The sequence below is a fragment of the Mytilus galloprovincialis genome, chromosome 6, assembly GCF_965363235.1.
Source record: "Mytilus galloprovincialis chromosome 6, xbMytGall1.hap1.1, whole genome shotgun sequence".
In the NCBI taxonomy this organism is placed as follows: Eukaryota; Metazoa; Mollusca; class Bivalvia; order Mytilida; family Mytilidae; genus Mytilus; species Mytilus galloprovincialis.
This window is the reverse complement of record NC_134843.1, coordinates 51,343,232-51,404,179: the sequence shown is the minus strand read 5'-3', so window position 1 is coordinate 51,404,179 and position 60,948 is coordinate 51,343,232. Positions and strand designations below refer to the sequence as shown.

At 32.9% G+C, this 60,948-nt stretch overlaps 3 protein-coding genes and 1 long non-coding RNA gene across 6 annotated transcripts; 2 read left to right on the top strand and 2 right to left on the bottom strand.

Moving 5' to 3' along the window:
* Positions 1–361: 361 nt before the first annotated feature.
* On the top strand, positions 362–10,351 carry LOC143079824 (uncharacterized). 2 transcript variants are annotated; one of them, XM_076255435.1, is made up of 4 exons: positions 362–471; positions 4,228–4,267; positions 4,806–4,835; positions 9,127–10,351. In XM_076255435.1, the coding sequence occupies exon 4, from the start codon at positions 9,133–9,135 to the stop codon at positions 9,889–9,891; it is 759 nt and encodes a 252-aa protein (XP_076111550.1). In that variant the 5' UTR covers positions 362–471; positions 4,228–4,267; positions 4,806–4,835; positions 9,127–9,132; the 3' UTR covers positions 9,892–10,351. The 2 variants fall into 2 exon arrangements, with proteins under 2 accessions (XP_076111550.1, XP_076111551.1); XM_076255436.1 differs by having other exon boundaries at positions 378–437.
* Positions 10,352–24,864: 14,513 nt separating this feature from the next.
* On the top strand, positions 24,865–55,650 carry LOC143079822 (acidic phospholipase A2-like). 2 transcript variants are annotated; one of them, XM_076255434.1, is made up of 4 exons: positions 24,865–24,934; positions 50,720–50,876; positions 54,803–54,918; positions 55,465–55,650. In XM_076255434.1, the coding sequence occupies exons 1-4, from the start codon at positions 24,886–24,888 to the stop codon at positions 55,617–55,619; spliced, it is 477 nt and encodes a 158-aa protein (XP_076111549.1). In that variant the 5' UTR covers positions 24,865–24,885; the 3' UTR covers positions 55,620–55,650. The 2 variants fall into 2 exon arrangements, 1 of the variants encoding a protein (XP_076111549.1); XR_012979492.1 differs by lacking the exon at positions 24,865–24,934 and adding an exon at positions 49,003–49,022.
* On the bottom strand, positions 29,180–44,048 carry LOC143079821 (uncharacterized). The gene is made up of 5 exons (XM_076255432.1): positions 43,978–44,048; positions 43,057–43,159; positions 32,651–32,813; positions 32,320–32,412; positions 29,180–30,003 (listed from the first exon to the last, which is right to left on the bottom strand). Exons 1-5 carry the CDS (start codon positions 44,046–44,048, stop codon positions 29,717–29,719), a joined length of 717 nt encoding a protein of 238 aa, XP_076111547.1. The 3' UTR covers positions 29,180–29,716.
* On the bottom strand, positions 45,131–46,609 carry LOC143079823 (uncharacterized). The gene is made up of 3 exons (XR_012979493.1): positions 46,267–46,609; positions 45,824–45,929; positions 45,131–45,346 (listed from the first exon to the last, which is right to left on the bottom strand). It is a non-coding gene; the product is annotated as an uncharacterized LOC143079823 (long non-coding RNA).
* Positions 55,651–60,948: the final 5,298 nt, after the last annotated feature.

Below are 60,948 nucleotides of genomic sequence, written 5' to 3'. Positions count from 1 at the left end.
AAAGGGTGGGGTTATGTTTTTTTTTTCTAAAAAAAAAAAATATTCTGATTCCCAACTTACTGAAAAAAATAATCAGAAAAATTAGCGCGGAAAAAAAATTCTGACTCAGAAAACATGGAAAAAAAATCATACCCCCTCGTTGGGTGCTTTTTCTCTATTTTGAAAGAAAACCGTCTTGTGCATCGTGCGTATCATATCCAAAGTTTTCTTCGTTCTTTTAATATCAGAGACATATATTGTTTAATATGTCGTCTTTGTCAATATTATTATTTTTTCTCTATTTTTTTACCTTTTTCCCCTATATTTTTTAACTGAGTTGTCGGTCTTGCTTTGTTGTTTCCCCAGCAGGTGTCCGATTAATTTCATCCAATGAAATTTAATCCGGGTATTCAGTACGAACCTGCGACCATCCATTGTGAAGTTTTGATATCTGTTTGGTAAAGAAAGAAATATATTTTTTCTATGATCTTGGTAAAGTTCTTTATTTTCTAACTTCCCGGACCTATTGGCACTTCCTTTCCGATAGTCGGCATTCTTTGTTTCAAGTTGATTGATCATTCTATAACCAGAAAAGTAGATAGAAGTGTCTAAGATTAATCTCGTAAGAAAAACCGAAGAGCATTCACCTTACATAAAATTAAGACTAAAACGTGGGATTTTTTTCATATATTTTCAAATAGTGATGGTTCTTTTTATGTTTGTCGAAAACCTCATCTACTATCCCGTCTGTCTGCCACTATTTGGTCATACCAATCATAGAACCAACCAGACCAAGTACTCAAAGTTCAAACACAAAAGCAATTAAGCTCTTTTAGTACATCAAAGCACTAGGAGCGTTAATTCACCAATCTAACTGCCTTCAAAGGGCGACTTTCAAGTTCCACACACTAAAATCCCTAATATTAATTCCATTCTACTCTTAGTCTTACCTGGTACAAGTGTACCAATTCCGGAAAGGGGCACAAATCAAATCTTCACCTGGTCAGTTTAAAAGTGGCATAAGTCAAATTGGCACATGGTCAGGTTAAAAGTGGCATAAGTCAAATTGGCACATGGTCAGGTTAAAAGTGTCATAAATCAAATTTGCCCCTGGTCAGTTAAACTCTTTCAGAAGAGTCTTATCGCACTCTAATAAGCACCTAGTTAGAATAACCTAGTATTTAGCTTGCTTTTACCTTTTTCTTCAAGGTATATCATGCGTATATCATGTACATGGATAAGTACACATTATTTTTTGCATATTTTTCTTTTGCAAAACATATAATTGTAGAGGTTACTTAAAAATACATTTCATACATTGATCATATGTACATTTGTTTATAGGATAGGAATAAGAATATTTGATACAACAATTATAGGTTAGGGGCTGTTTCAATTTACTATCAATAGAAATTGAATGGTTAGGCCTAAATTAAAATATTGTTTGTTTGCCCTTTTCCGACCCTATTTTGAAACAGGGTAGGTAGGTAGGTAAAATATTTTATTTTTCTCTCCCAAAAAATAACTTAGCTCGGTACATTTTTTGTTATGGGTAGGCATGTAGGTATAATATTTTATTTTATAGATACAAAATCTGCATGATGTCATTTTTGTCTGTATTGTTTTTGTTTAAGTATGCTTTTGCTAATAAGTTTCTAGGACTTAGTATAATAGTCTCAAGTTTTGAAAAAAAAATATCATGTAGAATGTGAAGTTAATTCATATGCAATACAGTTTTTTTTCAAATATCAAAATATAGGGCTGTGCGGCATATTTTAAACGTTTACATACCTGGAATTTTTAAGAATTTTAACTTGCACTAATATTCTGTAGGGAAAACGGTACTATTTATTCTGCCATAGGCGACAATAGTGACATTTTCTAAATTTACCACTTTTTAAGATAAAAACCTAGATAAAACAGTTGTGTTACTACTTTATTATTCTGTTTTAAAAATTAAAGCCAAATAGTATCATGACCAACTTACAATGGAGCTTGTTTATGTTATCCATGCCCACCGTCATTTTGCACTAAATTTATTAAATTTTGGAAGTCTTTTCGAATAATTCTCTAGAAAATATTTCAATAGGTTTCAAATTTTATATTGTAAATATACACACTGCAGTTATTCATAGATGAATAAAAAATATATTTTACCCTTACATCCAATTACAGCCTTCTAATTTGACTTCCTTCACCGGCCTTGGGTACACAAAAGGCAAACCCAATGCTCAGAAAATTTAATACTACTGATTTCCCTGTACTACGTACATGTACCTTGTACGCTTACCTAGACCTTAAGTTTTTCTGTAAGAGATAACTTTGTCCTGGTAAAATATCTCCGGGCAGACATACCTTGTACATTACTAGTAGAAAAAGTCCCTAGAGTGTTTAAATTTTCGTGTGTGCCTGTGTTTCCAATAAAAATGCTACAAGACTTGAAACTCAATTGTCACGATTTTTACATCGCATTTATATATGATCTGTATGGAAAAACTTGGCGATTTTACTGCCAAATATTCTCCCCTTTACAGACCTTTGGTTCATGTCAGATATAAATCAGAATATATCAATGCTGGTCAAAGGCATCGTTAACTTAATCATCCTGATCTATAGTCCGAGATGATCCACGGACCACCAAAGGCCATCCTTACATTTGTACATTGGATACAAAGTCTATTTACAAAATATTTTGTACACACATTGATAATTTAGTATTGGACCAATTTTTATGCCCCACCTACGATAGTAGAGGGGCATTATGTTTTCTGGTCTGTGCCTCCGTTCGTCCGTCCGTCTGTGCCTCCGTTCGTCCGTCCGCTTCAGGTTAAAGTTTTTGGTCAAGGTAGTTTTTGAAGAAGTTGAAGTCCAATCAACTTGAAACTTAGTACACTTGTTCCCCATGATATGATCTTTCTAATTTTAATGCCAAATTATAGTTTTGACCTCAATTTCATGGTCCACTGAACATAGAAAATGATAGTGCGAAGTTCAGGTTAAAGTTTGTGGTCAAGGTAGTTTTTGATGAAGTTAAAGTTACATCAACTTGAAACTTAGTACACATGTTCCCTATGATATGATCTTTCTAATTTTAATTCCAGATTAAAGTTTTGACCCCAATTTCACGGTCCACTGAACATAGAAAATGATAGTGCGAGGGGCATTCGTGTACTATGGACACATTCTTGTTTTTGAATGAACCCAGCTCTTTAAGTATAAAGACACTGAGTAACGTTTGTTAAATCATGATTTCAAAGCTTTCAATTCAACATCGATTTCAAACAAATTTATGCTTTGAAACTCCAAACGCAAGTGTTCATTCATGTCAAACGCTCACATGATACCAAAGGGACTAGACCTTATACAGGAAAGATAAAACCCAAGAATTCCGGTAAAAAAAATTTTGAGCGGGAAATACAAATATAAGATTTTTGGTAGGAACGAAAAATGAAATAAAATAAAATCTTTCTGGTAAACACAAATAAAAGATTTTCAGGCAGAATGAATTTATAGGGTCGGTCGGTAAAGGGCAAACAAACAATATTCTAATTTAAGCCTTATCATGGTTATTATTTTAAAAACTAACGATGTGATATTAATTAAAAGCAATAACCTGTAACGGTTAGTTGTTTTAACATTTTGAACATACATTTATATTCATTGTTTAGAATTTGTAGTGATTTTTGTATACATTAAGAATATTTGTACTTAAAGTGATACTATTGACAGAAATAGGTTACAAATCATTTGATATTTGTTTTATATTTGAAGTATTTTACATGTAAAAATGTATGTGAAAAAATTATTGAAGAATTACCAAACAAAAGCAAGACCTGTTTAATTACAACTTCTTAAACCTTTGTAAACCATGGATAACATGATAATCACAAAATTGTGAAGCTGGTGTGAACAATGTAAAAGATGAAGTCATTAGGCATTTTATAACAAAAAAGTACATGTCATTATATAATTATATATAGGGTTTCTTCCATATAATATCCATAACGAAAAAAGTAATGTTTGATATAATTACATGTAAGTTGAAAGAGATATATATTTATTTTGATAATGATTTACTCGTATATACATTGTATATGTTTTAATTAATTTGGGGTTATGCATGCATTTTGAGACATATTAATGAAACAATGTGGATTTAATCTTTTCAAGTGTTATTTTAACCTTAATTTCTGTATATAGATATATCATCTGATATATGATTAACAATACATTTTTTTTATTTTGCAGGATACCATAGTTTTCAAGTTACCCATGACATAAGTGAAAGGTAAGCATTCAGAACTGGAGTCAAGCATAAGAAGCTTTAATTTTCAGGGTACTATTTGTAGTAGTGTTATTTAATACTTTTACATGAAATTAATGTTTATTCTTGTAATATGGTTTAATACATGTTCATTTTACATGTTATGGAAATTTGGAGTGCAAACAGAATTCTTTAACAATATTTGAATTTTCGCTTGACTTTTTTTGCAATATGAAATATCGGCAAAATGTTAGCTACTCATGATCAATTTTAATATTGTTGAAGATTTTTTAAGCTGAGCAAATAAGGTTATCCAGTGTTCGTCGGTGATGCTTGAATAAAATATTAAAAATACCAATTAAAGTATGAAGTTGAAGGGCATTGAGGACCCATAATTATGAAAGGTTTAAATTTTTACCAAATAAAGCCATGGTAATAATTTTCTACAGGTATAATATCCTTTGTTTTTTAAAGTATTCGGTTTTGTAAATTGTTTAAACAATTTATAATGTATTTTGTTTATATTAATGACTACTTGTATCTATTTTTATTTATTTTTCAGAATAAATCAAGTAATTTGTGATATTTTCCGGTAAGTTGATTAAACAATGTTTTATTTAAATACCATATTCATATACAAAACTAAATATAGTCAATTGTAAAATTAAATACATGTACATATATTCATCACACACATTCAGATTAGATATAAGTACAATTTATAAAGCGTTGACACACTGATCAGCAGATAGCACTATGATTTTTATACGACTGCAAACACTTTATAAGACTGCAAAAATTAAAAAATTTATGGTCGTATATTGGTAAAACGTTGGCGTTCGAAGACTTTTGGTTTTCGCACTATAACTTTAGTATAAGTAATAGAAATCTATGAAATTTAAGCACAAGGTTTATGACCATTAAGGATAAACTTTGTTTGATTTCAACAAAAAATGTATATATGGGGTTCTTTGATATTTATGCTTAGTCTAACCATGTATTTAGATTTTTGATGTTTGGTCCCGGTTATTAGATTGATCCACATTGACAGTCAGAGATATAACTCTACAGGGTTATTACAGAAAATAACTTGTGTGTGTTATTACAGATATTTTTCCTTAAATTATCTAAATCTGTAATAACATATGTTTGTTATTTGTAAAATTATTTAATCTATAGTGGACTCTAGGGAACTTTTTAGACTTTGTGCAGAAACTAAATGCATAGCCTTGATAATTAATTTTTAAATAGAATTAATACATTTTTGATTAACCATGGTTAATCAATGAGACAGGGCTATTTAGGAATTAACTTAGCTGTGATAACAAGGCTTAGTTATTAAAGGAATGTAACTTATTATATAAGACACTTGGGAATTGCTGAGAGACTTGCGCAGAACCTCATTACATGCTCTAGTCATTATTTCTTACAATAAATTAAAATACATTGTAATTAAGCATGATCTATGTCTGAGCAAATCCTTTGAAGTGATATAGAGAAGCTGTGATAACACCCTTTAGTTATTACAGGCATATTTTTTCTGTAATAACATATAGGTGTACTATTCAAAATTGGAATACTATGAACTGTTACATCTTTCAATAGTTAAGTATACATAAAGACAATAGTAATATCAATAGAACTTGTATACATTTTAACTAAACTTATGAAGTATATTGTCCCTTTGTAACATGTAACTTACATATGTTATCACATTTCTTGGATTTTTTAGTCCACAATAACAAATGTATGTTATTTTCCTGTAATAACCCTATAGAGTTATATCCCTGACTGATTGAGGTCTAAAGGGTCCAAAATTGAACTTTATTTGATTTCATCAAAAATAGAATTCTTGGGGTTCTTTGATATGCTGAATTTAACCATGTACATGTATTTAGATTTTGGATATTGGACCATAATAGATAATGTCCAATTTAAAATTTAAATTTTTAAGTTTAAGTTCTTAGACCACATTCATTATGTGTCAGAAACCTGTGTTGTGTCAACTATTTAACCACAATCCAAATTCAGAGCTGTATCAAGCTTGAATGTTGTGTCCATACTTGCCCCAATGTTCAGGGTTCGAACTCTGCAGTCCGGACAATAGCTTTAGCTTTAGTGAAAGGATCTCTATAAATTTTAATGTCTATAAATTATAAAAAGTCCAAATTTTTGAAAGTTTGAAGAAGAAATCTTTAACTGCAAAATATTGCATAATAGATTTGTAAGATCTTGACATTTGTTTTGTGCCAGAAACTCATATTATGTAAAAAATTTGATCACAATCCAAATTAAGAGCTGTATCCAGCTTGAATGTTGTCCATACTTGCCCCAACTGTTCAGGGTTCGATCTCTGTGGTCGTATAAAGCTGCACCCTGCAGAGCACCTGGTTATTAAATTAATTATAATAAACATGATTTAGTCAACAATAGGAAGATGTCGTATAATTGCCAATGAGAACTTTCCACAAGAGACCAAATGACACAGAAATCTAGATATAGTAATACAACATGTTCAAAATGAAATCAACACTTTCATGCATCTGGACAAGCTTTTTTTCTGAATTAACAGTCATCAGGAACACTCAATGCCAAATATCTGTTAGTCAAGGATGTATAAGAACCAAAACAATGGAAAGCTAATTGACTAAAAAATACCTTTGAATAATAGTCAAAAATATCTAAGGTCAACTGTGTGGGTTGAAACCTTAGTTTCTTCATAATTTCTTAATTTATAATTAAAAGACAGTTTAAGAGAGGTTTGTTTAAAATCATATCAATACAGCAGTACTGATTACTGAGCTGAAGATACCCTCATGGAATGTTATCCACCAACAGCAATATTGACCCTGTGACAGTGTAGTTACATTTTTGTACATGTACATGTACATAAAAAAGAAACATTATAATTAAGGGATGACATCAAAAGTTCAATGTAGGATAAAAAACGATTTTGGATTGACAAAACTTGCAGCAATGTTGATCCCCACCCCAAACTACATTGAACTATTTGATTTAAGTTTTTTATCCTACATCGATCTTTTGATGTCGTCCCTAACATGCTTAAGAAAAATAGATTTACGTAAAAATGAAGAAAAATAATGAGATCTAATGCTTACTTACAAAATATTTATTTTAAAGATCTTTGTATAGCTATGTGATGTGGATTCTTTCATTTTAATGAATATACATGTATTTGATTTCATTGTTTTGTCATTATCTACATGCATGCCAATAGATACATATGTACTTTGTTTAACATTTAAATTTGTGGTTTACCTTTATCTAGCAATATTACTCAAAAGTAGTAAAAATTACCAATTAATACTTAAAAGGATTTTTACAAGATTGGCTGTGGTTTGTTTGTTTTGTAATGCTGACACAACAAACGTGAAATAATGAAATTTTGAAAAAGTTTTCACGACACTTTTACCTTAGTCATGTTAGCATGGTTATATGGTTAAATTTAATAGCATGGATGGTAAATTTTGAAAAAATGACTTAATTTGGGGCCACTAGGCCAAAAATAAAATATTGTTTGTTTCCCCTCACACGACCGACCCGGTAAAATCACCGCGACCCGAAAAATTTTATTGGCCATTCTTGTCCACTATTTTTTTTTTTTTTGCTATGTTGGTTATTGGTGATATCTTTCCGATGTGTAGTCAACGATCGTTGGGTTTTGGTGCTACCTTTCCGATGCTGTAGTCAACGAGCGTTTTAAATCAAGGCATTTTTGCATTGAAGCGTCTACATGATTCGGAATCAAAGAAAACAAACAAAATGCTTTCCACACGATTTGTTTGTGTGCAAGGGTGATCTTTTTTTGAAAATAAAAAAAATACTGAAGCATCTTTTAACCCGCTGAGTGCATCTTGATTTGCTTTGTGTCTAACCTCTGTTCCTGTTTAAAGGATAAAATCTTAAAGACTTTGAGTAAAAATGGTCTGACTCGTGCTTTAAAATCTATCTGCTTTGTCTTTGAACAGGTTGGGCACAATTCGGGAAATGTGGGATACATGTATTCCCTGCTTTCAGGGAACGTCCCTGTTTTCTGGTGTGAAAAAAAACCAGTTTAAATGGGATTTCATTTATGACATGAAAATTACAAAAGGACACGTTTTAACGTTATAACTGCATCAGTAGAATTCGTAAATACTTATAAGTATTTTAGGAAATACAAAACATGAATATAAAGTGAAGCCTTGTTTCTTCTAGAACTCGAAAAAACATACAAATCTTTGTTTAGGAATCATTGAATTGACCAAGCTGCATGATCCAGGTGTAACTGAACATAACTGAATTATGTTCACTTCTGTTGAAAATTTTTATTCATTGAATTTTAATTCCCAAGTGATTAACATACATGTATCTTTTTGTCATCTCATAATTGATGATCAAGGTATGAATTGGTGAACAAAGGAATTGTTTTGTTGTGAGTTATGCATCAAATAAGACTTGAAATAAGCTTGATTTTTTAACTAAAAAAACACTTGCTATCATTAAGCATTGTTATCACAAGTAGAATGTGTGCCTTTGTAGATTTCATTACATTAAATGAATAGGAAAAAAAAGAAGGTCCCTGTATACTGTTTTTTTTTAACACCAGAAAACTGTGGTGTACACTGAATTAGAATACAGGGAATACCCCACTTTTCTTGACTTGAGCCTTACCTGTTGAATTTTTTACAAATTCAATATAGAAAACCATATCAAGGAATAAAATAAAATAATTTGCCTACCTACCTACCCATACCCTAACAACCTCAGTCGGGAGAGGGGAAACAAAGATATTTTTAATTTTGGCCCTACTGGTTTTATTTCACCTTTTCCCTTCTAACATGAAATAATAAGTTTTATGTGAATTGTTCTAATTTTTTCAGATAACGATGAACTACTATGGTGGTCCAGGAGCAGAAAAGAATGGTATACCCCCAGGCGGTTATTATCCCGGTGCTAGCTATGGACTACAACAGCAAGCTGCTTTAGCTCATGGGCATCCACAAGCAGCTGGTATGACCCCTGGACTAGCACAGCATCCCGGTCTGACTCCAGGTCATGGACAGCAAACCACTGTTCCATCATATGGAACACCTGTATCAACTCATTCTTACACAGGTTATACAGGAATGGCGCCAGGACAGTCCATCTACACAACAACAGGATATTCTATACCCCAAGGATATCCTTCAGCAATGAATGGTTCTGCAGGCTTGACCAGCATGGGAGCATTCTATTCTACACCACACATGTCAGCTTTACCCTATTCTACTCTACAGCCAATTCCCCAAGCAACACCTTCTATACCCTCCGTGGCATCTCTACCATCAGTTCCAGCCGTGCCACATATACCGTCAATACAGCAAACACAGAGTGGTTATCCTGCAAGTCACCGACAGCATCAGTTGTCGTCAGCTTACCTGTCTGAACAGGCGGCTAAACAGGCCGGCTATCCAATCGGCAGCAATCCAATGATGCATCCAGGCATGTCTTCTGCGTCAGTACCAGGCATGCCACACGGATACCCAGCAGGAGGTGCAGTCCCAGGAATGGGTTATCCCAATCCGTCGTTAACGAACGCCTACGCAGGAATGCCTGGTGTCAGAGTGGCACCTCATACAGGCCAGCCATATGGACCAAGATACTGAACATGCTGACTCTAGTAAAGGACTATTGTAATTACAAATGCAAGTCCAATGCTCAGTTTATATAGATCTGACGAAGACTCTAGCTATTTATGTATTATATTAAGTAAACATTTTATTTTTCAGTTAGGGTATTTGTAACATGTTAAAATTGTTAAAACAGATTGTTTTTTTTTATATATAATTGAAAGATCCTCACTTGAAGGTTTCAGTTACTGAAGACCTGTATTAATTAGTATCTTTATATAAGCAAGAAAAAATTTAAATAGTAATAATGGGACAATTTTTAACATTAATTTTTTTTCTTTTTGTAATTTTATTGAAAATTTTGATTAGTCGAATGACATGGGACTATTGCTACAGGCATAAATTAGTTAAAATAATATGTTAAATGTGTTCATAGTAACCATCAAATGGTTATTTTACAAAATATCATTAATAATGAATTAAAAATATACCACGATGAATTTGTCAGTTTTGATGTGTTAATGAAATGTAGAGCCCTTGAAATTGATAAATCTGCAGTTGTTATTATTGTAAGCTTGGCATTTAATATACTTTTTTTGTTGACCCCATTTATATACAAATCTGCCATTCAATGCCTTTTTGCAGCATTGTGGGTATATTTTTGTATTTACATTTATTTGTTATTTTTGATAAGCAATACAGAAAAGTTTTTATAAAACTTTTTTGTTTTACCTTCTTTTTTAAAAGATTTTTAGACAATTTTTTTTTCACTACAACTTAAGAATTTTTCAACGTTAATTTATACCATTATGTTGTACTTTTTTTCAAAAATATAAGTTATTATAAAAAATGAGTTGTCAGTATGTTAATACTGCCTGATAAGACATGCATATACATTGTATCGGACACTTTCCATTTGCAAAACTTGATTTCTCACATGGAACTTTACATAACAAATACAGGATCTTTAGATTAAGGTAAAGGTTCAAACAAGTTATTTTATTTCGACACACAAGAAATTGGTTGGATCCATATCAAAAAGGTGGCAGGACCTTATTGGCAGAGTGGTCCAAGTTGTTCATTTACTGTATCACTAGCATGTAGGGTGTACTTGATTCCTATCTTAATAGACAAGGAATGTCAGTTTTCCAGTCAACGGTTGTTGGTTCTCTCCAGACACTCCAGCATCCTCCACCAATAAAAACTTACTACCTGGATAAAGTCAATAGTGATGACACCTGCATAAAACACCATCGATCATTCAACCACTTCCAAAAGGCTTTGTTCTTAAAATGGAGGATATAAACTTCCTCTGTTCCCCATTAATATTCCATCAACTGCATAATAGTAAACTTTTGGTATCACTTTAACCTTTAAAGCCATTGGACATATATGGCTTATTCTACCATATTTATAACTCCAGGGGCGGATCCAGCCATTTTAAATAGGGGGGGGGGTTCCAACTATATGTCCCCATTCAAATGCATTGATCGGCCAAAAAAAGGGGGGGTTCCAACCCCTGACCTCCCCCCCCCTTCCTGGATCCGCCAATGAACTCTATGATTTTAAGTTGCTCAATATTCTGGGTGATTGAGCCAATCATCTGTCAACGGTTACTTTAATGTATATAGAACACATGTCCGGGATAAAATAATACCAATCATAACCAACTATAAAATGTTACAAATTGAGGTGCCTCCATGCTACATGTATTATTCAAGACTTGAGCAGAGTATAAATTCCACAAAAAAAAAACATGATTTATTGACATCGGAAAAACATTAAGTGAGATTTGCCCAAAAATTTAAGGTTTGTTGGTAATATATCTTATTGTTGGAGCTATATGAAAGAAAGGGTACTTGCTGTTTTTGTCAAGCCTGCGACTTCTGCAGAAAGCTCGACATAGGGATAGTGATCGGGTAGCGGCTACAGCGACAGCGTTGGCTAACTTCTTAAAAGCTTTTTATTTTAGAATGTGGAAGACCTGGATGCTTCATTCTTTGTACATGGATGCCTCATGTTACGAAGCTCAGTCAGTCACATGTTCAATGTCCATGACCTCATTTTCATGGTTCAGTGACTGCTTGAAAAAAAAGTTAAGATTTTTTTGTAATGTTAAATTCTCTCTTATTATAAGTAATATGATAACTATATTTGGTATGTGGGTACCTTGCACCTTAACCTCATTTCATGGATCAGTGTACAAGGTTAAGTATTGGTGGTCAAGTCTATATCTCGGATACTATAAGCAATAGATCTAATAAATTCGGTGTATGGAAGGACTAAGGTGTACATGTCCAACTGGCAGGTTTCATCTGATCTTGATCTCATTTTCATGGTTCAGTGGTTATAGTTAAGTTTTTGTGTTTTGGTCTGTTTTTCTTGTACTGTTTGCAATAGGTCAACTATATTTGGTGCATGGAATGATTGTAAGGTGTAGATGTCTAGCTGGCAAGTGTCATTTGACCTTGACCTCATTTTCATGGTTCAGTGGTCAAAGTTTAGTTTTTGTGTTTTGGACTGTTTTTCTTATACTGTATGCAATAGGTCAACTATATTTGGCTTATGGAATGATTGTAAGGTGTACATGTCTAGCGGGCAGATGTCATGTGACCTTGACCTCATTTTCATGGTTCAGTGGTCAAAGTTAAGTTTTTGAGTTTTATTCTTTTTATCTAATACTATATGCCATAGGTCAACTATATTTGGTGTATGGAAATATTTTATGATCTTTATGTCAGTCGCGCAGGTTTTATTTGACCTTGACCTCATTTTCACGGTTCATTGCACAGTGTAAAGTTTTGTGTTTTGGTCTATTTTCTTAAACTATAAGTAAAAGGTCAACTATATATGTTGTATAGAAGCTTGTTAGCTGTACATGTCTGCCTGGCATGGTTCATCTGACCTTGACTTCGTTTTCAAGGATCATTGGTCTTTGTTTAGTTAATTTGGTTAATATTAAGTTTATGTGACAGTTGCAATAAAGCTTTATACTTAGGACTATCAACATAATATCAATGATTAGTATAGAAGGCGAGACATTTCAGAGTGTGCACTCTTGTTTGTTTTTTTGTTAAATAACTTGTAGTTTCTGCATTTTATAAGTATCAGAAATTACTCATATTAATCAAATGTTCATGAATGTAGAAGAAAACATCATTTTTTGCTGTATATTAATCAATTTTAAAAAAATGCACCATTTACGTTTCCATGAAAATTGGCACACATAATCTTCCCTCGTAATCAAATCAACTGGCATTTTAAAAAAGAGGAGTACATGAACTCGTTTTCAGGTTAAATAAGTTTGAATGATAAAAATCGGTCAAAAACTGAATCTTTTCACGATAAGTCATAGTTTGACGTCGCGAAAATAACAATTTACTTTAGCAACGTCATTACATCCCCTGTAGCTGTATCGTATGCCCTTAAACCATAATCAATAGATCAACTATATTTGCTGTATGGAAGAATTGTTATCTGTACATGCCTGATGGTGTGGTTCATCTGACCTTGACCTCATTTTCATGGTTCATTGGTCAATGATTAGTTTTCTTGGTTGATGTGAAGTTTATGTGACAGTTGTAATAAAGCTTTATAATTGAACTATCAACATAATATCAATGATTAGTAAAGAAGGCGAGACATTTCAGCGTGTGCAATCTTGTAAGGATATAGGCAGAAATCATTTGGTTGTAAGGGACCGTTCAATATTTATCAGATCGATGGGGCGGGGCAAGCACTTTTTTTGTGGAAATAGTTGGATGGGCGAGAACTTTTTTTAAAATATTTAGTGGATGGGCCAGAACATATTTTATAGGAAAATTTTTTATCCATTTTATCGGTGTGTAAGAAATTTCTTTTGCGGGCACTCAAAAACTGGTAGCTTGGTTCATTTCTGTCAACTTTAAGGATTTAATTGAGGATTAAACCAGATGCTCCGCAGGGCGCAGCTTTATACGACCGCAGAGGTTGAACCCTGAACGGTTGGGGCAAGTATGGACACAACATTCAAGCTGGATTCAGCTCTAAATTTGGATTGTGATTAAATAGTTGACTCAGCATAGGTTTCTGACACAGAATGAATGTGGTCTAATGAACTTAAAATACTTTTTTTTCCTTTGAGCAATTCACTATGCTGTTGAATATTAATCCTCTCAAAAAAATGTTTGAAGAAATTTTCTTTTTATTTATGAAATCTGAAATGAGAAAAATTTACCCCCCCCCTTTTTTTTTCACATCCCCCTTTCCCTTTTTCCAAAACTGATCTCAATTCAAATTTCAAATGGAGTTTGCAACAATAACTACTCATTTAAATACATCATAAAATATTAAAATGTAACAAAAGGTGCTTGTTATCACTGAATGGTAAAGATTGTTTTAATTTATCAGTTGGTAGTAAAAGTGAATATACATTGTATATTGTATAAAACAATGATTTAAGTTGATTCAACTACTATTCTGGACAAAGAAAGATAACTCCAATCAATTGAAAATTTCTTGCTATTGCACAATATTGTGCAATTAGATATTTCTTGCTATTGTGCAATACTGTGCAATTGAAAATATTTGCTATTGCACAATACTGTGCAATTGAAGGTTTCTTGCTATTGCGCAATACTGTGCAATTGAAAATTTCTTGCTATTGCACAATACTGTGCAATTGAAGATTTCTTGCTATTACTGAATACTGTGCAATTGAACCAACTTGAAAACTGGGCCAATAATCAAAAATCTAAGTACATTTTTAGATTCAGCATATCAAAGAACCCCAAGGATTCAATTTTTGTCAAAATCAAACTAAGTTTAATTTTGGACCCTTTGGACTTTAATGTAGACTAATTTGAAAACGGGACCAAAAATTAAGAATCTGCATACACAGTTAGATTCGGCATATCAAAGAACCCCAATTATTCAATTTTTGATGAAATCAAACTAAGTTCAATTTTGGACCCTTTGGGCCCCTTATTCCTAAACTGTTGGGACCAAAACTCCCAAAATCAAACCCAACCTTCCTTTAGTGATCATAAACCTTGTGTTTAAATTTCATAGATTTCTATTTACTTAAACTAAAGTTATGGTGCGAAAACCAAGAATAATGCTTACTTGGGCCCCTTTTTGGCCCCTAATTCCTAAACTGTTCAGACCTCAACTCCCAAAATCAATACCAACCTTCCTTTTGTGGTCATAAACCTTGTGTTTAAATTTCATTGATTTCTATTTACTTAAACTAAAGTTATTGTGCGAAAACCAAGAATAATGCTTATTTCGGCCCTTTTTTGGCCCCTAATTCCTAAACTGTTAGAACCAAAACTCCCAAAATCAATCCCAACCTTCCTTTTGTGGTCATAAACCTTGTGTCAAAATTTCATAGATTTCTATTTACTTAAACTTAAGTTATTGTGCGAAAACCAAGAAAATGCTTATTTGGGCCCTTTTTGGCCCCTAATTCCTAAAATGTTGGGATCAAAACTCCCAAAATCAATCCCAACCTTTCTTTTGTGGTCATAAACCTCGTGTTAAAATTTCATAGATTTCTATTCACTTTTACTAAAGTAAGAGTGCGAAAACTAAAAGTATTCGGACGACGACGACGCAGATGCCAACGTGATAGCAATATACGACGAAAAATTAAAATTTTTGCGGTCGTATAAAAAGCTAAAATTTTCTGTTCGGACTATCTTATAAATTATTTTGACCATATGGAATACCAAGTTGTTTAATAGTTTGGTGTATTGCTGTTAAATTTATGGATTTAATTAATAGGTAAGAAAAAAAGCTCAAAAATTCAGATAGTCAACTTTAATTTTTTTGTAAATTTTTCAAATCAACTTGGATTTTCAAAAACCTATACAGCTTATTCATTAATATATTGATCTTATAGGAAACCAGGTTGTTTGGTAGTTAGGTGTATTGCTGTTAAATTTATGGATTTTATTAATAGGTAAGAAAAAAAGCTCAAATTTTCATTTTAATAGGCTAAATTCAGATAGTCAACTTTAATTTTTTTTATAACTTTTTCAAATCAACTTGATTTTCATAAAACTCAAGAGCTATCTCAATTATATATTGATCTTACAGAAAGCCAGTTTGTTTGGTACTTTCAGTTTGGTGTATTGCTGTCATTTTTATGGATTTTATAAATAGGTAAAAAAATCTAGAATTTTAAGTTTAGGCTGAATCTAGATAGTCATCTTTAATGTTTTTTATAACTTTTTTAAATCAACCTGGATTTTCATAAAACTATACAGCCTTTTCATTTATATATTGAACTTACAGAATGCCACGTTGATTGGTAGTTTGGTGTATGTCTGTCATTCTTACGGATTTAATAACAAGGTTTAAGAAAAAGCTCAAATTTTCAGTTTATGCTAAATCCAGATAGTCATCTTTCATTTTTTTTATAACTTTTTCAAATCAACATGGATTTCCATAAAACTTTACAGCTATTTCATTTATATATTGATCTAAAAGAATGCCAAGTTGTTTGGTAGTTTGGTGTGCTGCTGTCATTCTTATGGATTTAATAAAAAGGTTTAAGAAAAAGCTAAATTTTCTGTTTTAGGTTATTTCAAGATAGTCATCTTTAAATTTGTTCATAACTTCCAAATTCAGACAGTATCAAGCTTGAAAATTATATCCATTTCAGGGGTTGACCTCTTTGGTCGTATCAGGCTGCGCTTAGCGAAGCATTTCATTTCTTTTTCCTGCGAATGTACTGTTTTTGTGTAATCTTTGTTTTTTTTAATTGCCAGATCAGTTGTCAGTATTCGGTACTGCCTTGATCTTTATTACATTTTTTTAACTTCTCTGTTTCAGGGCCGTAAATTGCCTCCCCTAGAAATATTTTGGACCCTTTTTAGACAAAAAATGAATTTTTTTCGTTTTTTTTCCCTGTATGCAATGTACCTTCCCAGAATCCACCACTTACATTTCAATAATTAAGCGCCTTAAAATATTGAATACAGTTGTCTGCTCTATGGTCGGGTTGTTGTCTCTTTGACACATTCCCCATTTTCATTCTCAATTTCATAATTCCGAGTACGATTAGGTGTAAAATTATATTTTTTTACGCTTTATACTGCTTTATGACTGCACACGCCATTTTTACTAAGTTTTAGTGAAACAATTTGCGAACTTAAAATAAAAGACTCCCTGACATTGCCAACTTGAGCATTTTTTGTGGTTTATCCTGCTTTTTTTGTCTGTTCAAATCGAGCTATTTTAACTTCGCTTCACAGACACAATTTACAAACCTTAAACTGAAAATTCACATGTAATTTATTACATGTACTCATAATTTTGATCATAAAATTTAAATTAATATATAAAGTAACATTGTTTGTTTATACTGAGAGTTTTATTTGGTTAAGCTTTATCAACTGCCAAGGCGATTTTTCTGTGACCGGATGAATCCCATCTCTTGAGCACTTCTATACCTTCAATATTGCCAACATTGTCACTTCTATGTATGTGTAGCATAGCAAGACCACACAATCTGTTTTCCGTCATTGTTGACCTATTTCATGCTTTTTGAGGCGCCGTAGCGCAGAAAACGACCTTTTAAACTGCAAGACCCAACTGGCAAGGCTAACAGAAGCAGTAGTTTTTGCCTTATATTTGGGTAAAACTGCGTGTGTTTGATTGCTTGCTCTATTGTACATTTTGACCCAATCTCCTTAATCGACGTAAAAGCTTTCCATCTGTCAATTTCTTGTGGCAAGTCATCAGGGTATGGAATATCATTTATATGCTCATTAGCAATAGAGCCTATAATGTCTTCCATCAACTTACAAAAGTACAGTGGTAGCAAGTAAAATCCGTAAAGCATTGGCTTAATATCGTCCGGAAATCTGTCATTGAGATGTTTAATGATGTGATCAATCAGAGGTATAAAAATGTTGATCCGATAATGCTGTTCTACAGTTTCAGCTGCTGCATTTGCCCTATGGCGTTGGCGTCCAGATGTTCGCGGTTTGTTGATCGTAATGTCGTTCTTATTTGCGATTGTAGATGCTCTTTTTAAAAGCCAATCAAAAGCTTCATCTGCGTGTTCCCGTATCTCGAAAAAAGATGCAGCTAGTGAACGAGCTTTCGAACGTGTGCTTCCACAAGATCACAGTTTCAGTGGCGGATCCAGGGGGGGGGGGGGGGTTCCGGGGGTGCGCACCCCCCCTTTATTTTTGCCGATCAATGCATTTGTATCGGGACATATGTTTTGCACCCCCCCTTTGCCCTGGGTGCCCTGGGTTAGCACCCCCCCCCCCCCCCTTTAGAAAATTCCTGCATCCGCCCTTGCAGTTTTCAGATTGAAGTTCTATGGACAAGGGTCTTAGGTATCCTAGTAGGAACTGGGTTACGACCGCTACAACTAATATTTCAAAGTTAAGAAGAGTCATTTTGTAAGATGTAGCATCTGAGTTGCCGACGGTTTGGTTTTGAATTTCATCAAGAATGTCAAGCACCTTGTCATAGTGTTTCAACAGCCAAGTTAATGTATCAGTTCGTGATGTCCATCGAGTTTCTGCTAGTGTTGGTAGTAGTCGTTTTTCCTGGCTGAATAAACCTTCTTCTTGATCATACATCAAATCAAATTGAATCGCGATTTGACCTTTATCTTTCATTACAGATTTCATAATATTTTTGCGTTTACTGGACGCACTGATAAACCATGTGATTTTCCCTAAAATTTCTGACAACTGCGACTGACTGACAACTGTTAACAACGACAAGATTAAGACAGTGCGATCGACAGTCGGCACGAAATACTTCGCATTTGAAAGCTCTTGAGTAATTCTCGTCTTGACACCAGATACTTCTCCAGTCATCGTAGAACATCCGTCATAACCTTGTCCTCTTAAACGGGTCAGGTCGAATCCCCATTCACGAAGTTTATTTAGTATGCATGTTGATATAGTCTCTGCGTTCGTTTTAACAAGCTCTACAAAACCACAGAAATCTTCCGTTACAGACTAAGCATCGTTTTCTGTATAACAATACCAGATACAGATAGAAAGCTGCGCTTGGTTCGAGCAGTCTGCGCATTCGTCTGCCATCACACTGAAGAAATTAGATCGATTACATCTGCTTACAATTTTACTTCTAATTTCCAATTCGCAACAATGTATGAATTCATTCTGAGCCAATGGTGACAAGTATTTCCCATAAGAACTTTTCTGTTCAATATGTTCCTTAAGGACCAAGTCAAAAGAAGATTTCTAATTCACAAAAAACATGAAATTTCCATCTTCCTCTGAAATTTCTTTGTTCCAATTCCCCCGTAATGCTATATTCCGTTTACCTAGGGTGATTATTACGTCTATCAGAGATAAAAGACTAGCTTTATTTTTTTCAACCTTGTCACTGTATGCTTTGCTAATAGACTGGACTATAGATGGCCTTCTCTGATCCGACACCGATAGTAGGAGACCACTTTTTTCAAGAGCTTTCAGGTGACGCTCGCTATTGGAATGGAGCGCAAGACGACCTCTCTTCTCTCCTAATGCGTTTTTCCAGTCATTGTAAGGTATGGTAACAAATTCATTGTATCGTGGATTTTCACTAGGGTGATCCTGAAAAGCAATACATAGAGAACAGTAAGCACCATCTTGTGAAGGAGAATATCGTAGCCAGGAATAGTCATCTTCCCATGATTTGTTGTAGCGACGATTTTGGTTATTTTTAGGATATATATAAGAATTAGACGATGGTATCCATTTTGTCTTCAGTAGTTTCAGTCGATCTTCATCTGATAGAGAGCGCTTGTTGAATTGGACGGGATCACTGTAATCGATTGGTGATAATAGTATCTCAGAAGATGTCGAAGGCGTGTTTTCACTGCATGCTAGCGCAGGTTCTGCTTCGATCACTGATTCATTTGGGGATGGATTAATAGCTACTGAATTTTCATCGATGTCTCCCGTTTCTTCATTTCTCGCTTGTCGAGTAACTTTAAAGTAAGAATCCAAACTTCTTTGCTTGTTACTTGTTTGGAGTTTTCACCTGCAATAAAATTTCCAATTGTTTAATTTCTAGTTTTTTATTATATGTCGGGCCTTCAATGATATGTAATAGGGGTGGATCTATATGAAAAGGGGAATTCCAACACATGCAATTCCTGCAAAGAAAAGGGGGGGGGGTGTCAACAAAATGTTGCCATACGAAATGAATACATCGGTTGTCAAAATAAAAAGTGGGTCCAACTTCCTGACCCAAACCCCGGATCAGCAACTGTGTTCACATAGCAATAAATTCATACAAGCGACAAACTCAGTCTGTTTGGGTAGGATTTTATTTTAAATATCGGTTTGCGGAAAATGTGCAGGATGTAAATATATAAATGACGGAATTAACGGGGGACTTCAAAAACAAGTGACAACGTACAGGGTGTCTTATGGAAATGTCTAGAAAAAAATCACCCGACACTGATCAGGACCGGTTATTATAATTATATCAACTAAATTGAGGTGTCATGGAACCTCGGCTCTTGCCATAAAATTCACAGTTATACTTGCATTATTAACAAGTTGGTTAGTCTTATGCACAAATTATGACGATTCTTCTAGTTGTTAACCATTTAATGTGGCGCAACATCAGAACCAGTGGTCCAGTTTCAATCAACCTCGCAATTTGCTCCTCAGTCTGATATGGCGAGACAACAGTATTTTTATTATGCCCGCGAATGAGACACAGGAAAATCCCGTGCTACAAAATTGTGTGCAAAGGAGTTGGGTACCGTTCTATATTCACCAGAATTAAATATCGAACACACCCTGCAATTATGATTAATCACCTTGTTGGTCAAATTAATAACCGGTGCTATTAAAATAATGCATGATTTTAACAATTTTTTTTTTATTTTCTGGGGTTTTTTTCGTATTTTTTTTTTTTTGGGGGGGGGGGGGGGGGGGTCAGCCCGCAATAGGAGGCAACTGCCTACATGCCTCCATGTAATTTACGGCCCTGCTGTTGACAAGGTGTAATACCACCATTGGTTTTCACCTATTAGTCTTTGTTAAATTTGCACTTTTCAAAAAAATCTGTAGAATTTATCTTTGTTTCAAATAAAGAAATACTTGGCATGAGTGAAGTTTTATCCTGTCCAGTACTATGAAAAAAATTTCACATAACATTTCATTGCATATAAGAAAATAACCATAACTGGAAGTTAACGTATGTATGTATGTACTAGTATAGTTCTTAAACGTATCAGTAGGAGAAATTAAGTTTTCTTACTGTTTAAAATGTACCTATGATGCCACGTCCTGAACATGGTTACTGGTTTTCACTTCTCAATATAAATAAAAGTATTGGTATTTGTTATATCCAATAGTAAAATTTTAAAATATTATTCAATAGAGGACCTACAAGACTATTCCTCTACAGATATTAGTTAGTTTGCCTATACTTGAAATAGATTGGTGCTCGCTATTCTTGGAATGACCTATATAGCTATTGACTATTACCCTTGAGGAAGACATTACATATCCTTTCAAGTAAGGTCTACCAGTCTGCATACAGCTATAAGGAATAGAGGTAGGAATATTTATATCTTCTTCATTCTTTAAATTAAGGAATTCAAATTGGTATACTATTTAACCAATTTTCTAGAACGTCGATCATTCCATGCATACGTCACCCCCAAGTGTTTGCATGAGAGTATAGTAAATTTATAGAACAATAATTTGAATATAGACTTTTCTTCTGTTTCAAATATAAAATACAGATATTTTTCCCCCCCAAAAAATTAGATAGACTTTGTTTCTGTGTGGTTGGGTTGCTGTTTATTAACGTACATTCAAAATATTGTTGTTTTTGGAGCTTTTGATAAAATAGGTGTTCAAACACGGATGTTCCAGAGGTCAGTGACACGTTATTTAAATCCTTTTTCTCTTCCAACTTAAATTTTAAAAGAGCACTAAAACAAAAATTATTTAATAATTTAAGTTGAGGGCAAGATGTTTCTTTTAAATTAGTTGACAATAAAAAGCAATGGTATTTATACATAATTTTTAATTCAAATTTTAACGAACTAAATCGGTTTTGTTTTTAGTACAAAACCAAACTTGATAAATAACTTGAGAAAGAAATAAAAAATATTGGCACGATGGAAAAGGGGGTGGGAGGGTTTCAGGACTGATTAGACAGAACTCATCACTATTTTGTTTGTGAACAAATAAAAAATTGACCAAAATAAGAGTATACTTCTTTTATCCTAAGGAATTTCCTTTTTCAAGATACAAAATAAACTTCATTAATTTACTTTTTTTGTGTGTTGTTTTAAAGATACTCATTTCATAGATGCATATTCAAATTATCCAAAGTTTTAATTAGCCATGAGACCCCCACCCCGGGAAATTATATAAAGATATATGCACAATACCAATAATTGTAATGTTTTATTTTAATCAAATTTATGATTAAGGAGGAGTGGCGGATACACATTACGAACATACTTGACGGACAATTTGAATTATGAATACCCCAAAATCAATCGTAAATAATGGGGGTGTAAATTTCCCTGTAAATTTTATGTTCTTTAAAATATGTTATATACTGCTATAGAAATCATTATATATAGCTGTAGGACGCATAGCCTTGAAATTACACGATCAGTGTTTTTGAATAAATTATAATTACCCTTGAGGAAGACAGAAAGACATATAATACATCCTTTCAAATAAGAATTTGTCTTAGTTTTCTCTTCAGAATTACAGAATTAAAGAGGGTCTGGATGGGGTTTACAGAAAAGAGAATAATGAGTTAAAGCCAACGGTTCAGATTAAAGGGAAAACACAAAGAATTAAGAAACATAGGCCAAAAAATTAAGAGTAGAGCGAATGGCATGCTGAAATATAAAGAATAGAGATATTATAAAAATGATAAAGAACAGAGAAAAAAATGCCATTAGAATGTATTAAATAAAGAAACCAAGGACCCCATCCATAGCCTCATACAGGAAGATTTATTTTCAAGATATCTTCTCTTTTTGATAAAAGAAATTGTTAGTTCACTTGTATTACTCGATTGGCGATTTTCTAGAACTTTATAAATTATACAGTCCAAATATTTGGATGTGGATATTGTGAATAGAACTAAAAGCTGTTGAATCACTATAGTCTATCCTGGATTATAAAATAGCTATAGCACAAATGGTCTTAAGTCCTTTGCTTAAATCTGCAAATTTCTGAGACATAATGGCAGTTATAAGTAAGATTGTATATTTGAATAAAGAATATATGCCAATTTGTCAATACATTTATAAAACAAAGGAATTTTTCTATCTATCAAACAAAGAAACTCTGCACCTTATGCTATGATATTGAGATCAAGTTTTCCAGAAGTATATGCTTGTATATATCTGCCTAACATTTTCTTTTATATACATATTAAACATAGATATTAGGACTCAATACATGACAAACATAGAATACTGTAGTAGCATGAATGTTTATACTGCAATCAGCTATTTTACTATACAGATAAAGCTATACGTATAAACGTTAGCTTTATACGTCAATGACCTCAACTAACCTATAAGCCCCGCCTCCTTACCGGAACTACTGTATTTCATCAACAACGTCACGTCACGACCATGACAACGTAAAGTAACAATGGTCAAACTTTTATGAATTTAAACTTTTATGTCTTCAAATTGGTTATTTATATACCAAATTTATCAAATGTTATTAATTAAGTTCATTTTCCCTTTCTAATCCCTTAATATGTCAATGTCTTACCGCCTGGACTACGCTCATAGGGAAATACCCCAAAATGGTACCCCAAGAGGGAATTTCAAAACACTTTTTTTAACAATATTTGTTACATATTTTTTTAATTTTCTAATTTTTTTTATCGATTTCAGTATAAAAACAATATACGTGTAGTGTCTTAAAATATGAAATTTATTTGTATTCGGCACGAAACGGGAAAATGCTCGGTAGAACCTCGCATTTTCCCGTTTCTAAGCCTCATACAAACAAATTTCATATTTCAAGACACTATACGTATATTGTCTAAATGTCTGACATATGTTTTTTTTTCTCTCTTTCAAATCGAGTGTTTCTTTTATCTCTAAGCTATTTGCTTCTATTAAGGATAACTGCCAAAATCTCATCTTACGTATACATCACAGGAGCGTGTCTAATTATTTTTAAAGATGTTATTTTAGTAACTATATCAAAGGGATTTCATCAATAATGTTTGTGTTACCTCCCCTGGATAAATTTACTGAAAATTTACGAAATGAATGACTTTTTCATAGATTGTTTGAATGATTCTGGTATTTTTGTTTTGAATGATGTTGTTTCAAAGAAATTGTGTGTGTATGTTATATAGCAACTCATCATAACATTCAAAAGTGTGATTTAGGTGTCTTTTAGTATTACTTGTGCTTTGATAATTTTTAAGTTACAGTGTTCAATAAGCTTTGACTTATTGGTGCTGTTTCCAAGAAATTTTGTGTGTATGTTATATAGCCACTCACCATAACATACAAAAGTGTGATTTAGGTGTTTTTTAGTATTACTTGTGCTTTGATTATTTTTTAGTTACAGTGTTCTATTAGCTTTGACTTTTTGGTGCTGTTTCCAAGAAATTTTGTATGTATGTTATATAGCCACTCGCCATAACATTCAAAAGTGTGATTTAGGTGTCTTTTAGTATTACTTGTGCTTTGATAATTTTTTAGTTACAGTGTTCCATGAGCTTTGACTTATTGGTGCTGTTTACAAGAAATTTTGTGTGTATGTTATATAGCCACTCACCATAACATTCATAAGTGTGATTAGGTGTCTTTTAGTATTACTTGTGCTTTGATAATTTTTAAGTTACATTGTTCCATAAGCTTGTACTTGAATTAATGGTTAACGGATTTACATTAAAGTTTTGACTGGCATGAAAAGCAATATTGATAATATGAATTATTCGTGGGGTACTTTATATGATTTGGACCGTACTCATTGTTTCTTCGTATATTTCTTCCATACAAATATAAGACTATCAATTTTGTATATTTCTGCAGATTAAAACAGCATGCTGTCACGTTCAGGGTTTGTTTTAATTCTGATTCTGCTGTATATAGGTAAGTATAGTATACTGCTCGAAAACTATCGCTTTACTAAAATTGTTTCTAGTTTGTTTGACTGTTGCCATGACTGATTTGTTAAAGTGTACTGATAGCTGCGATTTATCCCAATACTGCCATAAATGATTTCGCGTAGATATATTTAAGTTTTGGTTGTTATGGAATAAAATTTTGATATTGTAAATAGTTCTTGTGGTATAAATATACATGTGAAGTATTCCATGCAAATTTAAGATCACATCAGAAGAAATTTAAAATAAAACTACTAGATTTGTACATCTACTGAAATTTGATCAAGGAGGTGATGGGCAACCTACTTGATTTGATTATGTTAATAAAAAACATTGCATTGCAACAGTCATGTGATTTTATTGGAAGTTATTTTCTGAAAATCACTGAAATTATATGTGCAAATTTTCTGAATCTGAGCACTGAATTCTATTCTGAAAAGCATGCACTGAATTTCTATATGGAGTTTTCTAAAACGCATTTAAATTCTATATGTAATTTTCGGAAAAGCATTTAAAGGACTTTAAATTCTATATATATGTAATTTTCGGAAAAGCACGGAAATTCTATTTGTAATTTTCGGAAAAAGCACTGAAATTCTATATGTAATTTTTGGAAATGCACTGAAATTTTATATGTAATTTTCGGAAAAGCACGGATATTCTGTTTGTAATTTTCGGAAAAGCACGGAAATTCTATTTGTAATTTTCGGAAAAAAGACTGAAATTCTATATGCAATTTTTTGAAATGCACTGAAATGTTATATGTAATTTTCGGAAAAAGCACTGAAATTCTGCTTCGATTTTCGGAAATACACTGAAATTTTATATGTAATTTTCGGAAAAGCACGGAAATTCCATGTGTAGAATATCACTATCGTCAGCAAATTAAAATATGCGATATCGGTAAATTTACATGACATGTGCAATTACCATGACCGGCTCTGAGTTGGTTGTTTTATATTTCTCTTAGTCTACCCCAATATATTTACCCTTAACATACGTCATTTCCTACCTAGTAACTTAAATACATCTCTATTTGCCCTGTGGTCGACTAAATATTGATATATATATATATATATTTTGGCACACTTTTGACAGTACATATTCGGCCTTGGGCTGCTTCGGGTTGTTGTCTCTTGATAACGTTTCCATTCTCAGTTGCCTGATTTATCTTATTGGAATTGTTTCATGTCTTTGTTCTTCAATTCACAGTTGTGGTGTTATCGTCATTTTGCATAGAATTCCGCTCATATCGGTATAAGGGCCGTCTGAAACTTGCATAGAGGTGATAGTTTTTTTTCCCGTTTCGAAGCCCGAGTCATTGTGATTTTGAGATGACGTACAGCAATATATCCTTGTTTGTGCTGTTGCTGGTCATTTACTGATGTTGTGTCATTGATGGATACCCATCGGTCTTTCTTTTCTAATTCATCATTTCAAAATTTCAAGAGAACAAAATTAATATATAAAAAAATCCTGACCACTTATTTCTTGATGTCATTACCGAAAATAGCAGGGACCAATTTCTCTGAATTCATTTCATGCTGGTGCTTTTTTAACAATTTTAAAAGACTTAAGACTAAAATTCTTTTCACTGAACGACAACTTGCTTGTATTTCTAGGTTGTATATAATATATATCTAAAATGACTGTAAAATATCTGATGTAAGTTATTTTTATACCTTACACTATTCATATTCTAACAGATCTTTACAAATTACTTTACTTGAGAAAGAGAAATTTTGCCTTCTTTAGGTGTTCGATGGGTATTCATAAATCAGTAAAATATGTAAAAATGCACAAATCACAAATGCTAGATACTAAAAACATGCGGTCACTGCGGGTCACCATATCAGGAAACAATTGTACAACAAAAGAAGCTTTGAACAAGGCGAAATCATTTTTTTCTGTGTTTACCAAACAAAAACAATGCTGAGTGTGTTGAAGTATATATTTATCATATACAGTAAAACAGAAGTTTTTATTTATTATATACAGTATGTGTTGTCTTGAAGTGTTTATTTATCATATACAGTAATTTTGTGTTGAAGTATTTATTCATCATATAAACATTTAAAGTGTGTTGAAGTATTTATTCATCATATAAACAGTATAAAAGTGTTGAAGTATTTATTTATCATATACAGTAAAAGTGTGTTGAAGTATTTATTCATCATATAAACAGTATAAAAGTGTTGAAGTATTTATTTATCATATACAGTAAAAGTGTGTTAAATTATTTATTCATCACATACAGTAAAAGTGTGTTAAATTATTTATTTATCATATACAGTTATTTTGTGCAGTAATAATGTATTTATTTAGCATTAACAGTAATAAATAAGCAGAAATAAAACTCAAATTGAAGTATTATAATATTGTTGATAAATGTTTTGGATATAAACTATAAAAAAAGCATGATAAAGTAACATAACTGTGATAACCTTTATTTATAACATCATTTTGAAAAACTTGTAACATGTAAGTGAGCTGTTTCATTCAGATGTGGGTAAGGCAAATGATATATACAAAAAATAGAAGAAAAAAAGTCGTGCTACATTCAAATTACACATTAGCGAACAAAAAAATTAAGAGGGGAGGTATTACTAAACGTCGGTAGCATTAAATGTTACATTTCGCGAAGTGAAAATGTAACTTAGGAATTTTGTTAAAATACATAACTGGAAGATAAAAAGACCCCCTCCCCTGGATTATTATATCCCCTCCCCTGGCGTTTGAATAAATTATGTAGGAAGATTATATGCAGCGACATAATAGGGATACAATATGGATTGTATGCCTATATCATTTACTATGAAAGTCGACATTTTGTACTTGAATGCATATAAGGATTGACCAGCCACCACTCAGTATCTATTTGGACCTAGTATTGTCTATCTAGTATTTTTAAATAATATATTTAATTTCTGTATCTTTTTCAAAGTCTCATATCACAGAATCATGCCATAGACAATTAAACCACCATATAAGTCAGCGCCATTACAAATTTATGAAAAAATAGTGTGAATTTATTTACGTTTTTCCTTTTATCAAATTTTAAAAAAAATCTATATTTTCTATTTATTCAAAAAGACTGGAAACTATGAATGAAAAAAATAATAACTAGAAAATACATTTTTTTTAACGGAAGATCTGCAAAATTAATTTCCAGTTGAGAAAATAGAAAAAAAAACCCGTTTTTTGATTTAAAACACTATGGCTAACTTTGCATTAACTAATCCAAACTATAAAAATAAAGCACGCCGTAATATTCTTAATTCGTCGTCCTGAACATCCATGACATATTTGCCACTGGACGTAAAGCAACCATTAATCAATCAATCAATCAATCATATATACTTATCCAACGTTCAAGATATATCATATAAGATATCTTATAAACTTTATAAGATATCTTATATAACAAACATCTGTAACTCTCAGTTATCACCATCTTCGCTAGCCAATGATTACAATCGACTTCCATCCTCTCCACGTGGAGAGGAGGGAAGTGGATAGTAACCCTTGGCTAGCGAAGATGAGTTATCACTAAGATATCTCAATACAGATGTACGACATCATATATAAATATAAAATAATGTATATAAGCATAAAAAATAATTTAGAGATCTTATATCATGTAGATGTATAAGATATCTAATTCTATATAAATAATATATAAAATAGTGTATATAAATGATATGAAAAATAGTGTATATAGGTTAAGATATAAAAGTATAAATAAATATATTTTAATTTATAAGGATATCTTATATTAATCAGATTCAAGATATCAAATATAAATATAAAATATAAAAATAGAAATATATACATAAATTAATCAATTATCTTATATAATTCTTTTTGCCATTGGAGGTTAAGAAACAATCAATCAATCAATATTTAATTATATAAGACAACTGATAAATTCTAGGAGAATGTATAAAAACATTGTAAATATAAAAAAAAAATATAGATACTCATAAATTATAAGACATTTCATAAACTATGATATCTGATAAAAAATCAAAAGATATCTTAAAAATCTTATAAAATCTTATAAAATAGGAAATATTCTATCAAATATGTTGAGATAAATGAACGTTGAATAAGTTATGTATATAAAATAGGACGTGCTTCATTTCACAGATGATGTAAAATAAAATGGATACGGTGACAAATTACAAATTTATATTTTATGTAACTGTCAAATTTTTTCGTTAAACAGTTTAATCGGTATAGCATTTGATGAAATTTCCGGTTTGAAAGATTTTTTTAGAAACGCTTGACTTCTCGTCCGAAAACTGTTTAGTGAGGGATGGTTTAACTATTTTTAGGAATTGAGACTCTAACAAAACTAGTGAAATGATAAGAAATGAAGTTGATGACACCTTTTATCATGAGGGATCAATCTTGAAACTATTCGATATTCTTAACTTTTGAATTCAACAACATTGTTTCTACTTAGACTTGAGAGAGAGGCAAAAAGGAGAAGTTTGGGTGGGACAATGAGAGCGGGAAGACAGAAAGAGAGAATATTTATCAAAATGCTATTAGACATATTATTTTACGTCGTGTAGCCCTAACGAAAAACTAGAACATTATTAAACAAACGTACTTGAATTAGAATTGAATTTTTGAAAAAAATTGAAAGACAAATATTGTTCTCTATACGATTACCCCACCCCAAGAAACATATGATGTACAAGAGATATGTAAAATGTCGAAGCTAGCAGTATTGGTTATAAAAAAAATAAGGATAATTTCTTTAAAAGACAATAAGGTCTTCAGAGTCTTCTATGCAAGTGGAAATTATTTGGTGCATAGACGTATTTTCTTCTTCTGTTGTGACATGAACATCATCGTCAAAATTGGGGAACTCAGCAAAATTGTCAATTTCGTGAGAACAGGATGCTTCACCAATCACTTTTTGAGCGTCCTTTGGTGATAGAAAATAGAAGCCCCATTTTTTGGCTCCGTGGATAAAGCTTTTCCTAATCCAACCGAAGCCAACACTTCCATTCATAAGAGATAGCTTCATCTTCACTTGGTAACCTATGAAAATAAATAGAAATTAAAAAAAAAAGATGTAAAAAGGTAGTAACTGCGAGTACTCTCAAATCGTATTTTCTTGTTAATTCGACCTGTTGATACTGTTTATAATGCTTTTTTGTTATTTTTTATTTATATGTATCTTGTCTGTACACCAGCTTTCATTATTGGTAATATCTTCAATTTTTCACTTATTCTTACAACATTTGTATAAACTTCAAGATTATAAAAAAAACGTTTTTTTTCTAAAGTGAACATTGATTGGTTAAATATTTCTCAGTCATGTCCTTTGTTTGAATTTGTTTGTTAGCTTTTTGGTCATGAATGTTTGTCTCTAATATTTAATTAACTGTGCATTTGTATTCAGATATCGCAGATCAAATTTATTCGTTCATTGTTTAATCATACGTTTTTTGATTGAGTTAAGTCTGCCAATTGATATTTTATCGTATGTTTTTCTTTGTTGTGATGTTATGCTATTGTTTCAGAAAAAGGGAGAAGGTTTGGATCCATTAAAACTTTTAATCCCGCTGCAAATGTTTGCACCTGTCCTAAGTCAGGAATCTGATGTACAGTAGTTGTCGTTTGTTTATGTAATATATACGTGTTTCTCGTTTCTCGTTTTGTTTATATAGATAAGACCGTTGGTTTTCCCGTTTGAATGGTTTTACACTAGTAATTTTGGGGCCCTTTATAGCTTGTTGTTCGGTGTGAGCCAAGGCTCCGTGTTGAAGGCCGTACTTTAACCTATAATGGTTTACTTTTTAAATTGTTATTTGTATGGAGAGTTGTCTCATTGGCACTCACACCACATCTTCCTATATCTATTTCCCAATTCTTATTTAAATGTACAAACATGGATAGTTACTATTTTGATATACTGCCAAATAGTTACATTAGATGTATGTTTCATTATAATACTTTATTCTGATAGGCAAACTGCATAGCACGTGTTATTCCTTAAGCAATTGCATTACTATAGGCGGATCCAGGGGGGCCCTGAGTGGCCCGGCCCCCCCCTATCGTGGGAAAAATTTGGTTGATTATATAGGGAATCAATGAAGCATGACTGGAGCGGGCCCCCTCTTAGGTCAGTCAGCGCCCCCCCCCCCCCCCCCCCGTAGGAAAAGTTCTGGATCCGCCACTGATTACTCAATAAAAATTTTCATTCATGATAACACGTGGTACCACAATAAAGTGCACAGGTGAATTAATAAAAAAAAAATATAAAATTCGTGTTTTCATGATCATAGTTAAAAAATGTAATTATAAGTATTGAATGCTTCTTTTTGTAACTTCATAGTATTGTTAAAACGTTGACCGTGCGCACATTTTTAGAGCGCTTCATATAACATGTACTTCGATCAACGCTTTTACACCCCAATGAAGTTACAAAAAGAATCATTCAATACTTAATTACAAATCAATGTTACATTCGTGTATTTCTCTTTTATTTTTGGATGTAACTTGCTCAGTTTTTAATTTAGACTAGTTAATTCCCCAGTTTGCCAACCATAAATTACAGACATTACAGTTTCAATGTTACGGAAATTTTCTATTTAAACCCTTTTTAGTGCCGTATGCTATGATATTAAATGTGTAAGTTCGCAACACGTTTTCTTGGGTTGACTTGAAGTAACAAGTTACACATAGACAATAATAGTGCATTGACTTGACATATCAACGATATAAGGATGACGCTTAGAAACGGGGAAATGCGAGGCTGTGCCGAGCATTTTCCCCGTTTCGGGCCGAATCCTTATATCGTTGATATGTCAAGTCAATGCACTATTATTGTCTTTATACTGCAAACTAAAAAAACATTTTCAATTGTTGTTTATTGTGTGAATGTTATTTATTTGATTTAAATATTGGGAAAAATCCCCCTTTAAAAAGGCCTCATATCACACAGACGGAGAAATATAAAACACGATGAAATGTACATCATTACCGCAATCAATGATGAACGAACTCGTTGCAGACTAAAATATCAACAATAAACATAAAACATAATGATTTATAGGTTGCAAACAAAAAAATATTAATAAGTGATATATGTTTTCCCAAAAATTGCAAAAGAAACAAGTTTGAGTCGTTAAACGCATCGTTGTTTACATTAGAAACAAGAACAGGCTGAAGAGGTCGTATGAATAATTAAATATAATTTCGACAATTTCTATTTAAATATTCATGAGGAAAAGTGATATCAGGTCAGTGACTGTATATGGCATAGAAAATTACAGTCAACGCATTTTGACTGCTCAAATAGAACGAGTGCAGTATAAAATAAATTAAACATAAGATGGTAAACACACAAACCTGTTTTAACTTTAAAAATACCCCTACTGTCTTCCTCGCTTCGTTTAACTGGTGCTACACGAACACCTCCATTTATTGGAAAGAAACAATCATCTGAAATGTAAAATACCAAAATCAAAGTTTTTTTTTATATACAAAAGTTTTATCGAAAATCGAAAATTGTTTCTTACGTTTAATGTGCATGAGTAGTTCTATTACTTTATTAATTACATTATGAAAAAAACTTTAACTGCAGTACAGAAAGATTTCAGGAATGTACATGCAATTATTTAAATGATATTCCACATAACAACTTTGCCCATATCGTCAAGAGGCGCAACCATTTACTAACCTTGACTTTCAGAGTTATCTTCCCCGAAGACAACTAGGTGAGATTTGTCTTTCTTTGACCTTTTAAGGTATGATCCGTTGTTCATACCTAAGATCTTGTAGTCACATTGAGTGTATTTGATCTTAGGTATGAACTCTGTTTGTCCTGTTGCTTCTAAAAAGTCCTTGAAAAAAAGAGAAAATTTACTTTTTGATAAAGGTTTTACAATTTGATCAGGTGAGTTAGCTCCCCCTTTGGTGTGGAAAAATATAGTAGTTTATAATATAAAAACAAGAAGATATGATATGATTACCAGTGACACCATAATAAGACCAAATGACACAGAAAATTTAAAACAACGATCGGTCACCGCACGGTCTTGAGCAATGAGCAAAGACAATTCCGCATAACCAGCTTAAAAAAAACCCAAAATGACATATGTAAAAAAATTTAAACGAATATCAGTGCAGAATAAGATGGTGAATTATAACTGGAAATCAGTGCAGACTGACAGGGTAAACTATAACTGAAAATCATTCAGTCTGAGATGGTTAATTATAACTGAAAGTCAGTTCAGTCTGTGAGGGTCAAATATACCGTAAAAAAATGAAAATCAGTGCAGACTGACAGGTTGATTATTACTGAAAATCAGTGCATACTGACAGGGTTAACTATAACTAAAAATCAGTGCAGACTGACAGGTTGACTATAACTTAAAATCAGTGCAAACTGACAGGGTTAGTTATTACTGAAAATCAGTGCAGACTGACAGGGTTAACTATTTCTGAAAATCAGTGCAGACTGACAGGGTTGACTATCACTGAAAATCAGTGCAGACTGACAGGGTTGACTATCACTGAAAATCAGTGCAGACTGACAGGTTGACTATTACTGAAAATCAGTACAGACCGTGACAGGGTAAACTATAACTAACAATCAGTTCAGTCTGTGAGGGGTAAAGTGTCTCTAGTTACTTGTTCTGTAACTGAGATATATCATTATTTACATTTATAAATAAAATATAAACTATTGCAATAAATTTCACGAATGTGCATAGTTTTATTAGGAGTTATATACTTTTCTATATTTTAATTTTGGATTAGTTATACGTCTCTTAGACTCTTTACTAAGAAAATGTCAGCAATCGGTCCTTCGATGCAACGTCATTGACAAAGTCTTGACAACACCTATTGTTTCATGACGTCCGACAAATTGTCCCTGCAAGATTTCTTTCACCGTAACTAAAATTTTCGTTTTTTATTGACTGAATTAAAGTTCATACAATGTAATAAATTAGTTATCATGGTAATGGTAAGAAGCCACGCCAAAAAAATGTGTTCCGTTATTGGAATTTTGAATTATTTTTTGGGTTTCTACGAGTTTAATTTAATACATGAGGATGAATTGGTTACAGAAAAGAGAAAAAAAGTGGAGAATAATGGAAAATATTAGAGGAGCATCCATGCAGCTATCTAAAAAAAGGGATGGGTGGGGTTCCAACCATATGTCCCCATTCAAATGCAGTGATCGTCCAAAAAAAGGGGGTACAAACCCTTGGAACCACAACCCTTAAATCCGCCACTGAAAATATATATATAAGAAATAGGGGGAAAATGGCAAAATCACATTAGAAAGAATCAAGAATATTTGAGTTCCTAAATGTGAAGAATAGAGAAAAAAAGTATAAAAAATACTGATTCAGAAATGAAGAACACCCCACCATTAACCTCTCGTATGTGTTATAGAAGTCTCAGATAATTCCACTGATTGATGGAACCATTGTTTGCATGAAAGTCTGGACTGATTGCAATTTTCAAAAATGACTTACTGACAAACTTTACGTACATAGGTTCTTGATGGTATGTATATTAAGATATATTAGTAGTGGGGGAAGTGGGCATTCTGGCGACCTTTTGCTAATGCAAACCCTATGGGAGTGAGGTTAACCTCCCAGAGTTAACCTCCCTAATAAGTGACGTCATTTTTAGGTATTCTGACATTAATTAATTGTTTTCATTGAATAACGTATGTAGATGCTTATCATTTTTCAGGTATGTGTGTGTAGTTGTGTGTGTGTGTGTTTGTATATGTATCGATTCGAAGTTTTGCTAATGTCAATTTGAGCAAGGAATAAACCACTCTGAATCTGCTTTTGTATGATTGTATCCTTTTTTTTTTTTTTTTTTTTTTTTTTTTTTTTTTTTTTTTTTTTATAGTTTCGGCTTCTTGGTACCCACACTAGTAATAATAATAACAATATTAGTATGTACAATATTTAATATCTCCGTCAATTCAGACAAACATGGGTCGGAGAGCCATCCACATGGTGCCTTTACAATATAACAAAATCACTTTAACTAATTTATACATAAAAGAAATAGGGAGTCGTCTATCACTCAACAGTATCTCTAACCTCACGAAAGGGCCAACAGTATGCTATCTTTCGTGCAGGGGTGTAAACTGTCGAGACTTGAAGTTAGTCTTTCCGGGATAGTTAACTCTCTCAAATATCGCGAGCTTGAATCCAAGAGTTGAATTTGTTTGACCAATGTAACCATTTCACATAGTATTGCTTAATTCGATATGTGACTAGTACAGTTCATATTTCATCATCTTCATCCTCCTCTCCTTCTTCTTCCTCGTCATCATCATCATCGTTATTATCTTCACTTTCATAACTATTGTTAGTCTCGTCGTCAATAACTTCATCTAGATAAATTTCAAACTGAGGTTTATATTTCCTGATAGCTAGTTTGATGGCTTTCTCGTAATCCATGTCATCGTTAACTAGCTCTGTGATCTTATTCATGACTTTACCATGTAGTTTACCATTTTGTAACTGTAGTAAATACTCAATTAAACTACTATATCTGGATATCAACTGATCCATATCCTCGGCTTTTAGCTTGCTATTAGCCTTACTCCTGGCGTGGTCTTCGTTCATGTCACCATCGATGTATTTATCAACTTTTTCTTCCCATATATCTGCATTTGCCTCTCTGGCAAGTTCAGCTAATTTTATAAAAACCATATCTTCTCCACCTTCTATATCAATTTCGTTTACACGAGGCTTCTTTGAGGGTATGTCTTCATCCCAAATTTCCCTTTTTCTTTTTAAATCATTATTTTCCGGGCACCACTTATTCATATGTCTAGCTAAATCAGGAACGCTTTCAAAGACTACACCGCAATCATCACATGAAGGCATGATTTCTTTCTCGTCTGGTAAATACGTCTGATCACTTTGAAATGATTCTTCAAACTGAAGTGGTTCTAGTTCTTTTCTACTAATATACTCTTTAGAAACACCCCCACCAACCATGTTCTTGCTTTCAAATATATTGAGTTTTAGTCTGTCGTCTTCCGGTGTATTCTGTTTCAGATCAATGAAAAGACTCCCATATGGTCGTTGTGTCCCTTCTTTGTACTTATTCATGAATTTCTTCGGATTATTAGGATACATCTGTCTAGCAAATATGGCTGGCCCAACTTGATCACGTGGGTTTTTGAATAGGACTATATACTGGCTATTGATGCTCATGGTTCTACTCTCCTTTCCCTTCGAGAACGCATTTTGAAGTATACAAGCTACACTTAGGTTCCTGTGATGGCTACCCTCCACAAAGAGTTCACACACATCCTTACTATTAGTGACGTCTCTCATTAAATCGTCTAGGATGATTAAACTTGGAAATCTAGAGTCTATGAATGAGTCATCATTCAAATTTTCAGGTAAACCTTGAACAAACAAAATGTTTTTAATGGTCTGTTGCATTTCACTAAATAATGGCTGCCATCGTTTATAACACCATATTATCCTCTCTGGTGATGGTGTAATCATACTCCGCGCTCTCTCCAATAATGTTTTCATCCAAAACGTCTTACCTGAACCAGTAGGTCCAGCCAGCGTCATAGTGAACGGATGATGTAGTATCACATTCTTTGGCGGTGGTGGTGGTGGTGGTGGCGGCGGTGGCGGCGGTGGCGGCGGTGGCGGCGGCGGTGGTGGTGGTGGTGGTGGTGGTGGTGGTGGTGGTGGCGGTGGTGGATACGCATGACTGCTCGGTGGATATGGTTGATTTGTTTTGTGTTTTTTCCTATAATGTCTCAACATAGCATCTTTTCTCGAAAATTCCGTGCCACAATCCGGACAGGTATCTGACATCTTAGAGAGCTCTTAAAACACGTCCTCTACCGTCAAATGATAGAAACAAAGTGATTAGAATATTGACCTTCATCCTAATTATATTCTCCAATGTCCATAGGCTAAACTTTGTATCCCATCATCTAGTAAGTATCTTTTGTCATCATAAGGGGATAAGCCCAGTTTGTTGATGGATATATTATATAACTTGTGGTCATATGAACGGATCTGTGTCATGGTAGACATGTGGATTTCTTTATTGAACAGACATTGTTTATAATGTTCATGTCTTGTATCATGTTTGATCACACTCTTCTTTATGCCTTTTGCTGTCTTCTTCTCGCAGAGCTGTTTATTCTCCTCGTATATCAATGAGTACATCTTAGACTTGAGACCGACAAATTCCTGTATGGGAATACCATGTGTTTCATCCTTCATCTTTCCTAACACCTTCTTATTCAATGTGCTATGTAGTGGATGATTTGGGTCATATTCTGATGTATCGAACAAGTGATTGTCCTCCATCATATCCTGATATATATCATTAGTGCTAACGGTGTAGCATAATGAGTCTGTGTCGGTAAATAAAAGTTTTGCCTTGGGTCCATATTTGTTCTTCATATAGTTATAATGAAAGTCATACATTAGCGTCTTTGACAAATCGAGTATAGCGAAGCCAACGTAAATGGGTCTGTTCAAGTATAACCGTTGTTTCAGCATGTGAACTGCCACCAAGTTTTCGTTGAATATTTTGAAGGCATGGAAAGTTGGTTTGCTGATAAGTTTTCTTGCTTTAGACTGATCACTCAAAAGCTTTATATCTGTTCTTTTCCTTAAATTTTCCATTGTTTTTCCAAAGACTGCATTATTCATGAGTTTAAAAAAGTCCTTCTCAAACTCATTCTTTGCAAGTTTTCTTTTCTCTGTGTTAAAATCGATATATATTTTTAGCCAGGGTCGTTGTTCAAACGCGAGTACCCTATGAATCTTGGTAAGTCTCATTCCAAGAGATAAGTAGAGTTTCAAATTTCTATAATGTACCACGTATTTTTCCTTTGGATATAAATTCGGTATCAATTTTTCTGTCGACGTTCCTTTTAAATCTAAATCTTCCAATAGCTTTTTCGCATAGGGCGATAACATTTCATCTGTAACCTTCAACTTTTCGGGAGCGAGTGGATATTCGCTGTGGTCATCGTGCAGTTCCATTGGATAGTCTAGGTCAACTTCTAGTATATAACCATTTTCATTCTCATCTGCAATGTTATTTATACGAAGGTTTTCAATTTCACAATCGTCTAGCCATTTGAAGTCTTTAACAGGAAGAGCCTGAGACATGGCCCATCCGTATAAGTTGTTGGCATCTAAGTACATCACATGGCTATTTGGTTCATTTTCGTTGTAATTTGGAACATCTTTATTGTTAGCTTTAGCATGACGCTGGGATATCGTTGATATTCCCCCTCTTAAACCTTTCTCTATAAACAAATGCATATCTACGTCAGTGAGTAATTCTAAATTCACACCTGTCATTTTCAAGGCAGCTTGCCAGGCTAAACCGGGCGAGGTATAGAAATGTGCAGCATCCAGTCCATAGTAGTTGAGACAGATCTCCCTGAAATTTTCAAAAACGTCGGATAATGCAAGGACATCTGATAGAACGTATAGATCGTGGTACTGTCCGAGATTCTGTATGTTGAACAATTGCCATACCTGTTGTGCATGCGCATAGTCCAGTGTGGTTATACCTTCTCCCGATAGTGTACTATAAAAATTTTCAATCGGTGGTAGTTGAGTTTCCACAAACTTTGCCTCGGAAACAAAATATTCGTATGGGTATACTTGTTTTCGTAGAAGTAGACTTATCTGTTCTTCTCCAAAGTGGCTTGTCATATGTCTAAATTTACTCGAACCTTCTTTTGCCAGGTTTTCCACGAGCTTTTGTAATGAGGAAGACATAAACTGTAGCGAGTCTATAAAATCCATACATCCTAATGAAAAGGAAATGTACTTTTCCATATTATTAGCGATACAATTCAGCTTTTTCCCTTCAACTTTTCCAATAGCTTGCATGATTAAATGACTATCGTATCCTCTAAGGTTATGAAAAACAACTGGAATTCGACCTGTAAACTTATAATTGATATTACAGTCATTATGAGCCGCTCCTCTAAATTTTCCGGTCACGTGACAATGATCTCGTACTCTACTGTCCGCTAGTTCTTTTTTACATATGTGACAAATGGATGCCTTCTTAAAGGATTGCCAATCACTCCCAGTCATGATCATTGGTTCGCAATGCTTGAATTTCTGTTCTATATTATCTTGTTCTTGTACCATACACTCCACAAATTTATCAGCAGCATCAGCACCCCGATAAACTACTGGTTCATTTGATGTTTCAGGTGTAAGACCTACCACTTTGTATGCAAAGCCACATGGTACATGTTTCGTAGTCTTTTTCGTTTTTTGATCACACTCGTTGCTATCTATGATTGGTTCTTGAAGACATTCAAAATCTGCATAAATAATGTATGGTACTTTAAGTTGTTTCCGAATATCTTTGTAATGTAACCACTTGTTTTCTTCTGTTGGGAGTTCAATTTTCTGTGGTCCGTGGGTTTGGCAGTATGGTAAGTGGTTGCTTAATATTCTTTCTTTGGTAAATCCGTGCAAGCAGTATGGGCAGTAAAAATGTCGTCCGTGATGTGTGTGCTGGTCACCTAACAACCGATTAAGATCTTTTATCCAGCAGAAATGTGACTTCTTGTTGTCCGATATCATGAGTAGATTAACATGTTGTGCATACTGATGTTTCGAGATGTGTATCGGGAATATCTCGCCTTTGTTGAATCCAAACACGTTAAGAGATATTGTGTTCTGCTTTTCGAACTTGGGTATGTCGGCTAATTTCACAGGAAACATGATGGTATCAAAGTTTAAGCTTGAAGTGTGTTCTTTGTATTTCCAAACTCGCTCTCCGTCACGTTTCGCTGGGTAAATTGCTGCCAAAATCGACCACATAAAACATTTGCTATCTTTGTTTTTCACATTGACTATGGCATGTTTAGATCTGAGTTTGATTGGAAGTGGAATATAACTTGAGCCTTTTAAGGGTCTGTAGCGTGCCATATGTATGGTCAAATTCATCACTTTATCCACTGTCCAATTACTTCCTTGTCGCTGATATTCAATGAAAGATGTATACATCTTTTTGATAGATTCCTTTAATCCGGCATCGATATCCTCCAATTTTAAACTGGTCTGGCATCTCCCCCGAAAATGAGGTTCTGCAGTTTCTACGTCGTCTCCTTTTCGTCGGCTCATTTTCACTTTCATTGATAAGTACCATTTTATACCACCCCTTTCTTTAATTTTAAATTTGATGATTTCTTTTACATCGTCATACTGACTCTTCAAAAATGTCATCGGATCAAATTTATTCAATCCTTTTGCTTCGAAGATATGTGTTTCTACGGTCCCATTAAGAGCTTTGAAATTACAAGGTTCCGACTCGTTTTCCTTATCTGTATTAGCTTCTGTACTACCACCTCCAATTTGTTGGAATTCGTGTCTCTTCATGTGACGTAAATAGTTGTCTCGTCTATTAAACGATATACTACATGATCTGCATTCAAGTTTCTCTTTCGAGTGAGCAGTCCTTTTATGGCGAGATAAACCTTGCTTTTGTGAAAAAGATTTTCCACATACACCACATTTTATTGGAGATTTTGCCATCTTTATTTTTTTCGATGCTGGTTCCATCTTTTTGACCTGAAAAGTGAAAGTGTGCTCAATATTGTTTAGGCATTTTTATTTTTATTTTTATTATTCTTTATAATATGATAGGGTCAACCAGTTATTATTCATATCAAAGGAGCCTATCGCCACTGGTACTCGCCCACGGGTCGGAAAAACGACTCCTCAGTCTACCGACCGTATGGGTTCCCAGTCTTGATACTGATATGAATAACGATCTGATTGATATTCAAGAATGTTTGACTAAGGCTCTCGCCAAAGTAGTCACCGCCCGTCAACATTTCCATCACTGGAAACAGAGCTGCTCTCGCAGTTAAGCAAGACTGCAAAGGTTTTGGTCGGAGAGGTCTTCCTGACTATAGCGGGGCATGCCACATGACACTTCCTCTCCATTGTTAGCTAAATGACACTGCCCTAAGTCAGTACACCATACCAATGCAGGAGTCTACTTCAAACTTTCGAGAACTCTAAATTAAAATACAACACCCCCCTTTTCCCCCCATTATTTTGATAGTAGCATATGTCTAGTCCATTTATTTGTTATTCGTAAAATAAGTTTGAAATTTAAAAAACAAAATTATCAAGAAAACTTTAATTTATATCATGTAATCCTTTACTATCAAACGTTAAAAATTGTTTAAAATAGACAAATTATTAGCCATACCAAACCTTTAAATCCTTAAGATACTGCTAATGTAAACTTGATTTCACCTTTAGAGTGTCATCGATAAGACTGTGCTATCCCCGCAATTCACGGCGTTTATATAGCAAAAATTTTATAAATTGTGGAAATTCCGTAATTTACGTAATCTGATTGGTTAATTTCAAATCCTGCAAATTTTTTCGATCGATAATCAGTTCAGTCTAATTTACCTGTTGGAGCGATCAGACGTATTTTTCTTTGCTATCAAGGCAAATTTATATTTTCTGAAGTCTGCTCCTGATGTAACATGTGTAATAAAAAATAATTTAAAATAAAAGTATTTATTAATGAATAAGTTTATCAAAAATGAATATAGTTTAAGTACAGACTAATAAAAAGCAGAAATAATGATTATTTGATAAGAATTACTTGACATGTTTACATTAATGGTCATTCACCCATGTACTTAATCACATCAGGTTATCGAGGTCAACAGAAAGTGTTGAAATGTTTTGTGTATCAGTTTGGCATTTTATAGTAAAGGGATTTCAGTTTAAAAGTGAACATGATCGAGGAAATAATAAAATTAGTTTTCCATTTATACAATATATTATATGATTATAACGGAGGAATGATAGTTGGATTTAAAACAAAAGACGTATTTATATAACAGTTTGTATCGCCGAACATAATTAAATGAACTACTGGATACATGTCATCTTTGTAAGAATAATACTATTCAATTCAATTAATATTATGATTTACTTATTTCAAAAGACTGCATATAACGCGACAATGTTTATAATATTTTCAGCATGGCGACTATAAATTTAAATCCGATTATTGACAAGTCTAAACTTGATAATGACACAGACAAGTTAACGCACGCCTTCATTGATTTAGCAATTATATTATGAATACTTTAAAAAAAAAAAAATCCTCATAATTATTAAGATATTGTATACTAAGTAGTGCCACTAATAAGAACGATTTAATGATTTTAAAAGACAACAAGACATTTTGTACACTAATTCAATATGGCGGATTTATTGACACGTATCAACATGTTACAGGTCACTACGTACAATACTGGACAAGTTTAAACACGCATTCAATATTGATTTAATAATCAGAGATAAATAGCCGTAGGTGAATAAATAATACCAGAGCCATATAATACCATAATGATCTGTAAATACACACGTAGATGGGTTTTTCCTGTGTATCTATTTATAGGTTGGGAATTTTCATCAACTATAAAGAAAATATATATATATATATACTTATCCGTAATTAAAAACAAACGTAATTAATTACAATAAATAATGACCTTATCTAAAGTAATTAATTTAATTAATTAATGTCGTAATACTTAAATTGACGTCATTTATTAGGGAGGTTAACTCTGGGAGGTTAACCTCACTCCCATAGGGTTTGCATTAGCAAAAGGTCGCCAGAATGCCCACTTCCCCCACTACTTATATTTGTTATCTATCATGGTCACTGATTTTATTATTTTTCTAAATAAATGTCAAGTTTCAAAACATATAGTCGTAATAGAAATACACAGATTTTGAAAAGAAATAAAAGCGTTATTTTAGAGCTTTTTCCGAATGCACGAAGTTTAAATGTTTAAATTAATTAAGAATGACATCTAGACTGGGCTCCTGCTTGTATACGTAATAATCTGTATTATACATTTGTTATACTTACAAACTAAAACACTGCTTATCTATTGATTGTAGACGTCAATCTTAATAACAATACTTAAGCAAACATTTATATAAACAAGAAAGGATCGAAGTTAACCAAACCTATAAACTACATGCATTAGGAAAAAAGCTGTAACGTGTTATATAAATTCATAAATATGGGACTTACCTCAGGTATTGCGGTAACATATGCTGCTGTCGTTACCTTATATAATGCCTCAACTATTTCATTAATCTTTAGTGACTGCAGCTGATTTCTTACAAAGTTAAATCTGTAAAGATGTAAATCTAATAAACAGTACTAGTTAATTCAAACGTCGATATAATTTTTATTAAATTATTTATTCTTAAATTCAATCAGAAATTTGAGATATTAATGTTAAACACCATAATATTGGAGCGTACGTAGATCTCATTCCTAGTCAAATGTTGCCTTAGACACATTTAGCACAAGGTTTTGACATCTTTGGTTTTGAATGCGCTTTTACTTTTTACTTTTTTTTTTCAATCCAATTGTTTTGCTTCAGGTGCTACTTTTTAGTCTAAAACAGCATTCACAGTTATCATTCACTATCTGTTCTACAAGGAACACCAATACAATATGTTCGTTTTTGATCGGGCCCCGTTTGGTGATGTTACAGATAAAAAATTGAAAACAACACGTTTTATAATTTCTTGCGTCCGAAGCGCTTTTCTGTATGTTCCTTCATCAGGAACGCTCAAAGCCAAACATTTGAAATCCGAAGATGTATAAGTTCCGAAACCGTTGAAGAGCTAAATGTCAAAGTCTTTCCAAATTAATTTGGCAAAGAATTCAGCTCATATCGATGCTAGTTGCCATCTCAAACTTCCAGTGAGATGTGAGGTTTTTCTTGTTCCGTGTATAAGGCCTCACTGTGACTTTGAGATGAAGCACAACAATAAAACCGCTGTTCATTTGCTTTTTGAATATTTGTTTTGTAGTAAAAGTACTGATTTTGTGTCATTTATGGGTTTTATCATCCTCAGTTCTTCTATTAATAGACGAAACACATTCCTGACTATTTAGATTATAAGCCTAGTAACTTTGAGGATTTATACATAAACATACCCATGGTGGTCATTGATCCAGAAAATAGCCTGGTCCAGTTCTTCCTGTGCACTGTTAATACCTGATTTCATTCTGGTAGTAAGTGTACTTTTAATGGAAGCTCCCAACTTTAACAATTTGAAATAGACAATTATAATAAGGTAACTTTTTTAATGTCACGAGTTTTATCATCATTTTTTTCATACATATATGATTGTAAGGAAAATCTAATGATAGCTAGAAAAGCTTGAATGTAATAGATAGTATAGCTTATATTTGAAAACAATAACTATGATTTCCTGTAGCAATATGCAAAAAATAGCAGACTTTTAACCCCGAAACATATAAACTCTGGACTACTCCTCCTACTAGCGGAAATTGCAAACTGTGTGGACACTGTTCTAGATATATACTGAACCACCAAAAATGTATGTGCACAGAACTTCAATCACAGAGACTTTCACTATATAACAGATTAACTGAATTAACTAGTTTCAATTTCGTGTACACAACGGTTTCAAAATCGGACGAGAGCTTCTCAGATCTTTTGCTTGGCAATTATGAAGATCTCTGTGACATTTTAATACCAGAACATCGTTTGGAAGTCCTTAACGAAGGATTTTCCTTCCTAAAATACTGTAAACTGTAAATACTTTTCCATTCATAATATTTTAAAAGCTATTGACATTTCTAATTTTGTGATTTCAAAACTTTATAATTGTACATAATATTTGCATTTTGTCTTATGTCAATCTCCTATAGGAGGAAATAAAGATTTATCCAACTTTGCAAAACTGAATTGTATTACCACTGCCCTTTACTTAGGGAACTAACCCTTTTATTTATTGGAACACAATTGTAAACTTACAATAAAGTATATTAAAATTGGACGACTCAGTTAATACAGAAATGGCCCAAACGTATTACCACGACTAGTCTTTGGGTTTATGGTGACTTATTCTTCACCCCAAGTCGACGTTATATTGGTGTCCCATTTTTCCTGCGACAGACATATAGATTGGATTATCTGTCGGACTAGTCTAGTCTTAAAGGAGGATAGTTTACCAAACCTAATTATGACTTCACGGTTCAGCTAGCAAGCAAGCTAACCAATGCTATTAACCTTAGCTACACACTCAATGCATTAATTATGCTGTAGTCAACTCACCTCTATAAGCTCTTCTCTCAGGGCTTTCTCATTGTTGAGTACATGTTTGAAAATGGTGAAAGCAGTTGTATATTTTTCTTCCGACTTTGACCGTTTTTGGACTATCTCTTTAAGCTTGCTTTCAAACTTTTTTGGGACATTTCCTTCTATTCTATTAATTCTTAAAAAAGTTTCCAACTTAGAACTTCTTTGGTTCCAGTGTTTTTTCAAGGACCCGCATTCCTGTGAAAGAGAAATCAGTTATAAATAACTTCATAATATAAAAATAAGTTTTTTCAGGTCTTAGTGTTAATATGCTACAGTCAAACTTTTACAAAAATACAAAGGAAGTTATATAGGAAGTCGTATAGAAGTAAAATGAATTATATATGATTCATAACAATCAAAGGTTATGAACAAAAGTTAAAGCAAAAGAACTACTATATATGCATTGAACCTATGATTGAACTCAAACTATATATACGTGTTTTTGTATAACAATGCACATACTGCTTATTATTTGATTTAGTCTAGAGAAAAAAAATCCTTTTCTGAAATTCCACGATCGAACGATATTTCTATGAAATTATGCCAACAACAAGTTTTAGTGTTTTAGAAACTCTCAACAAATTCGTCATGAAGGAATAAAACAATTACAAACTGAAGTGCTCTGAACATAAAGCTCATTCAAATCAATTTAATCAACAACACAAAACTTACTTTCTGAAGCGATCTTAGTTGATCTACGCAGCAATTATGAGAGCGAACTATGCTATTTCTTTTAATCTCCATTTTTATGACCTCTTTACAATATGCTGCATCAAATCTGTAAACAGCACATAAAACATTCGTTTAGTATTCAGAAGACAACCAAATATCATTAAGGGACTAAACCGGGAACAGGGGCGAATCTAGCTGTTATGTGCCACGTGGAAAATCACGAGAGGCTAATTAATACAAGATTTGGAAAATGTTATCATCATGTACCTATAACTTGATGTTTTTTTCTCCTTGGACAATTTAAATTCGTGAAAACTATCTCTTATATTGTATTCCGTTCAAGGTTAATTTTGCGCAACAGTTAACTAGAATCAGCTTATAACATAGAATAAAATGATCTTGTTTCCTTGATTTAGAAAAATTTAACAACAATGTATACGTACGTGGTATGGTACTTTGGCTGGTATTCTTTTAGCTGATAAATATCTGGAGTTTGTGTGTTGAGGAGGTATGCTACGTTACATATTGGCTCTAGTAAATTTTTCATTTCCAAGATACCTGTAAAATTATGTATTTAATTTACAGGAATTGGAGAAAACTAGAAAAACTGAATTAAATCATCTTTATTTCTAGATATCAATATGAATACAACTGACATTTTCCGTACAATATATCGGTTCAAGTGTCTTAGTCTTATAGCTTTCTATAATAAATATAAGCCGAGAGATGTTGTTTAGCGCCAATGAGAAAACCCATCCACCACAACTCAAATACGGTAGATGTGAACAATTATAAGCAACCATACATTCTTCAACAATGAGAAAAATCCATATTGTATAGTTGGCTATAAAAGTCCATCACACGAAGTAATTTTAAAAGAATTCAGAAAATATACTTGAAAATATAAAAATAGAGAATAATGGAGTACCAAAATATAAAGAATACTGTGGGGTGCTAAAATACAAATAATAGAAAATAATGGGGGACTAAAATATTAGAAATAGAGAATAATGGGTGACTAAAATATGAAGAATAGAGAAAAAATGGGTTGCTAAAAAGTAAGAATAGAAAATGATGGGGTGCTAAAACATAAAGAGTGGAAAATAATGGGGTGCTAAAATATAAGAATAGAGAATAATGTGCAATGAATATAGAGTGGAGAAACATGCCGTAAAAATAAAGAAAACATGAATGAATTGTACTGTGCCACTTTGTTATGAATATTTGATGAACAAAGCTGTCACCATGGACTACCGAATGATATCCAGGGGATGGAACACCCCTTTTGTCGATTTGTTTAAAGTATGAGAACGTTTCATGGTGTTCCGGTGGTTGGGCCTTCCCTTTACCAAATAGATTTTCTAGACCCACTTTTGCTTTAAGATGACAGCTAATTAAACTTCGTTTTAATTAGTTTACTGACAGAGTATTTATGCATAGTGTTGACTATATCTACTTTTATTTTAAAGTGTCAGCTCCTTTCTCTAAAAAATTATAGTTTGTTTTTATTCTGAAGAGTTCATTTCTTGAGAAAATTATTTAATCGAAAATGCCTATTGTTTTGCAGAGGTTGAAGTATGTTCTTTCCGAGTTTTCACAGTGACATTTTCTCATGACATAGTTCTTTATTGTAGTTACCATAAGAGAACAACTGTTTAATGTAAAGATATTTTTTTCTAAACAAGATTTGATTTTTGTTCTTTTGGAAAAAATACTGATATCCAGATTATTTTAATTCTTAAGGATCTGGATGCAGTTTACAAATAGATGATAATGGTAAAAAAGTGCAGAATTGAGAGGAAATAAAATTTAAAAAAATAAAAATACCAGAATCCGAGGAAAATTCAAATCGAAAAGTATGGAATGGCATAATCGAAAGCTCAAACTCATCAAACAAATGAATAACAGCTGCCATATTCCTGACTTGGATAAAGAGCAAAATAAGACCAATACATAATAGAGCATATTTGGGTGTTAAAATATAAAAAATAGAGAATAAAGGAAAAACAATAAAGAATAGAGAATATTATGGAAACTATAAAAAAAAACATATAGAGAGAAAATGGCATAAAAACAAAGCAAAATAGAGTCGAGGGACCCCATCCAGACCCTTATACAAGTGTAAATGAGACTTTAGAAACTTAGAGATGATAGCGGTTACAGTATGTTTTAAAGTTACCAAAATTGTCTGTTTCTTGAACATACGCCATCCTCCTTGCAACAAATACAGGCGCTGGTATTCCGTGGATAGTAAAGCCGGATCTAGCGTGTTCCTTTAGAATGGTACCATACCACTTGTAATTGTCAATCCTTCAAACAAAATATAATGCACTAGTTTTTTGTGGTCTTGGACACCAATTCAATATACCGTGGATTCTTTTATTTTCGTGGGTATCAATTTTCGTGGTGGATGAAGGAAAACTTGCATTTTTGTGGGTATTTGATTTCGTGGTTTAGAAATTCTCTGCATACTAGAAAATGTGTGATTCAATGAACATTTGAATTCGTGGTTCATCTGTGACCATGAAAATTGGTATCCAACAAATAATAATGAATCCACAGTATTCAGATCAAGCAGTCATTTAATAGCATTGAATCTGAATGATAAACAAGCTACTGTTGTTTTACGATATTTTTGTTGGTCATATCTTTTGGTTATTTTTTTTTACTCTCAAATAAGAGTTTGAAGATACATGGGCCATAGCTATATGACATTTTACAATTCATTCTTCTTTCAGTTTCTGCACTTCATCACAAAATTGATGACTATGTGCCGCGATGTTTGTGGAATTTGCTCCTTGTTGAAGGCCATACGGTTACCTATAATTGTTAATTTTGTGTCAATTTGGTCTCTTGTGGAGAGTTGTCTCATTGACCCCACATCTTTTTTTTTCATTATATTTAATCATATATTCAAATGACGAAATGTCGCAAAATGAATTTCACCACTACCTGTGTAGTACTTATTTTTTTTTTTAAATCAAGACAACTTTATATATCATTTTAGGTTACTGGCCTATCCGAATGCATCTAGATAATTGGAAATTAAAAAAAAAAAAATGAAATAAACATAGATACCATTGTATACTTCAATAATTTTAACACGGTTTAAGAAAGAAACGCAATACAAAATATAGTAAAATATTTCAAAGGCACTTACTTTATGAATTGCTTCAAAACAAATCTATCTGTGCGTAATGTGAGTAATTTATAAGGTTTTCAAATCTTTTAATACCATTAATTTGTTTTTTAACCAAATACTATACACCTTATCGCTATTCCCGGCTGACCCGTCCGCTTGAACTTTTGACGTCAACAACAATCACTTTTCCATTGTGGCGTCAGACATTTTGTTTTATGACGTCAAAATTTTACGGGAACCTGTGTGATTTCCAGCAATGGCGGACAAATAGCGATAAGGTGTATTGACATCAGAAATTATTTTTCGTGAAAAATTAGTTAAACCGCCGATACCTCACTTTCAATTCATCATGCTTTGCATTTGCTAAAGCCAATTTTGTCCGGTACGATTGACAAAGGGAAGTAATTTTCTTAAAAAGTGTGTAATAACAGAATCAAATCGGTAATTGGCAAGTGGACTATTTAGAATTCAGAGGTATATAAAAATCGGCAATGGACATTTGAGCAATTTTAAAAGGACTCTTGAGCGCCAAAGTATAGGACATTTGAACAATTTTTCAAAAAGAATAATGAAGGAGAGCTTCGTCCGATCACCAGATATAATCTGTTACCCTTGCTTATCACAGAGAGGTGGATATAGGCTTTCGAGCCGTGTAAAGTTATTGCAATGAGTAGTTTATAACGCACAAAGTTTGAAACATTTTATAATTGTTCCTTCTCCATATCTGTTCGGCTATGAGGCTTGATTTTCAACAACAGCTCAACTCAGGACTACACTATCGAACTAGCTCGAACCGATACAATGACCCGGGTTTAAAATCAAATAAAATATTTTTATTTTTAAAACTGTTATTACTCTTCCTTCTTACTTTTTTAAAATATTTTCTTAACTCCTAGCTATAAAAGTATCAAAAGAAATCCAGGTAAGATTAATATTCCCGTGCAAAAATGTATGCGGCGGAAGACATTTTAGCGAAAAAAATCTACGTTTAAGCGCCAATATAGAACCCACTTTAGTGACTGATTTTTTACCCATTTCAGCGAAAATTAAAATTGTCAATGCCCATTTTAGCGATTTTTTTAAATTTATTATAAATAAAAAACTTTAATAGACTCAAGACAGCACAATATAAACATATACCCTAGATAATATACAGCACTTAAAGTCTAAAAGATTATAAATCAAATGTTAAAAGTCAGTTTTAGCCTGGGATTTATATCCGAGAGAACGTACATAATGGGCTCTGGATATACGAGGCCCCTCATGGGGGGGTCCTAGTAATCACATAATCACCATTTTTTTGCCAATATAATCACATAATCATTAAATATTTGCTTATCTTTAGTAATCAAATAATCATAAACTAAAAATACAGTCCTAGGTAATCAAATAATCATGAAATATTTGGCTTAATAATCAAATAATCATTAAAAAAACGGCCAAGTAATCACATAATCAAAAACCCCATGAGGGCCCTCATATACCCTTGTACAGAATAGAATTGAATTATGAACTGTTCTTTTTCTTTACCTTGTCTAGATTGTGGTGCACATTGCTCTGTACTTCGTATTTATATATACATAGTTGTTTGCAATTTGATAATAGTATACCTAGAAGAGCGTAAATATCTGGGTGACAACTATAAAATTGCTCTTTATAATGGGCATGTAAAGATTCTGGACCATTTTTTGTTGGCTGTGAATTACACAGAACTTTTATAAATATGTATATAAAATTTCAATTATTTTCTCTAGATTTGCGGGCGTATGGCTTCAGTGAAAGGAAAGCGCGTTTGGTAACTTCTAACTTTATTAGTAGAGTAACAACCATGCGAGAGGGTACGGCTTATCTTGGTTATGGAAATTATTGTGGGGCAGGTGGGAGTGGACCAGTAATGGATCCTATTGACGGGTAAGTACAATATGTCAAAACGCCATTTCAGAATCTAATGCATCCTGGGTAATATTTTCAAAGTGTACACCAATACGTCATGATTGGTTTAAAATGTGATAAACAATGGAAATTCAACCAATGACGTGACGTTATTTTCATTTTGGGGTACGAATAATGACATTACCCATGGTTCTTCAGACTCTGATCTCGCTGTTTTTGTAATTACATTTTTTCCAGGGATTTTTCTCTCGCGAATTGATTAGATTTAAACACTGAAACTTTTAAAATAAGTATTTTTTATACAATTTGCAACGAAGTCATTCCTTACGCCACGGGTATTGCTAAACGGCGGAAACGGAAAACGGAACGGAAAGAAACTTTTATATAGACGTAATAAATGGGAGGGGAGGATTAAAGAACTATGAAAATCAATAGATCTTGTCTTGCTGGTACTTTTTGCTATTAAAAGTTTTATCTATTTACCATATATGTCAATATAACAAGCGAACATGCAAGTGAGAAAATTTGTCATATAAGGTCGATAACTCCAGTAAGAAATTATTTTACTGTTTTTACGTGAATGGACATTAGGTAGAGCTCAACAGTCTAATAAAATTGAGAATGAAAACGGGGAATATGTCAAAGATGCAGCAACCCGACCAAAGAGCAGACAATATCCGAAAGCCACTTATGGGTCTTCAACGCAGCGAGAAAATCCCCGGCGCACCTGGAGGTGATATCAGCTGGCCCCTAAATAAAATCGTGTACTAGTTCAGTGAAAATGGGCGTCACAATTAACTCCAAAACATATAAATGAGATTGAATTAAAAAATATATGCAAGACTAACAAAGGCAAGAAGTTCCTGACTTGAGACAGGCGCAAAAATGCGGCGGGGTTAATCATGTTTTGTGAGATCCTAGCTCTCCCTTTATACCTCTAGCCAATGTAGAAAAAAGAAACACATATGAAGCATACACACAGTAAAACTCATTTTAAAAGAAGTCCGAGTCCGATGTCAGATTATACATGTTTTTCATTAGGCCAAAAGAAATAGGCCATAGAATATTAAAAAAAACACCTAAAAAATAAAAAAATTAATTAGCAACTATCCTATTATTATTCACCAATTTTTCAACAATCATCAATATCAACTTGATACCTGACGAAAGGACAACAGGAGACATTAGTGCATTTCCGCAAATCAAGTATCTCAAACATGCATTCTCTGCACGATGCTGCAGCATATAGTATTGTCCAACATAATGTGTTACCGTCTAGATTATTGTTAAAATATCATCAATGCTTTACGACTTAGATGCATGGTTCTTTTATTATGGAAAGACATAATAACTAAAGTATGGCGAGAACAAAATTAGAATATTGATTCAATACATAAAAAGTACGAGGCCAGAAGAAATATGCCATAGAATTTAAAAAAAAAAATAAATAGATTAGTTGTCAGTTAACTACGAGTATTCTCAGATCTGTACATAGTGTCTTTTTGTTATTGGGATGTACAAGTACCCAGCCACATCCACTTGTATTTGTGTCCATCTGAGGAGTTATGCCTTTTTCAACGGAATTTTATAGTAAGTTCGTTCTTATGTTGTAATGTTATACCACTGTTTCAGGTTAGGGGAGGCTTGTGATCCTGCTAACATGTTTATTCCTCCATATTCTGTATGTATATGCCTGTCCCATGTCAGGAGGCTGTAATGCAGTGGTTGTCGTTTTTTTATGTGTTACATTTTTGTTTTTCGTTCCTTTTTTTGGTACATAAATAAGGCCGTTAGTTTTCTCGTTTGAATTGTTTTACATTGTCATTTCGGGGCCTTTTATAGCTGACTATGCAAAATTGAGAGGAATTGAATTTTCAGAGAAGAATTAAGTGGCATGATATTTGAAGCAGCGTAGAAAATTTGATTTTGAAAACATTAGGACATGACTACGACTAACTTGGTGAGGGCACTGTACAAATCGTATATATCCATGTAGACTACTAATTGTTCGCCATTTTTTTTTGCACATCAATTCGTATTAATTGATTGAAATTCTAGGAGATATAATGCTTTTCCTATGTACATGTAAATACAAAACATCATACTTCAGTATTGCAAGGATTTACTTTACAAATCCTTGAGTATTGTAAAAGGGTGAAAATTGTATATATATATATATATACTAGTAGTGAGAGATTTTGTCATTTTTTTTCTTCATAAAGATCAAGTATATACAACTTTCTATTCTAGTTCCCTGGTCTCCATATCGGATTTTTTCTAAACACCATTGTCCTTTTTTCTATACACCATTGTCCTATTAGGTTTCTTTTACGTTTTCTTTCCATTATACAAGAAAAGAACAGTCGAACAGCCTTACCTGAATCGCACGAACGACGTACAGTACACATGACTTTATAAACATAGTCTCATCATCTCCTGGTAATTATGTCCATACTTTATGCTTAACAATCTTTTATTTTAAATTCATTCCTACGGATTTTTCTTGTAAACATGTGTAATACTATATAAAACATGCCTATGTAGATGAAATAACCAAAAAGAAAAGATTTTTTAATTCTTTCTATTTCCGTTTTCCGTTTCCGTTCCGTTTTCCGTTCCCGCCGTTTAGCAACACCCCTACGCCACGAAGTTACGAAGAGCTTAATGTTTTTTTAAAGAAAAATCTCATCGTGTTTTTATCTGATACTTTTCAAATTCGGATGAAATTCAAACTGTTAAAAAAATAAACGGATGAGAAAATTCAGAAATTGTGGACCATTTTTTCAAAAGAGGATTTTATATATTAAAACCGTCCCTGATTAATTCTAACCGTTGGAAAAAAAGTATTCTCATTTCATAAATCTATGTTTTTTAAGAATATTTAAAATTCAAGTCCAAACAATGTTCGATTTTTCAAATTACAGAGAGGATTGAACATCAAAAAGTAAGGACACGGTCATATTAGGTCCGAGAACACAATATCGTCCTTTGATTTTCGTTGTCCGATTATAGTCCCTAGTTAATTGTTAACATATTATTGAGAAAGCGCAGGTGGGATTTTTTTAATTTACATTTATTGTCTACAAGAAATGCAAGTACGAAATAACTGTGGTCTCGGATCAAATAAGTCCCTAATGATTGTGTATCTTGGAGTGATTATATCATGATATGGTTTTTGACAGAATACAGCATAGTCAATTAAATGGGGTTGTGTATTTATACTGTAATATTGGTTACTGTGCTTATACGAACTATTGGGTAAGAGGGAAGCTCACACATTGTGTAACGAATGTATCTTACTAACTATCTAAATGTGTGACATTAAGACTAGTGGACTATCAAAGTGATCTCTGAGTCTCCATTTTAAGAACCTTCTTCCTTTGGTCTATACAAACCTTGTGTCAATAATAACATCTTCTTAGTTTCAATGTGTTTTCTGCTTTAATTACATTGTTTTTGTAGAATATACCTTGAAATTCAGTCAAAAATCATTTCTTATTCTCGACCACGCAATTAAAGTCTTCCTTCATTTTTTTTTCTTTCTTTCGTCCTGAAAATGAAATGTTCCCAAGTGCACGTTAACAACAATCAACCAATCAACCAATTTTTATTTCTTTATTACAATACATGACTTTACTTATTTTGATGCTTACAGCCGATTGCATTAGATGTGTAGGTAAGAGTAATATCTTTGTTTATTGTGCTTGTTAGCTGAACCGTGAAGTCATTATTAGGTAAGGTATACTTCCCTTCTTTCGAAGTAACCTAGTCCTACAGACAGATAGATTTGTTTTCTGTCGGACTAGTCTACTCTTAAAGGAGGGTAGTTTACCTAACTTGATAATGACCACAGTTCAGCTAGCAAGCAAGCTAACCAAAGATATTACCTTTTCTTACACACTCAATGCAATCGGCTGAAACTGATTAGACTCTTTTAATTTAAGATGCTGCAAAGAACATGACGAGTGCTACCTTGTCATTGATACATTGCAGGGGTGCATGTCAGTTGACACTAACTTTATGCTATTGTTTAACGAGAGAAGACAGGAATTAAACTGCGGTGAGTTTATTTTTTTATTTCTAAAACTCACACTACCAAACCAATATTATAGTATTTTTATTTGTACTTGTTTGTTAATGTTCTCATAATATGGTTTGCTTTTTGGTTAAACTTTTATTTGTTTTCTCGAAAATATATAATTAGATGTTTTGTAATGGTCTGTTGATGTTTGTTAAAAAATATGTTTTCATATAAGATGTACCAAGATACACAGTGCCGTAGGAGTAGACTGGAAAAGATAAAAAAAAATTCTAATAGTCGAAGTTAGTCAGTGTCAACTTTCATCTTTTCATTTTTTCTTTTCATTTTTTCTTTTTTTTTTATTGCCAGGAAGGTGGAGTGAAGGGGGAATTGCCTATCCTTTTCTTGCCCCTTCGATAGTAACGTATAAGAGGTGTCCAAAACATGATGAAATACATTTATTATAATAATAAGATTGAAATTGTCTTTCATTTTCTTCTTCAATAGATTAAAAGTTTCTGTGTAAACAGAAACACTAAGATAAATATGTTTCCTCTCTTATAATGATTGTACATTTATTTGTAGAATTTGAAGTAGAGACGTGTAGAAGAAGGGTATGTGAATGTGACCTCGATTTGGCACAGTGCTTGCAAGTAAACGATGTTTATTACGACAGATCTCTTATACAACCAAAACGTCTAGGAAGGTCGTTGATTGAGTTTATTTTTGGAAAAAAGTAAAAATAATAAATAAAACGCACATTGCAGAAAATCTCAGAAACTATTTATGATTATTGCATAAAACTTCACACACTAGATGATGGGCGTATCATGCGCCCCGGGCGCAGATGTTTATTGTATTTATTGCCTCATGCCAAATAAAAACAATATGCGTGTTTCCTATTTCCGTACATACCCTATATTCTAAGCTTGGATAAAGTCGACCGTAAAGTTTTTTTTTGAAAGATTTTTTTTGGTAATTTTTCAATAAGCACTGTAAAAGTCAGAATTTCTCTCCAATAGACTCATTGTAAAAAATAAATTGTAAATGATGAAACAAATTGTCTACCTACCTACCTACCTACCTACCACCCTATTCTTTTTCAAAGATGTAATAGGAAACACATGCACATATAATTTCAGTTTTCAATGCTCTTTAACGTCGTCATTGATTTTATCATCCACAAACTTTACCCGACTTATCATGTACCTTGTATTCTACATCATAAACCTGTTCAATTCTACTACCCCAATGCAAAATTGAAGGATCGACTACATAGTCTTATATAACAGAACCTTTATTTCAAAAATTAGAAACGTTGAAACGAATTTATTGATTTAGGTAATAATCCCATACTTTCGAATAATAATACTGATTCCAACAATAGATACACCCAAGAGGATATTACCAAAATGATGGACTTTTTGATTGACAACATATTTGTTGATTCTGGTGGATTGATATTTCAAAAAAATACTATAGTCGGTATTCAATGAGTACTTATTGTGCGCCCCTACTTGCCGCCTTGTTTTGTACTTGATATGAACCTGAATGCATACATCTAGCCTTCTCAAAGACAAAAAGACAATCATTTAGTTTTTTTTTTATTTTACTTATAGATAAATTGATTTGTTTAATTTAAACATATTTTTTTTTCTTCATGAAGACAAATTGAATAAGGCACAAGCCGAGTGAAATAGACCTATGAAGTGTTCTCCATTTGAAATTTTGAACAATACAACATATAAAAGCAAGCATACAGTACATATCAATTCAACATTCGTATAAATTTGACAGAAGAAAAACGAAACTAAAAATAAAAAACAACGACAAAATAAAAAAGAATAGAAAATGATAAAAAAAATTATTGAAAAAATCCCAACTGAAGAAAACTGATGATGTGTGTATGTGTGGCCATGTTTTATTATTTAAACGATAATGAATCCTCCCGATCCTTTTAATAACCAAATCACATGTAATAGCTATTTTATTTTGCTTCTCGGAATATGTGCATGCCCCTTGGTATATTTTTTCTCTCCATTTTCCACGGGAAATATTTTCTAGTAAACGTCAGGGAATTAGAAAATTGTGAAATAAACTCACAATTGTACTTTAATACAGTCTAAGGATTAAAAGATGCTCAAAATGTATATTTCTATACTTAAATATGATTTGTCGTTTCACTGAATGTAGTGATAGTGACTTTCTTTTCTTTATATACATACAGTGTTTCTCGTTTCTCGTTTTTATATAGATTAGACCGTTGGTCTTCCCGTTTCAATGGTTTTACACTAGTAATTTTTTATGGCCCTTTATAGCTTGCTGTACGGTGTGAGACAATGCTCCGTGTTGATGACCGTACTTTGACCTATAATGGTTTACTTTTATAAATTGTAACTTGGATGGAGAGTTGTGTCATTGGCACTCATACCTCATCTTCTTAATATCTATATCCAATATGTTTCAATCGATGGCCATGCGTTCCAAACATTTCTGTTGAAGGTTAATCGAGTAGACTGTTTCGGACGCCTCAATGTGTAAAGTGTAATTTTCAATTTGAATATTTAAACACATTATTTGATGCTGATGCAGATTGTATTTTGTGAGTTATCTTAACAATATCTAAGTTTCAAAGAACGTTTATTTCGGTTTAATAGATCATATTATGTGATATAGATACAATGGATAAGCGTTGATTCTTGAAAAAGAAACCATGAGCCTATTTTTTGTTTTTCATGAATCAACGGTTATCCATTGTATCTATAACTTAAACTATTGTGTTAATGCCTTTTAAAAATTAACGCCTATTCTTAATTAGAAGGTATTGTAAGTGAGTTTAAATAACCATGTAATCGTGTCCAACGATCCATTACAATGAATTAAATATCACAATCAAATGGTTAAAAAATATAAATATATTATAACACAACATGTCTACCCTTAAAGATCTTCATACTATAAGGCATATGAATGTTATCTGTTATTACAAAATAAGATAAATTCCAACATATTTCTATTAAAATTGAAAATGTAAATGGAGAATGTGTCAAAGGGAAAACAACCGTACAAAGAACATATATATAGTGCATATAATAAGTATGTTTCCGAGATTTCTAACAAAAAACCTAATTCTAGGAACATCACGATTTTCTAGCATAGAAATTTGCGAATTAACAGTTGTAAAGTTATGTGGTAAAACAGATGAAATCATATTATCAATTTATAAAACAAAAATGGACAAATAGAATGTAGTCATTTTTGTTTCAAACATGTGGAATAGCCAACAATAATTCGATAATAAAGAACCAAGCTCTCTTTTATTACACAAAATATTCAAAATAAAATACAAAACAAGAACAAAAACTGGAAAACTAGAGAAAAGGGACAGCAAAGAGATTCGAACCTAAACAGATAAGTCCGTACCTTTTATCTTAACCATGAAACCTCGTGGCTACCAATTCATACTACACGTTTGACTATTATGTATATAAAGGTACAAGCTCTGTGTGTCTGACGTCACCACAATGGTTTAAATATAAACGAAGAGTCCTGATGATTAGATGTTAACCAGAACTTTATGATAGTTTAATTGTGATAATGTGATAAAGTACACCTTGAATATGTTTTCAAGTGTCACATTGAAGAAGTATCGTAATTCATTTTATTTCTATCTCCTATTTGTATCAACGCGTTCGCAACCTGGATGTTAGGAACATTACTGCTTAACCTGAAATAAACAAAATAGAATGCATTAGAATTTATTAATGATTTTAATTTGATATTTGTCTTTACATGCCGGATACTATTTTTATGCCCCACCTACGATAGTAGAGGGGCTTTATGTTTTCTGGTCTGTGCCTCCGTTCGTGCGTCCGTGCGTCCGTTCGCTTCAGGTTAAAGTTTTTGGTCAAGGTAGTTTTTGATGAAGTTGAAGTCCAATCAACTTGACACTTAGTACACATGTTCCCCATGATATTATCTTTCTAATTTTAATGCCAAATCATAGTTTTGACCCCAATTTCATAGTCCACTGAACATAGAAAATGATAGTGCGAAGTTCAGGTTAAAGTTTATGGTCAAGGTAGTTTTTGATGAAGTTAAAGTTACATCAACTTGAAACTTAGTGCACATGTTCCCTATGATATGATCTTTCTAATTTTAATTCCAAATTAAAGTTTTGACCCCAATTTCACGGTCCACTGAACATAGCAAATGATAGTGCGAGTGGGGCATCTGTGTACTATGGATACATTCTTGTTATGCCCCACCTACGATAGTAGAGGGGCATTATGTTTTCTGGTCTGTGCCTCCGTTTATACCCCATCTACGATAGTAAAGGGGCATTATCTTTTCTGGTCTGTGCCTCCGTTTATGCCCCACCTACGATAGTTTAATTGTGATAATGTGATAAAGTACACCTTGAATATGTTTTCAAATGTCACATTGAAGAAGTATCGTAATTCATTTTATTTCTATCTCCTATTTGTATCAACGCGTTCGCAACCTGGATGTTAGGAACATTACTGCTTAACCTGAAATAAACAAAATAGAATGCATTAGAATTTATTAATGATTTTAATTTGATATTTGTCTTTACATGCCGGATACTATTTTTATGCCCCACCTACGAGAGTAGAGGGGCTTTATGTTTTCTGGTCTATGCCTCCGTTCGTGCGTCCGTGCGTCCGTTTGCTTCAGGTTAAAGTTTTTGGTCAAGGTAGTTTTTGATGAAGTTGAAGTCCAATCAACTTGACACTTAGTACACATGTTCCCCATGATATTATCTTTCTAATTTTCATGCCAAATTATAGTTTGACCCCAATTTCATGGTCCACTGAACATAGAAAATGATAGTGCGAAGTTCAGGTTAAAGTTTTTCGTCAAGGTAGTTTTTGATGAAGTTAAAGTTACATCAACTTGAAACTTAATACACATATGTTCCCTATGATATGATCTTTCTAATTTTAATTCCAAATTAAAGTTTTGACCCCAATTTCACGGTCCACTGAACATAGAAAATGATAGTGCGAGTGGAGCATCTGTCTACTATGGACACATTCTTGTTGTTTCTAAAATAAAACACGTTCGAAAAGTACTTTTTGAAAGCCGAGATAAAGTTTTGTTATGTTTCATACAATGGAAGTCTATTGACAAATATTCTATGATAATATAATAACAATAGTTTTTGCTTCAACGAGTATATCTATCGAGTGATTTGCAGGAGATAATAAATAAATAAAAAGTGCTCTCATTCATAACAAAATTAGACATTTAATTTGATATTTTGATGGGGACACATTTTAATTTTTTTTAGTGAAATATCAATAATAGCTTTCATAATCTATCAAATATCCACGAACTCCTGCAGTGGAATTACTGAAACAAAATTTAATTTCTTCCTCCCTTTTCCTTGCTGCTTGTTCAATACTATGATTGTTATCCTCAGATATCAATTCATGCTTTTTACCTCTGTTCCCATTTCTTCAAATGTATTTTGCAAAACATTTAGGTCGTTCAAATCGTTCAAAAACTGGTTACTGTTATGCATTACTTATTGCTGGAACTACTCACTATCATCATACATGCAAACAACTCTTAACCCTTACTCACACTTATATATAAAAGACGCGCCGGAAAAACAGTTAAACGTAATATACTGACTTATCAGTCAAATTTATTGTGCATTTGTAATATGTTTTCGTTTTTGTTATCGTCAATTGTAATCTATCAGAAAACAAATAAACTAAATGAAAAACAATGGTCATTTGCCCATTATATTATTTGCATTAATATCTGGAGGAGCATTACATCAAGCAGGTTTGTATTGACATGTGCACCCGGCAGGTGCCACATATGGAGCATGATCTGCTTACCCTTTTGGAGTACCTGAAATCTCCCTCAGTTTTTGGTGGGGTTCGTGTTGCTTAGTCTTTAGTTTTCTTTGTTGTGTCTTGTTTACTGAGATTGATAGTTTGTCTTTTTCTGCCATGGCGTTATCAGTGTATTTTTATTTATGAGTTTGAATGGCCCTCTGGTATCTTTTACCGTTCTTTTAGCATACAAAACAAA

What these genes read in the sequence shown, in the direction of transcription:
- LOC143079822 (XM_076255434.1), top strand. Translation starts at nt 24,886, where the DNA reads ATGCTGTCACGTTCAGGGTTTGTTTTAATTCTGATTCTGCTGTATATA. An exon ending in GTAATGGATCCTATTGACGG is followed by an intron (nt 50,877 to 54,802) that starts GTAAGTACAATA and finishes TTTTAATTTAAG; the next exon opens with ATGCTGCAAAGAACATGACG. An exon ending in AAGACAGGAATTAAACTGCG is followed by an intron (nt 54,919 to 55,464) that starts GTGAGTTTATTT and finishes ATTTATTTGTAG; the next exon opens with AATTTGAAGTAGAGACGTGT.
- LOC143079824 (XM_076255435.1), top strand. Translation starts at nt 9,133, where the DNA reads ATGAACTACTATGGTGGTCCAGGAGCAGAAAAGAATGGTATACCCCCA.
- LOC143079821 (XM_076255432.1), bottom strand. Translation starts at nt 44,048, where the DNA reads ATGAAATCAGGTATTAACAGTGCACAGGAAGAACTGGACCAGGCTATT. An exon ending in TGGATCAATGACCACCATGG is followed by an intron (nt 43,160 to 43,977) that starts GTATGTTTATGT and finishes ACATCTTTACAG; the next exon opens with ATTTAACTTTGTAAGAAATC. An exon ending in ATGTTACCGCAATACCTGAG is followed by an intron (nt 32,814 to 43,056) that starts GTAAGTCCCATA and finishes CTTTTTTTCAAG; the next exon opens with GACTTTTTAGAAGCAACAGG.